General features: G+C 46.0%; 13 protein-coding genes across 13 annotated transcripts; 7 read left to right on the top strand and 6 right to left on the bottom strand.

Moving 5' to 3' along the window:
• The first annotated feature begins 27,705 nt into the window (after nucleotides 1-27,705).
• SODALDRAFT_335508 (heavy-metal-associated domain-containing protein) lies at nucleotides 27,706-28,512 on the top strand. Its single transcript, XM_028612476.1, has 2 exons — nucleotides 27,706-27,931; nucleotides 28,061-28,512. The coding sequence occupies exons 1-2, from the start codon at nucleotides 27,841-27,843 to the stop codon at nucleotides 28,228-28,230; spliced, it is 261 nt and encodes an 86-aa protein (XP_028464217.1). The 5' UTR covers nucleotides 27,706-27,840; the 3' UTR covers nucleotides 28,231-28,512.
• Nucleotides 28,513-28,847: 335 nt separating this feature from the next.
• On the top strand, nucleotides 28,848-29,933 carry SODALDRAFT_362212 (kinase-like protein; the record flags this gene model as incomplete). The annotated part of the gene is made up of 3 exons (XM_028614437.1): nucleotides 28,848-28,880; nucleotides 29,002-29,045; nucleotides 29,222-29,933. The coding sequence occupies 3 exons, from the start codon at nucleotides 28,848-28,850 to the stop codon at nucleotides 29,931-29,933; spliced, it is 789 nt and encodes a 262-aa protein (XP_028464216.1).
• Nucleotides 29,839-31,388, bottom strand: SODALDRAFT_335507 (Metallo-hydrolase/oxidoreductase). Its single transcript, XM_028612475.1, has 2 exons — nucleotides 29,996-31,388; nucleotides 29,839-29,892 (listed from the first exon to the last, which is right to left on the bottom strand). The coding sequence occupies exons 1-2, from the start codon at nucleotides 31,175-31,177 to the stop codon at nucleotides 29,887-29,889; spliced, it is 1,188 nt and encodes a 395-aa protein (XP_028464215.1). The 5' UTR covers nucleotides 31,178-31,388; the 3' UTR covers nucleotides 29,839-29,886.
• A 982-nt stretch (nucleotides 31,389-32,370) lies between these two features.
• Nucleotides 32,371-33,228, top strand: SODALDRAFT_282307 (hypothetical protein; the record flags this gene model as incomplete). The annotated part of the gene is made up of 1 exon (XM_028608334.1): nucleotides 32,371-33,228. One exon carries the CDS (start codon nucleotides 32,371-32,373, stop codon nucleotides 33,226-33,228), a length of 858 nt encoding a protein of 285 aa, XP_028464214.1.
• Nucleotides 33,229-33,605: 377 nt separating this feature from the next.
• On the bottom strand, nucleotides 33,606-35,050 carry SODALDRAFT_335505 (40S ribosomal protein S5-B). The gene is made up of 3 exons (XM_028612474.1): nucleotides 34,803-35,050; nucleotides 34,477-34,660; nucleotides 33,606-34,318 (listed from the first exon to the last, which is right to left on the bottom strand). The coding sequence occupies exons 1-3, from the start codon at nucleotides 34,937-34,939 to the stop codon at nucleotides 34,001-34,003; spliced, it is 639 nt and encodes a 212-aa protein (XP_028464213.1). The 5' UTR covers nucleotides 34,940-35,050; the 3' UTR covers nucleotides 33,606-34,000.
• Nucleotides 35,051-35,401: 351 nt separating this feature from the next.
• Nucleotides 35,402-36,114, top strand: SODALDRAFT_380725 (ribosomal protein S25; the record flags this gene model as incomplete). The annotated part of the gene is made up of 3 exons (XM_028615124.1): nucleotides 35,402-35,440; nucleotides 35,580-35,842; nucleotides 35,881-36,114. 3 exons carry the CDS (start codon nucleotides 35,402-35,404, stop codon nucleotides 35,906-35,908), a joined length of 330 nt encoding a protein of 109 aa, XP_028464212.1. The 3' UTR covers nucleotides 35,909-36,114.
• A 1,878-nt stretch (nucleotides 36,115-37,992) lies between these two features.
• On the top strand, nucleotides 37,993-39,957 carry SODALDRAFT_335504 (ADP,ATP carrier protein). Its single transcript, XM_028612473.1, has 3 exons — nucleotides 37,993-38,147; nucleotides 38,595-38,939; nucleotides 39,060-39,957. The coding sequence occupies exons 1-3, from the start codon at nucleotides 38,115-38,117 to the stop codon at nucleotides 39,615-39,617; spliced, it is 936 nt and encodes a 311-aa protein (XP_028464211.1). The 5' UTR covers nucleotides 37,993-38,114; the 3' UTR covers nucleotides 39,618-39,957.
• Nucleotides 39,958-40,480: 523 nt separating this feature from the next.
• SODALDRAFT_325746 (hypothetical protein) lies at nucleotides 40,481-41,102 on the top strand (the record flags this gene model as incomplete). The annotated part of the gene is made up of 2 exons (XM_028610013.1): nucleotides 40,481-40,939; nucleotides 41,055-41,102. 2 exons carry the CDS (start codon nucleotides 40,481-40,483, stop codon nucleotides 41,100-41,102), a joined length of 507 nt encoding a protein of 168 aa, XP_028464210.1.
• Nucleotides 41,103-42,383: 1,281 nt separating this feature from the next.
• SODALDRAFT_315250 (hypothetical protein) lies at nucleotides 42,384-44,663 on the bottom strand. Its single transcript, XM_028609284.1, has 2 exons — nucleotides 44,058-44,663; nucleotides 42,384-43,925 (listed from the first exon to the last, which is right to left on the bottom strand). Exons 1-2 carry the CDS (start codon nucleotides 44,409-44,411, stop codon nucleotides 42,393-42,395), a joined length of 1,887 nt encoding a protein of 628 aa, XP_028464209.1. The 5' UTR covers nucleotides 44,412-44,663; the 3' UTR covers nucleotides 42,384-42,392.
• A 185-nt stretch (nucleotides 44,664-44,848) lies between these two features.
• SODALDRAFT_218798 (cytochrome b5) lies at nucleotides 44,849-46,338 on the top strand. Its single transcript, XM_028607323.1, has 2 exons — nucleotides 44,849-45,428; nucleotides 45,541-46,338. The coding sequence occupies exons 1-2, from the start codon at nucleotides 45,069-45,071 to the stop codon at nucleotides 46,141-46,143; spliced, it is 963 nt and encodes a 320-aa protein (XP_028464208.1). The 5' UTR covers nucleotides 44,849-45,068; the 3' UTR covers nucleotides 46,144-46,338.
• A 231-nt stretch (nucleotides 46,339-46,569) lies between these two features.
• On the bottom strand, nucleotides 46,570-47,445 carry SODALDRAFT_325743 (hypothetical protein; the record flags this gene model as incomplete). The annotated part of the gene is made up of 3 exons (XM_028610012.1): nucleotides 46,570-46,876; nucleotides 46,995-47,334; nucleotides 47,406-47,445. 3 exons carry the CDS (start codon nucleotides 47,443-47,445, stop codon nucleotides 46,570-46,572), a joined length of 687 nt encoding a protein of 228 aa, XP_028464207.1.
• A 102-nt stretch (nucleotides 47,446-47,547) lies between these two features.
• On the bottom strand, nucleotides 47,548-48,195 carry SODALDRAFT_218793 (hypothetical protein). The gene is made up of 2 exons (XM_028607322.1): nucleotides 48,048-48,195; nucleotides 47,548-47,984 (listed from the first exon to the last, which is right to left on the bottom strand). The coding sequence occupies exons 1-2, from the start codon at nucleotides 48,103-48,105 to the stop codon at nucleotides 47,641-47,643; spliced, it is 402 nt and encodes a 133-aa protein (XP_028464206.1). The 5' UTR covers nucleotides 48,106-48,195; the 3' UTR covers nucleotides 47,548-47,640.
• Nucleotides 48,196-49,072: 877 nt separating this feature from the next.
• SODALDRAFT_335500 (hypothetical protein) lies at nucleotides 49,073-51,067 on the bottom strand. The gene is made up of 3 exons (XM_028612472.1): nucleotides 50,783-51,067; nucleotides 50,483-50,692; nucleotides 49,073-50,410 (listed from the first exon to the last, which is right to left on the bottom strand). Exons 1-3 carry the CDS (start codon nucleotides 50,991-50,993, stop codon nucleotides 49,134-49,136), a joined length of 1,698 nt encoding a protein of 565 aa, XP_028464205.1. The 5' UTR covers nucleotides 50,994-51,067; the 3' UTR covers nucleotides 49,073-49,133.
• Between the last annotated feature and the right edge of the window lie 16,832 nt (nucleotides 51,068-67,899).

Below are 67,899 nucleotides of genomic sequence, written 5' to 3'. Positions count from 1 at the left end.
AGAGTATAGTTTACCTATTATACTTATAGGTGCTAGCTATATCCTAGTTCTAGCTATAAATAATCGTTAATCTTTAAACTATAGTTCGGATACTATCGCTATTATCGGGTAGTTAGTCCTTCACGAATTTCTTATAATTCCTATCGATATTCTTTATACTATTCTTCCGTGAGTCGTTATAGTGCTTCTTCGGTATTATCGCTATCCTGGCTTTACTCTACTACGCGTACTAGTATACCGATATAGTTCTTATTATCCGTAGGTAGTTCTTCGCGACTATATTATACTAGCTAAGATATCCTTATAGTTAGCTTATCTTATCTATTTACCCACTCCTAGGTTCTATTAGTCCTCTATACCTAGTCCTATACCTATAGTCCTAGTAAAGCGTCTATATCTTTATTCTCTTTAAGCACCCTATTTATCTAGTCGTTATCTTCCTTATTATATCCTCCTAATATAACTACTAAGGTTTATTAAGGTCGCTTAGGGTACTATCCGGTATTATCCTTACTAGACTTATATATAGTATAGTTATTATTAAAGTATATTACCTATAAGAGTAAAGCGTAGGGTATCTTAGGCTATACCTCTACTATATTAGTCTCTTTTACCTCTCATTCTAGCTTTAGTTAATAGTTCTTTCGGGCGAAGTGTCCTTTCTTATTTTAATTATAGTATGGTTACTTCCTTCTTTTATCGAATACCCTTTTAAGTGTTTTTCCGATAGTTAGTATTATTAATTTCTATAGGTCCTTTATAATGCCCCCACGAAGTGTTTCTTTATCGTTATCTAGGATTTATTTATCTTCGACTAGTGTTAGCTTTATATAAAGGCGGGTTATTCTTTTTCCGTTCCTGCCTTCTTTCCTAGTTTTTATTATTGATTTCCACGGCTATAGCCGTATACGTCGCGAAGTCGTCGGGTCTTTTTATCTTATATAGGTTATCCTTAACTTCTTCCTTAAGGCCTTAGTAGTAGGCTACTATTAAGGGTTCGTTATCCTAGTTAAGGTGTGAGATAATCCACTAGAATTTAGCCGTGTAGTCGGAAGCTAATCCCCTCTACTTAAGCCCTTTAAGCTATTAAATAGCGGCTCGCGCTTTATTAGAATCTCTAAAGACCCCTTTTAGCTTTTTTTCGAACTAGCCATAACTACTAAAGATTCTTTAAGTTTCCGAGCCTCGGTCCTTAACGTTATCGTTTTCTAGGAAATCTCGATAGAATAGTTTAAATTAGTTAACTACGTTTCCTCGAAGGTATAAGGCCGTGTAGATAACCTTATCTTCGTTATTAACTAGAGTATTAGAATAATAACGAAGATAGGCCCTGGCCTGCATTAAGAATCGTCGAAGTTATCCTCGTATACTATCGAATGGTTCCGGTTCAGGGAATTTAAATATCCTGGCTCTTCCTTTAGCCTAAAGCTATTCCTGAAGAGTGTTATTTTCGTCCCTAAGTTACGTGATTACTTCTCGGAGCTTAGCTATAGACCTAGCTAGCTTTTAATTATTCGAAGCCGGTCCTGCGGTAGTCGATCCAGTAGGCGCTTAAGGTGCTATTATCCTAGACAGGTTAACGCTTAGTTCGTAAGGTCTACTTACTGAACGGAGTGTTTAAAATATTACGACCTGGGTTCCTGGATACTAAGTCTAGGATCCCTAGTTAGGGTTATCGTGAGTTTATATTTACGAGGTAAGAGGAGGTTATAAGCTAAGCGTAGTTCTCTCGTTCTGTCGTTAGCGGTCGTAAGGTAAGTCTACCTCTTCACTATGATACTTAAGGAGGTTTCTAATAAAGACTTAGATTAAATACTGCCTTCTTCTCTAGTAGAAGTAAGACCTAGGATGCTCTAGTATATATACCCGCGAGATCACGAACGCCCTAGTAATCCCCTAGCCTGGGATTATACTAGATCACTTCCTTCGCTAAGTAATTACTAGTAATCCTAGTAATCTATCCGTACTAGTATACCTTCCTTGGTTATCTATCACGTAACTTAACACGTGATATTATACTGAGTCATCCTCTAGTTACGTCCTAGTACGCTGTATACTAGTATATCCCTCGTGCTAGTGTATATTAGGCCTATTGGCCGTAATAATATACTCTGCCAAAAACCACTAAAGGTCCTATTATTAATGATAGAGCCGCTAATACCCCGCGACGGCATACGCGCGTTAATTCCCGAGGTCCGCTAGTACTAGGGTATAATCGGTTCTATTCTATATACCGCTATTATAATAAGACCTAATATCGTGTTTGCCTATTTAAAGCTTTCCTAATATAATATTAACCCCTCCTCTAACCACCTTAAAAGGGCTTAATAAGTGCTACTATTCTTATACTATATAAGATACTACTACCTAGAATTCGGCGGGGATAGGCTCTTCCTAATAGTAAGCGACGCGTCCTTTAAGGATAATCCAGACTATAAGAGCTTATAATGATATACGATAAAGCTCTTCGGCGGCACCGTTAACTAGAAGGCGGGTAAGTAACTAATAGTGACGACGTCGTTAATAGAATCGGAACTACTTATTCTTATAGAGGCCGCTAAAGAGACGTTATTCGTTAGCCGGATATTAAGGGATTTAGAGCTTCGGTTAGACTAATAGTAACTATAGCTACACTACGATAATTAATAGACTATTAACCTCGTTAATCAAAAGGTATAACGTCTACGGATAAGGCTACGGCATATCGATATATATAACTAGTAGGCGCGCCAGTTAGTATAATAAGGTCTCTTTAAGGTTATATACGTTAATATAAAGGAGATAATCGCGGACGGTTTAACGAAGGCATTACCGGAGGCGGGGATTAAAAGACTATAGTAATAGCTTAATTTAACGGATTAAAAGCATCGTATCGAGTAGTCGAAGTAACTACACGAAGAGATTAAACGCGCTAGAGCCGCGGTCGTAGCGACGACGAAGGGCCCTAAGGGCGTAGCAGATCTAATAAATATAGATCTGATTAAGCAGATCCAGCTAATCAGGATCAAGGAACTAATGAAGATAGAATTAAATTAAATAGTTAAATAGGTCGGATTTAGATTCCTTTTACGAGGGCGTTTTTTGTCCTTAACTATTAATTTTACGATGGAAAAGCTAAGAGTGTTTAGTTTAAACCGAAGCCTCTAACTAGTTAGTTAACCTGGGAAGACCCACCTTAACTAAGGGGGTATATCGTATAGACAGGACCACGACGTGGTCTATAGGGGATCTAGGGGGGATCCACTCCCGGACTAAGGGCTTCGAGCCTCGGGTATCAGGATATAACAGGGGCGGATACCGGAAAAGACCGGATAGGATCTAAATAACATAATACCCATAACAGAGTCTTTACTATCTAAATTAAAGGGCATAAGAGACTTACACAGATATAACTTAATATAATACATATACACGAGATTTCTGCTCTACTAAGTTAAGTATCCAAGTGCTATTTAACGTGCGATAAGTAAGGGCTTCGGACCTCGGGCATTAGGATATAATAAAGACGGATACCGGAAAAGACCGGATAGGATCTAAATAATATAGTACCTATAACAGAGTCTTTACTACCTAATTTAAGAGTATAAGAGACTTATATAGATATAACTTAATTTAATATATATAGGGACTACTTATTCCGACTAGGGCATTTATTTATCCTGACTAGGGCGTTACTATTATTATTATTATTTATTACTCTGCTCTCGCTTAGCTAAGCTAGGCTAGCCACCTGGGTAATAGTCCTTCTCTAATTCTCGAGGGGAAACCGTTAATAGATAAAAACCCCTACGCTCTTATTATATAGGTAGGTCTACTATATATGGCCGCTACGGTATTACTCCACGGCCCCGTTTTTATCGCTATTCGAAAACCGGATCTTACCTCCGGGCTAATAGCTAACGGGGGTCGGCTAGTTAGTTTAGTAGGTGTCGTATCGGTCGCACGCGCCCTTAGTACGCTATCGCCACGGTCCCTCGCCGCTATCCTTTTCTTTATTCCGGATCCGGCGAGGTTATTCTATCGCACGTTAAATAGGCACTTGAATGATTAACTTAGTAGAGTAGAAATCTCGTGTGTGTATATTATATTAAGTTATATCTAGGAGAGTCTCTTATACCCTTAATTTAGGTGGTGAAGACTCTATTATGGGTACTATATCATTTGGATCCTATCCGGTCTTTTCCGGTATCCACCCTTATTATATCCTGATACCCGAAGTCCCCGATATCCGGAGCCCTTAGTTATAGAGTGGATCCCCCCTGGATCCCTTATAGACTATATCGTGGTCCTGCCTATACGATATACCCTCTTAGTTAAGGTGGGTCTTCCTAGGTTAACTAACTAATTAGAGGCTTCGGTTTAAACTAAACGCTCTTAACTTTTCTATCGTAAAATTAATAGTTAAGGGAAAACGCCCTCGTAAAAGGGATCTAAATCCGCCCTATTTAACCGTTTAATTTCATTCTATCTTAATTGGTTCCTTGATTCTGATTAGCCAGATCTGATTAATTAGATTTATATCTATCGGATCTGCTACGCCCTCAGGGGCCTTCGTTACGGCCGCTTTAGCGCGTTTAATCTCTTTATATAGTCGTTTAGACTACTCGATACGGTCCTTTTAATCCGTTAAATTAAGCTATTACTATAGTCTTTTAATTCCTGCCTCCGGTAGTGCCTTCGTTAAACGGTCCGCGATTATCTCCTTCGTGTTAACGTACGTGACCTTAAAGAGGCCCTGCTATACTGACTAACGTGCCTACTGATTACGAATATCGACGTGCCGTAGCCTTATGCGCAGGCGTTATGCCTTCTTATTAACAAGGTTAATAGTCTGCTAATTATCGTAGTATAGCTATAGTTATTATTAGTTTAACCGAAGCTCTAAATCCCTTAATATCCGACTAACGAATAACGTCTCTTTAGCGACTTCTATAAGAGTAAGTAGTTCCGATTCTGTTAATAACGTCGTGACCGTCGGTTATTTACCCGCTTTTTAGTTAACGGTGCCACCGAAGAGCTTTATCGTATATCCTTACGAACTCTTACGGTCTAGATTATCCTTAAAGAACGCGTCGCTTACTATTAGGAAGAGCCTATCCCCGCCGAATTCTAGGTAGTAGTGTTTTATATAGTATAGGAATAATAGCATTTATTAAGCCTTTTTAAGATAGTTAGAGAAGTGGTTAACGTTAAATTAGGAAAGCTTTAAATAGGCGAACGCGATATCGGGTCTTATCACGATAGCGGCGTATAGGATAGAACCGATTATACTCTGATACTAATAGACCTCGGGAATTAACGCGTGTGTGCTGTCGCGGGGTATTAGCGGCTTTATCGTTAATAACGGGGCCTTTAGTGGTTTTCGGTAGAGTATATCTACGTAGTATTGAGCCGCGATCTTCTTTACGTAGGAGGATTATAATAGCTATAACTTTCGGGTGGCTTTATCCCATAGGACCTTAATTCCCAGGAACTAATGGATTTTTTCGCCTCCTAATAACCTATAGCTTTATTTAAGGGCGGCCTTGAGGTTATCGGCGTCCGTCTTATAATCTCTATAGTAGATAAGTCCGATATCGTTAACGTAGAAGAATAGGATTAAACCGTCGCGGAGTATAATATAGGGGTTATTAGGCACGGCCGTGAATCCTATCCTCTATAGCGTACCGCTAAATTCCTCTTACTATAGTAGTGGCGATACCCTTAAGCCGAAGAGGGCTTTCCGTAGTAGTAGGACCTTGCCTAGTACTTTATAGCCTTACGGTATCTTTATAAATACCTTTTCCTTAAGGCTAGCGTTAACAAACGCGTTAATAGCGTCGAACTGCCTTATCTCCAGGTTAAACCGGGCGGCGATCGCTATTAGTATATAGAAGGACCGCGAGGCTAGCGTTACGGCGTAGTTATCTTTAGTCTCTAACCGTTTTTATTAATCCCCTCAAACTATAAGACGTGCCTTATATTTAAGGAGGGTGCCCTCCCTATTAAATTTATAGGTGTATACCTATCTATCGGCGAGGACTTATTACTTATTAGCCTAATTACTACCTACCTCCTACTAGTAGCCTATTTATCGGTGCCCTTTAAGGTGTTCCCCCTTAGCCTATAACTACCGCTCCTATAACGGATAGAGTCGTATATCGCAGTGGTGGTTTAGTAGAGGCGGGAGATCCTCGCGGGTTATATACGATAGTGATAGCGGCTAGTAGGTGTAAGGGGAATCTATAGCACCGACGTTATTATCGTTAATGGCTTACTTCCTTATGCGTATCGGGTTATAAGTCCTGCTAGCGTTAAAGAACGCCTTTTAGGCGTTATCGTTCTAGACCTTCTTAGTCGTGTATAGACTTACGATAGTTCTCGCGATAGCTAGGCGCGCGGGTAATAGGCGCGCGGCCGACAGGAGTATAGCCGACGGGCACCCCTTAGGGGCACCTATAGCTATCTGTTAGTGGTTATCGTGTTCTTCCACCTTAGCGCCCCTGACCACCGCTAACGCTATAAGGAACGCGCGCGCAGGATCTTTAGGGGATATTAAAGGCGTGGGAAACGGTTTAAACCTTATAGTGGTAAACCGTGAAGTATCCGTAGTAATAGCGGTGGCCTCTCCTATAATAATAGCGGTGGCGTCTTCCTAGCCCATAGTAATAGCGGTGGCCTCTCCCGTAGTAATAGCAGTGTCCGTAGTAATAGCGGTGATATAGTCTATAGTAATAGTAATAGCCTCTCCCGTAGTAATAGCGGTGGCGTTAAAGTTACGAGGTTCTAAATCTATAGCCTAGATATTAGGCTATAGATTTAAAACCTTGTCTATAGTAATGGTAGTAGCATCTTTTATAGTAATAGCGACGGCCTCGCTTTTACCTGTAGTAATAGCAGTGGCGTTAGAGTCTTCCGACTCGAGATCTAATACGTCTACAGCTATACCTCTTAATAGTAGCCTATTCGCGGTCTTATTAGATTAGGTGATACGGATAGATTATAGGTGTTCCCCGATTTCCTCGGGGGAAGCTATAGCTTATAGCGTTTTAATCCTGTCGTTAAATATCTTATCTTCGTTAAAGACTATATCTCTTATAGTGATAATATCCGTTAGGTGTGGTAGCTAAATACGGAAGCTATTCGAGGATTAGTATCCGATATAATAACCGATCTATGCCTTCGGTTTTAGCCTTTATAGGCGGTTTCTTTTAGCTTAGGTATCGCGCGTTTTTATAAAGGCTTTATAGCTGTAAGCTTATAGGTGCGTAAGGTTAGGCTAACGGCCGCGTAGGCCTTCGTATAGTGTCTTCTAGTTATTAATATATTATAGCGTTTTATTATATAGATATATAATAGTTTTAAAGATCTTAGGCTAGATAGATATAGGCAGATTAGCTTTAATCCTTATAGCCCTCGCCCTTCTTTTAATAATACCTTTAATCCGTTCTATAACGCCGTTTTAATGCTATAAATATAGTGCCGACGGCTAGCCTTTTACCCCCTTAGTAGTGAGGAAAGTAACGACTTCTAGGTCCTAAAATATCTTAGAATCGGCCCGTAGAACGCGTGGCCTAACGTCGAATTAGGTTTTAAGTAGGGTAAAAACGTTCTTTAGAGCGTGTAGGATAGAGCCTTAGTCTTTCTTCTATAGGTAGTAATCCCACGTATAACCTATATACACGTCTATAACAAATATAATAGACTTATATAGTCCGCCCGCTAACTACTCCGCCTTTTCTAGATCGTGAAAATTAATAGCTAGGGCCTCTCCGGGCTTTAACGGGTAAAGGGATAGTATCCGCCGGATCTACGTAGGTATTTACGACTATCTATACGCGTTATAGTCCGTTATACGTAGTCCCTTTATCTTTACCCCCTAAATAGCGTCGACGATCTTTATAAGAGTATCGGTGCTATAATAGCCGAGGCGTTTATACCACTATTATACCGTGGTCTTCTACGGTTACCACGGTTATCGTAATCTTCTATACGGGTTATCGCGGGGGTGCCTTACTAAGACCGCGAACGCGGTAGCGGCCGTGGCTTCCGCGCGCTTAATTATATACTGGCCGTGGATATCTAGAAGCTTATAGATAGGCCGGTTATCGGCGGAGCTAATAATAGTATCGTTTACAGTATCCTAGCGGTAACCTTATAGGCGTAGCTAGCGTTCCGAGACGATATTAGTGATAAATTCTTTATAGTATATAATGTTACGGAGGTATAATAGCCTTTTTATGCCCGCTAGAGATTATACACGTAGCTTAACGTCTCCGTATCCGAGGATAAGCCTTATAAGTACCCACCTAAAGCGTTAATAAATTAACCGTAGGTAGTCTAATAGCCGTAAAACGGCCTTAATTATTAAAGATATAGATTAACGATCCTGAGTCTAGGATCGTGTAGTATAATAGCGCTCTGGCTTAGTTAATAGAAAGGGATATCCCCCATTCTTATTATAATCTTAATAGTGTTATCGTACGATGACACGCTACCCCCTAGGTTAGGGGGGCTCCTAATCTCCCCGTCGCGGTGACGGACAGGTCTTTATAAACTATAGTAGTAGTAGGCGTAGTATTATAGAGTTAATCTTCCTAGACTTCCTCTATATTATTAGCGGTGGTAGCTACTGCTTCCCGCCTTTTCCATATCGCGGTATCAACGCGGCTTTTAAAACTATAAATACGTATCTTCTTTTCCGCGACCTTTATAATATCTTCACGGCCACGCTAGGTGTAAGAGCGTATATCCGGCCTTACGTACTAATAGGCGGCGGTAGTATAGGTGTTTTCGTATATGTTATAGGGCCTCTTTATTACGGGAGGGATAGCCTTTAAGGATATATCGCTATAAGGACGCTTTTTATTATCTTTATTATTAGTAGTAGTAGTATCCTTAGTATCGGGGAGGTTCCTAAGGGTATTAAAGGTGCCTCTCCTAACTCTAGGCTTTATAACGGAGGATTATAGGCTCTTTATATTACTAAGAACCGCCCTTAAAGCCTTTACGAAGTCGTTAATCGTTAGCTTATTTTCCGTAATCTTATCGTAGTTATTTACTAGGTAGTTATTACTCTATTCCTAGTCGATAGGTCTAATAGCTTTTACGGCGTTTTCTGCTTAGTGGTCCGTGCTTAATAGCTCTAAAACGCCTATATATTTATAGTGTATTATGGCTGTTTTCTAGCTTATAACCTAGCCGTCTATATCTTTAGGTATAGCCTTTATAGGCATGGTATATCGTCGGTATAGGACTAGGGCTTTCTCACGGAGGTCTATAGGTATCGGTCCTGCGTCCGCGTGCAGGAGAGTAATCCAGGCCTATAGGTTATTTACGGTATTATCCTATAGCTATACGAGGAGGTTATATAACGTAGTGTAAACGGTCCCTTCGATATAGGAGCGTACCTCGTTAAACTCTTCCTACTACGCATTATAGTCTGCCTTTTGCTCGCGGTATACGCGGCGATCTTATAGGTAGCGCGTACGCCCCTTTTTAAAGAGGTTATCGATAGACGTGGGCGTCCTGGTCGGGGGCTCTTTCGTTACGGCTATAGCCGTGGCCTTACGGCGGGCGGCCGTCTTCTTCTTACTAGTAGCCGTGGTAGCGGCTATAGTAGCCGTGGCTTTTATAGTATCCGTGGCCTTATCGCCCTTTAGCGTGATAGTAGAAGACGGAGTAGCCGTAACGGTAGTAGCTGTGGCCTCTTCCGTGTTAGAGTCCACGGCGAGGGCTTTATATTTACGAACGTTACGGGGTATAGATATAAGGAGGAGATAGGCATTAGCCTCCTTATCGCTTAGCTTTGGATTAAGGTAGTTATCCTAGTAGGAGGGCGATTTACCGTGTATGGCGCGCTCCTAAACTACCTAATCCCTTTAATTAACGAGGGTAGTAGCGGCCGCCTTTTATTCGGCGTTAGATACATTAGAAGATTATTACGGCCAAAGAATGGATTATTAAGAAGGCTAACTGTATAAGGGGAATAATGTTATTAGAAGGTATATATGTACTATATATGCAGGTCACGTGATAGGATAAGGATTATTCACTAAGGTAGCCGTGAACTAAGCAGGATGTTCACCTGGAGGGAAGTGAACTCGGCCTTAAGTTCACTGGGGCTATCGTGAATAGAGGAGGAGAGTTCACCCAGGGGAATATAAATAGCTAGATATGTATACTAGAGTGTCCTAGGTCTTGCTTCTACCAGAGAATAAGATAATGTTTAATCTAAGTCTTTATTAGAAACCTCCTTAAGTATTATAGTAAAGAGGTAGACTTACCTTATAACCGCCTATAAGAAGTTACGAGAGACTTACGCTTAGCTTATAACCTCTATTTACCTTATAAACATAAACTCACGATAACCCTAACTAGGGATCCTAGACTTAGTATCTAGGAACCTAGGTCATAATATTTTAAACACTCCGTTTAGTAAGTAGACCTTACGAACTAAGCGTTAACCTGTCTAGAATAATAGCACCTTAAACGCTTACCGGATCGACTACCGTAGGTCCGGCTTCGAATAATTAAGAGCTAGCCAGGTCTATGGCTAAGCTCCGAGAAGCAGTCACATAACTTACGAACGAAAATAACACTCTTTAAGAATAGCTTTAGGCTAGAGGGAGAGCCAGGACATTTAAATTCCCTGAACCGGAACTATTCGATAGTATATAAGGATAACTTCGACGATTCTTAATGTAGGCTAGGGCCTACCTTTATTATTATTCTAATACTCTGGTTAATAATAAATATAAGGTCGTCTATATAGCCTTATACTTTCGGGGAAACGTAACTAACTAGTTTAAACTATTCTATTAAGATTTCCTAGAAAACGATAACGTTAAGGACTAAGACTCGGATACTTAAAGAATCTTTAGTAGTTACGGCTAGTTCGAAAAGAAGCTAAAGGGGGTCTTTAGAGATCCTGATAAAGCGCGAGCCGCTATTTAATAGCTCGAAGGGCTTAAGCAGAGAGGATTAGCTTCCGACTATACGGCTAAATTCTAGTAGATTATCTTATACCTTAACTAGGATAACGAACCCTTAATAGTAGCCTACTACTAAGGCCTTAAGGAAGAAGTTAAGAATAACCTGTATAAGATAAAGAGACCCGACGACTTCGCGACGTATACGGCTATAGCCGTGGAAATCGATAATAGAAACTAAGAAAAAAGGTAAGAACGGAAAAAGAATAACCCGCCTTTATATAAAGCTAATACTAATCGAAGATAACCGAATCCTAGATAACGATAAGGAAACACTTCGTGGGGGCACTATAAAGGACCTATAGAAATTAATAATACTAACTATTAGAAAGACACTTAAAAGGGTATTCGATAAAAGAAGGAAATAACCTGCTATAATTATAATAAAAAAGAACACTTCGCCTGAGAATATTATTAACTAAAGCGAGAATAAGAAGTAAGAGAGACTAACGTAATAGAAGTATAGCCCGAAGTACTTTACGCTTTACTCTCGTGGATAACCTGCTTTAACGATAACTATACTATATATAAGTCTAGTAAAGATAATACAGGATAGTACCCTAAGCGACCTTAATAAACCTTAGTAGTTATATTAGGAGTATATAATAAAGAAGATAATAACTAGATAAATAAAGCGCTTAAAGATAACGAAGATATAGACGCTTTACTAGGATTATAGGTATAGGACTAGGTATAGAGGACTAAAAGAACCTAGGAGTGGGTGAATAGATAAGATAAGCTAACTATAAGGATATCTTAGCTAGTATAATATAGTAGCGAAGAACCACCTACGGATAATAAGAACTATATCGGTATACTAGTACGCGTAGTAAAGGAGAGCTAGGATAGCGATAATACCGAAGAAGTATTATAGCGACTTACGGAAGAATAGTATAAAAAGTATCGATAGGAATAATAAGAGATCCGCGAAGGATTAACTACCCGATAATAGCGATAGTATCTAAACTATAGTTTAAAGATTAACGATTATTTATAGCTAGAACCGGGATATAGCTAGCACCTATAAGTATAATAGGTAAACTATGCTCTTAACGGATATAATCTCTACGAGTACTAGAAGCACGTAAATAACTTCTAGCCTAGGAAGAGAGAATATACTAGAACTACGATTAGGATAGTATAAGAAAAGATAGGATAGATTATTACCTAATAATACTACTAGAACGGACTAATAATCCTATAGCTAAATCGAACCCGACTTACGAGGTATATTACGGGTAATATACCTTATTCGATATATACTAAGGACGCTTATAAAATACACTACGAATTAAAGGCTAGGGAATAGCGGACGTTATAGGTATTAAAAGGCTATAAATACGAACGGTATAATAGAGGCCTACGATAATAAATCTAGAACGTAATATTAGAAGAACGAGCCAGGGAGCGTAACGTATTAATTAACGGACCCGACTACTAATAGCTAAGAGAACGATTCGAGAGGAACCGACCTTACGATATAATAAAAAACTAAAAGCACTTCCGTATAAGGAGTATATACGAGAAGCCTTTAAGATTTACTTTATAGGGGTTAGGGATTATCTATACACTGATATCCGGATTTATAATATCGACACGCGCGTAATAATCGATAGCGGAGTATAAGGGAACTACGTGTCTCTAAGATTCCTTAACGAGTAAGGAATACCGTGGTAACGAAAGTAACTATAAAACGAGTATAAAATACGAAACGTAAAGGGATAAGCTATATTTTATAGTAATAGTATCGTCGATAAGGAGACGGTATTACTCTAAGTCGTTATCCAGGGAAAATAAGGAACGATAACCTTTAATATAACCGATATAGGGAAATAAGATATACTACTCGGAATCCCGTGGCTATAAGAATAGAAACCTTATATAGACTAGAGACTTAGCCACCTTTAGTAGGAGTTAGTCACTAAGGAGAGATCGAGAAACGATCTCTTAAACGACCCCGGAGAAAGACCCTTAACGGGTATACACGGAAAGAAAACGAAGAAACGAAAGAAACGAGCAAAGCAGGAAAAGACGCCACGAAAGATAGGGTTTAGCCGAGACTAGACTAAGTAATAAGTAAAATAAGAATAAAAACTTATACTCGTATTTATTAAAATAGCTCGAAAAGATAATAAACGGTTAATATATATACCCGAGGAATACTAGTAATACGAGAAACTGTTCCGAGAAGAGTTAGAAACCGGTTTTCCTAAATATAGGCACTACGATTATAAAATCCCGTTAAAGCCAGGAACTAACCCTAAGTTCTATAAGATCTATAGCCTTAACTAAAAGGAGAAAGATACCTTATATAAGTATATCCGAGAATATCTTTAGAAAGGATATATTAAACCTTTAACGTTACTAGCAGGATACCCTATCCTATTTATACTAAAGAAGAATAGTAAACTACGACTTTATATAAATTACTAATAGCTTAATAATATTACTATTAAAAATCGCTACCTTTTATTATTTATTAGCGAGTTATAAGATTATTTATAGAGAGCGTAATAGTTTATAGTACTTGACCTAAAAGGAGCTTATAACCTTATTAGAATAAGGGAGGGAGAAGAATAAAAAACTACGTTTTAGATATAAAAAGGATACTTCGAGTATCTTATTATACCTTTTAGATTAACTAACGTATTAATAACCTTTTAATCTATAATTAACGATATACTATAAAAGTACTTAAACGACTTCGTGGTTATATACCTCGATAATATCCTTATCTTCTTAAAGACCCTCGAAGAATATAAAGAACACGTTTATAAGATTCTAGGTAAGCTCTAGGAAGCGAAGCTACTAGTTAAACCTAAGAAGAGTTAATTCTATAAGAAAGAAGTTAACTTCCTCGGATTCACTATTAAACTAGGAGAGATCTTTATAGAAGAATCGAAAGTCTAAGCTGTTATAGAATAGCCTACGCCTATGAGTATTCGCGATATTTAAGCGTTTTTAGGCTTCGCTAACTTCTACCGACGATTTATGAAGGATTACGGAAAGATCGTAACGCCCTTAAGAGGAATAACTAAGAAAGATTAGAAATTCGAATAGACTGATAAGGCCGAAGTAGCCTTATAGGAAATTAGAAAAAGAGTCCTTAGTAGACTAATACTATAAATACTAGACCCTATAAAGCTATACGACATAGAGGCCGACGCCTCCGACTACGCTTTAGGAGGATAGCTAGGATAAAGAGACGAGGGAGGACGCCTATATCCGGTAGCCTTCTTCCCGAAGAAACTCCACGGGCTAGAACTTAACTACTAGATCCATGATAAAGAGTTAATAGCGATTATCGAAGTATTTAAGGAATATAGACCGTACCTATCCGGGATAGAGTACCCTATTAAGGTCTATACTAATTATAAGAACCTAACCTATTATACTATAAGTAAAGTACTAAATAAACGATAAATTAAATAGGCAGAATTCTTATTAGAATTTAACTTCGAGATCTAGTATCGAAAAGGATTAGAAAACGGAAGAGTAGATATACTAAGCCGCTAATAGCTACTAGAATAAGTAAACAAAGAGTAATACGCTATACTCTAATAGTAGGATAAGAAATTAATTAATAAGTTCCGGGAACTTATACCGATTGAAAGAATTAACTAAGATATTATTCGATAAGCGTATAATCTACTAGCGCACGGTTATTAGGGAGTAACTAAGACGTATTAACGACTACGATAATATTACGGATATTAAGGAACTAAATAATAAGTATAAGACTATATTAAAAAGTGCGAAGTATATAATAAAGCGAAAGGATTAAGATATAAGCCTTATAGACTACTATAACCACTACTAATTCTAGAAGCGGTATAGGAGTTAGTCTTTATAGACTTTATTATAGAGTTATCTAAGTTAAGAGATCTAACTACTAAGAAAAAGTATAATAGCGTATAAGTAATCGTAGACCGATTAACTAAGTCCGTATACTTTCTACTCTTCGATACTATAACTACTACCGAATAACTCGTATACACTTTCCTAAGATATATTATAGGAAACCACGGGATACCGAAATAACTAATCACGGACTAAAATAAGCTATTTACTAGTAAATTTTAGAAATCTTTAGTCGCGTAACTATAAATAGACTATTAACTATTAATAGTATTCTACTTATAGACCGATAGATAAATAGAAAGGATAAACTAAACCCTCGAATAGTATCTTAGATACTATATTAACTATAAGCAGGATAACTAGGTTAAACTACTACTACTAGTATAATTTATATATAATAGTATACTAAGCCAATCTAGTAAGATTATACTATTCTACGCGAACTACGGATTTATACCTATAGCTTATAGAGAACTAAGAGAAGCGTAAGAAGCGCCTAGAGTAACTAAGAGAGTCGAAGAAATTAAGGAAATCCACGACTAGTTACGATAAGACCTAGAGATAGTTAGAACCAGAATGAAAAAATACGCTAACAGAGTAAGGTTAAAGGGACTAACCTTTAAAAAGGGGGATAGCGTCTACCTTATACGACGAAATATTAAGACTAAACGACTAAGCGATAAATTAGACTTTAAGAAGATCAGACCTTTTAAAATTTCAAAGAAAATCTCGGATACTAACTACTATCTTTTATTACCCGAGAGTATAAAAATACACCTAGTCTTTCACGTCTTATTATTAGAACTAGTATTATAGGGATCGTAAACGAAAGACCTTATCGAAATTGAAAATAACAAAGAATATAAAGTCGAACGAATCCTCGACTACTAAGAGACACTAGACGGCATAGAATATTTTATTAAGTGGAAAAACTATAGACACGAAGAAAATATATAGGAACTAATTAAGAACTTAACGAACTGCTAATAACTTCTGCACTAGTACCGGAAGGAGCCACGTTACCTAACACCGTATCCTAATTAATCTCGACGGTAACGTTAGCAGATTAAGTCGCCACTATAACTTCGGACTCTACCCGCCGGAGCTCCTCGAGGCGAGCTTTTTCACGACGTTCGGATTCCTCTAGTTCCTCGAGGTTTACTAAATCCATCCGCACTATTTCGACACCCCGTTTACGTAGACTACGGCGTATCTTTCTTAGACGCAGGAGCCGAGCAAGGGCCTTATCTACCTCTTTTTCGAGTTAACGACGGCGAGTAAGTAGGGCCTTTTCTGCCTACTTCTTTTATCGCTTAAGACGGCGAAGCTCCTCGTGGATACGGCCGACTAGGGCTATAAGTAAAGGGAAGATAAGGGTCGCGGGACGTCTTACTCGACGATATAGGGACCCGGGAAGAATCGTAAGAATAACCGGCGAGGTAATAAGTGGAATAACGACCGATATCGTTAAGGATAAAATAACTAAAGAAGTTATCGAAGTAACGAGTATAAGGGACGACCTCGTAACCTTACTCGGAGATAAGCGCTAAGACCAGGGAATAATTTTCAGTCGAACGCGACTTCGCTAAAGGAGTTTTCTCTACTCGCGTTATAGTAATTAGAAGCAGGAGATATAGAGGAAGAAAGAAAACTCGGAGGACTTACTAGGATAACAAGAAGGAAAAGGAAACGTTAGGATAACGTTATAAAGGAGGGGGATAATACTATGGCCAAAGAATAGGTTATTAAGAAGGCTAACTATATAAGGGGAATAATGTTATTAGAAGGCATATATATACTATATATACAGGTCATGTGATAGGATAAGGGTTACTCACCAAGGCAGCCGTGAACTAAGCAGGATATTCACCTGGAGGGAAGTGAACTCGGCCTTAAGTTTACTCGGGCTATCGTGAATAGAGGAGGAGAGTTTACCTAGGGGAATATAAATAGCTAGATATATATACTAGAGTGTCCTAGGTCTTGCTTCTACCAGAGAATAAGATAGTGTTTAATCTAAGTCTTTATTGGAAACCTCCTTAAGTATTATAGTGAAGAGGTAGACTTACCTTACGACCGCTTACGAGAAGTTACGAGAGACTTACGCTCAGCTTACAACCTCCACTTACCTCGTGAACACAAACTCAGGACAACCCTAACTAGGGATCCTAGACTTAGTGTCCAGGAACCCAGGTCGTAATAAAGATATCTTTACTAGATTATCGTTTATCGGTTAGTTAATTAATAGGTAGGTTAATTAATCTTTTAATTACTCTAATTAGGTCGATAGTAGTTATTTAAGAGTGCTTATATAGACGTAATTACTTCTTTATAGTAGAATAGGGGTAGTCTTATTAATATCTATTGTTTAGATATTATAAACCGGGCTTATAACTATCGCACGTTAAATAGATACTTAAATAATTAACTTAGTAAAGCAGAAATCTCGTGTGTGTGTATTATATTAAGTTATATCCAGGAGAGTCTTTTATACCTTTAATTTAGGTGGTAAAGACTCTATTATAGGTACTATATTATTTAGATCCTATCCAGTCTTTTCCGGTATCCACCCTTATTATATCCTAATACCCGAAATCCCCGATATCCGGAGCCCTTAGTTATAGAGTAGATCCCCCCTAGATCCCCTATAGACTATATCGTGGTCCTGCCTATACGATATATTCTTCCCTCGCCGCGGCACCTTTTATACCCTCCCTCCCTTCTATAGGGGGGGGGGGCACGCCTACCCCCCCCCCCTTTTACTCCTTCCTTTATTTATTATTTATTCTAAAACCTCCTTTATATACCTGCTATTTATAGTGGCCATTATTTAGTTATATACCTCCCTTACTCGCGCTACGTAGGCTCTCCGGGGTAGGCGTTATAGTATAGACCGGGCGTGGCTACTATTCCCTAGAAGGCGTAGTGGCTTATAGGGCTAATCTACCGCTCCTTTTTCTTATAACCCTCCCTCTTTTCCTCTTTTTTCCTCCTTTCCTCTTTTCCTCCTTTCCTCTTTTCCTCCTTTAAGCTATTATTCTTAAGGTAAGTTTTACGTGGTCGGTGCGATATAGGTATAGCCCTAGAATTCCCGTATAGGATCCCCGGTGCTATTCGGCTATATAGTGGGGGATCTAATAGGGTCCTAGGTCACGCTATCCTCACGCCGCCCCCGCTCCACTTCTATAGCGCCCGCCTCGGTCTAACTCTCCTACCCCTCTAAATACCCAGTAATAAGACCTCTATCACTAAAGGGGGAGCCGGTACTAGCGCCTATAAGGGTAAAAGGCCGGTTACCCCCTAGCCTTCTACTATAAATTCCCTGCTCTATTATCGTCGCGCCCGTTTTACGCCCCCGCTTTATATTCCAACCCGGTATAGTCCGTCGCTACCCCTATTATCCGCTTATCGCCCTATACTTTATATATTATATCCCTAGTATAAGACTACTAGGCTATACCCTACTAGAACCCTCCTAGTATATAGTCCTATCGTGTTCCCGCTACGCCCCCGCGGCGCCCCCGCTCTATACCGTATTTACTAACCCGACTTAGAAGCTAGCGTCCGTTATATTAAATATATTAATAGTAATCGTAGTAGTAGCTACTACGCCCCGGTTTATCCCCGCTACGCCCTTATTACGCCTTTACTCCTTTAATCCTCCTATTAGGTCCCCCCCCCCTATAATAACGCTACTACCGTCCTTATCGCCGCCGCCGCCGCCGCCCGCGCCGCCTCGACTCCTTTTATAGGTTTTCCCCTTCTCTATTAAACCGTATACGCTATATTCTTATTACTAATCCTATTATAGAATATCCAGAAGTATTAGTAGGCGGCTACCTACTAGACTCACGCCTTTCGGGCATACTATACCGCCCTCCGCCGGGCTAATAGTATTAGTATAATCGCCGCCCCCGCCGCTACGCCCCTATAGAGTTATAGTAGTAGCTATACTCGTAATAGCGAGATATTAGAGCTTATCCTCGCTTATCTTATAAGTTACCCCGCGCCGACCCCGCGCTAACCCCGCTATTAACGCGTATTATAGGGTATCTCTATCCCTTTATCGGGAGACCCTATAGTCTTAGCTATTAAGGATAAGAGTAAAGGTAAGGATAAAGTTATCCTAATAGATAATAGAGCGATTAGCTCTAATAATAATAATAATAAGTCCGATAAGTATATAAATAAGGAGTAAATATAGCGCGCCCGTAGCGCGGTTATATAGCGGCTATTAATAAATATCTTACTCTCTCTCTACTTATTCCCTTCGTAGTTATCTTTACCTCTCTTTATAGTTATCTTTACCTCCCGTATTTTTACCGGAGGTTTTAGCGCTATAGGGGCTTTACTACGCCTCCGTTTCTAGTTATTATACTAGTTAGAAGTCCGGGAGGCGCCCGGTTTATAGGAACCACTTCGTAACCTTCCCCGCGGTCTCCTTACTCCGGAGCGCTAGGAGTTAGTCCTATTTTATTAGTAAACGCGCGCCCGTATCGGCTATAAGGCGCTTTTATATCTCCCCTAATATATCTTAGCACTATAACGCGATATATTCCGCTATCTCCGGCCCTTTATCGGCGTACCGGTAACGCGGTATCGCCGTTTCCGGTATACCTCTTATAAAATGAAAGCAATAAAGGCCTATTTTCTCTGTTTAAATCCAAGTAAGGATAGAACTTTATAATTTTATAAGGCCTTTATACTTTCTAAGCACCGCATAGTCGAATTAAGGTATCCACGCTACGGCTATACTATTATATTAGCGTGGTAAGGTACGCTTTTACCGGTACGCCTATTCCTCTTAAAAGCGTTAGGCTAGTTCCCTCCCGAGAAGCTAGGACTTAACCTCCTACCTTTATACCCCCTAAGACCTTAGGTAAGGCCTAACCCCTCCCCTGCGTCTTCTAAGTTATATAGCCGCTTCGGCTACTTATCGCACTTAAAGTATCGCTTACTCTATTTAGGTATCCTTTACCCGTAGTACTGCTTATACAGTTAGGGCGTTATAGTATAAGTTAAGGGGGGGGACCCCCGCCTTTATCTTAACTACCTTTATAGTAGTAGCCTAATACGCGCCAGTAATAATACGTAGGTATTACGCCTACTTATTAGCTAATCCTTTAAGAACTCCGCTCGGCTTCTCCCTTTTTCTTATTATCGTGTAGAAGGCCGGGGCCGTGTATAGTATAGCGCTCCGGACTACTATGTAATATAGTTTACGCGTGTCCCTAATATAATAGTCTTATACTAACGCTATAAGGCACGTAAGGGCGTATTTCTAGGTAAGAAGTTTAGCTTTTAAGTTTTCTAATATAAGGACAGAATATAAGCTTCTAGTTAAGGATAACCCCTAGGACCTTTATCTCTCTAACTTACGGCGCCGGTGAACCCTTAAGGCGTAGTAGGAGCGGTAGCGGTTCTTAGTTTCTCGTAAAGTAAAGGAGCTTATACTTCCGTGGCTTAAATCGTAGTCCGCTCCTCCGTAACTAGCTTTAGTAGACTTACTATACCCGTTTAAGGTACGCCCGTAATACGGCCTTATTATATTTAAAGGCTATAATATTCGTGTTATCGGTAAAGCCGATTACTATAACCCGCGGTATCTAGATTAATTCTTAGTAAAACGTCCTAATAAATAGTATATAGAGGATCGGGGAGAGGGGGGATCCTTAGGGGACTCCCGCCTAGAATTCTACTTAATACGCTATATCGCCGTTAAAGCGTAGGCGCGCCGTGCGTGCTATAAGGTATAACTAAGTCTATTTCGTAACCTAATCCGGGAAACTATACTAGGCGAGGACTTTAAGGAGTTTTTAGTATAGTACTATATTAAAGGCGCCCTAGATATTAAGCTTTAATTATACTATAGCCCCGCCGCGCTCCTACACGGCGTATACTCCTTTTATAATAGCCCTAACCGCTATCGTTATATCGCAGTATCTACGATTACCTATTTATCTAATAAGGAGGAGTCGGTACTCCTCCGCTATAATCGCGATTCTCCTTACTATTATTTTCTTAAGGGCCTTCCTTATTACGCTAAGGAGTAATATCGGTCGCTACCCTAAGGCTATCGTATAAGCTTCCTTCGGTTTACCTAGTTTCTTAAGTACTATTACTTCTACGGTATAGTATTATTACGGGAAATATACGGCCTTAAGACTCGCGGAGAAAAGTTATACTAGTCGCCTATAAAGTAGTTAGCTATAAGCGAGTAGGAATCCGTTTAGTAGGCTATCCTCCCTAGGTACCTTTTACTTTACTATTTATTATATAACCTACTAGACTTCCTCTTCCGTGACCTCTTATATAAGTAGTATTACCGCTATCCTCGGTGCGCCGCTAATATACCCGTTTTCTATAGGGTATAGTAGGGGGAAAAACTTCTTTATAAGGATTATCGCGTTCCTGTTATATATTATCGTGACCGGTTCGCCCGCGCTACGCTATACGGGCGGGATAGATAAGAGGTCTCAGGGTAAGTAGCTTACCGTCTAGGCCTAGTATTATAATACCTCAAAGCTTTTCTAGTCTACTATTATTATATCGATAGCGCCGTGCTAGCTCTTCCGCTTTTTTATTCTAATTAGAATATCGCGATATTTTTCTGCCTCCTTAAGTTTATTCTACCTACCGCGTGACCTCCGCCCGTAATAGCGCCGTGTTAGCCTTATTACCTCCTTATTCGCCTCTACTATCTTCTATATCCACTATAATAGCCTATCGCAGAAAGCGGCTAGCTTACGGCGCGGCGCCGTAGCGTCTGCGATACTAGTAAGGTCCTATAGTATCTGGTTTACTACCCAATCGATTACTTCCGGGGTAAAGGGTATTTCTCTATAGTCTAGCCTTTAGGCCTATCTCTAGGCCGCTTTCTAGTCTAATTTCCTTTACCTTTATCCTTTACTAGCGATACGCTAACGCGGTTACGCCGTGTAAATATTAATTACCTAGGCTATATAGTCTAAGCCTATTAGGTCTAGTTTATCCCCCTAGTATACGTATATAAGGTCCGCTAAAACCTAGGTAAGGTCTAGTATACTATACTATCGATTAGTATCGGCTAAGGTCCTAATAATATATCCTTTTAGGGTTATAAGGTCGAGTTACTATTAGTGCGTAAGCGTAATAAAGTCTTTCGATTATCTTTTATATCTATTATACCCGTTCTAAAGGGGGTTCTTTAGGTTAAAGTCTTTTACTAGGATAGTATACTACCGCTCCGGTTCTACTATAAGATTATATATTAGGGTCTCCTACTCTCCTCCCTTATAGTATAGTAAGTATACTACCTATATATTCGTCTCCTAATATTATATCCTAACTCCAATTATAGTCTAGGCCTAATCCTTACCTATATACTATATAAATGTAGCGGCCTTATACCGCTTATATATATAGAGTAAGGCGTGCTTACTCCGTTATACTATCCTATAATTATATCCCCTCGGGTAAATCAGGTTCTTCCTTTTATCTAACCCGGGCTTTATTACCGCTATTATATTATACCCGCTATAGTTATAAAGCGCCTATTATACTTTATCCCGCTATCCCCCTACATTCTACTAAGCGATTCTAATTATTTATCTTAGGCGGCTACGCCGCGCTCGCTTCGCTTTATAATTAGGCCTTAAGTATAGCCCGGGGGTAGGAGGTAAGGCTTTATAAAGGCTAGAAGGTAATATTAAAGGCGAGGAACCTTATAATATTATTATCCTAAGTAGGCGTAAAGAAGGCGGTACGCGATTTAAGGAGGATATTCCGCGACCCTAGGGGGCGTCCTTTTTATTCTCTTTTTTTCTTAGGCGGTTCGAGGATTACTATTATATCTAATAACGCCGTGAAAACGCTATACTCCCTCTCCGCCCTATATTTCTCGAGTTAGCTAAGGTCGAATCCCTTTACCCTATTAGTATATACCTCCTTAGTCCCCGCCCTTTCTTTTACTTTACTTAGGTATTTATCGTCGAATACCGCGTACGGCCCCTTATAGGCGGTATAACGCCTTTTCTTCGGGTTTATCTTAGCTTCGTACACTGCGAAGCCCCCTTAGTACGCTAACTCTACGCCGCCGTAATACCCGTATAGCGCTTTTATCGCCTAGCACTAACCTACTTTATATCCGAAGTTAAGGTACTTAAAGCACCGTTATAGAGAGATCTCGGGGTTATAGGGTTTACTATCATAGTATCCGTAATTAAAAAAGACTCCCTTGTTTACTAGTCACTCCGTGTCCTTAGGGCGGGCGACCTTAATAGTTAGTAGCGCTATCCGCGCTATATTATTCCTGGGTTTCCTGGCCTTAATCCGGGTAATCGCCACGTTATTCTATAGCCGAAGTTCTTATAACACCGTGTCGGGGTTATAAGTTAGTAGCTACGCTATTAGTATTCCTTTTACTATAACTTAATACGTTTTCTTATATATCGTGGCTCCTATACCGAATACGCCTTTAACCTAATTATTCGCGTTCGCTATCTACTATTTATTCCTATACTTAAACGTAAGAATTATATTACCGTTTAGGAGTTATCGCGCGGCTATTATATTTACACGGCGGGTAACTTAATTAACCGCCTTAATAATCTCTTATAGGGTTCGGCTTTTAAGGTTAGTCTTAGCGTCTTTATATCGGACTATTAGTTCTTAGGCGTATCGGGTAAGTATAACTTTTACCGGTATTATCTTAATATATTAGCGCTACGCGGGCGTACTCTCTACTACCTAAGCATAGGTTTTAGGTCCTACTACTCTAAGTAATTCTGTTAGTATACCCTTAATCGCTTATTAGATCATGTTAGTAAGCCCTTTAGTTATAAGGGGGGGTATATCGCTACCGGGTTATTAACGTAGCGGCTTCCCTATAATAGTCTTATAGTATTATATTTAAAGGATCTTCTATACTAGCTTTAGCACCTTATCGGCGTTTACCCTATTAGCTAGTAGTCCGGAAAATTAAGTATATAGTTTATATAGTACGCCTTTAGTACGCCCGCTCGGTGCCTAGGATTTTTAGGGCTCTCCCGGGGCTATACGCCCCGGGTTAGTTCTAGTCGTCGTATTCTAGGCGCTTTATAGTAGTATACCGGTATCGCGTTCGGTTAGCCCTATAGGCCGTCCTATAGTATATAACTCACCGCGCCCTCTACGGTCTCGCTACGATATCGGTCTCCAGTGCTTTTAAGGGCGTAGAGTCCGAATCCGATATCAGAATTGATTTTATCGATAATACGGCACCTTAGGGGCACTTTCGGCTTAACGATACTTATTTCAAAGACTATTATATTGATAGTAAGATAGGGCATTACTAATAGCACCTAATAGCAGCTGCTACTAGCTCCGTTTATACCTATATACCTCTATATAACCTATATACCTATGTTTAATTAACGATATCGTAGCGTTATTTAATTAACGATATCGTAGCGTTATTTAATTAACGATATTATCGGTCGTTTAATTAACGATATTATTAGTCGGCTCGTTTATTTAATATATAGTCGGCGTCGGCGTTATAGATAATATAAAGGGCGAAGACGGTGTTAATTATAGCTTACTTCGGTAGGAGGTAACTCGGTTAAATCTAGATCTTCGTCGTAGGTGATAAGGACGATATAGTTAATCAAACGAGCCGACTGACGAGATCGTTAATTAAACAAGCCGACTAATAATATCGTTAATTAAACGGGCGCGACCGTATCGTTAATTAAATAAGCCGACCGATAATATTATTACTTAAACGGGCGCGACCGTATCGTTAATTAACTATAGGATATATACGTATATACGGCGCCCGTAACGGCTACTATCAGGTGCTATTAGTAGGACCCTAGCCGGAATAATCCTAGTCGGAATAAGTAGTCTCTATATATATACGAGATTTCTATTCTATTAGGTTTACTATTTTAAGCGCTATTTAACGTGCGATAGCAGCCAGCTATTACAGCTAACACCCCGTGCCCTGGATTTACAGCGGGGTAAGCGACGCGCGGTTCTAATAGTAACCTCTGGGTGCCTATAGCTAATGCCCTGCAGACAGCCAATGCCCGTACTCGGACATCTCGCGCGGCAATATACAAGGTGCCCCGCCCCACGTCGAGCGAGCCTTTAAAAGGCAGACAAATAGCAGCTAGCGTATGTATATAGGCTATAGGCATTAATGGCGATACTACCGCACTATAGGTATAATACACGGTACTATTTAGACGGGGTAGGATAATCCTAGGAGCTCGAGCGCACAAAGTACATAATAGATAAAACACGTCGATTGTTGTTCTAGCCTAGCTATCTATCAAGCGTTATCAGTTCTGTTCTCTGGCTTCCCATCCACTGAAGAGCCCCGCACAGCAATACGACCGACCGTTTCGCCGTGCCGGAGTGCGTAAACCAGAGCGCGGGCTTCCGTACCCGGAATTTAAAGTGCGGTTAGTAGCAGGATATCTTTTTCCTTTCGTTTACGCGGCGGCGTTACGTCCGTAAGGTTAATTATAGACGAATCCGACTAAGTAGGTAAGGTTTCGCGCTTTAACTATACAGAACTAGGTTAAGGCTTATCGTAAGTAGGGTAAGCCGCTAAGTTATAGTTATTCGTGAACACCACTATATAATTGATTTTTAAAATAAGGTAAATAGAGTTATTACTAGCCGCTATTATTACTTATTACGTAGAGCTGGCTATAGTTATATAAGTATGTATAAATACGTTTCTAAGTGCGAATAGATTTATAATATTACGTAAGATTGTATAGAGCTATACGGTAGAATAATTTTATACGCCCTATTTACTTAACTACTATTAAGGGAATATTTACGTACCTATATAATTATTATTATATATACTATTACTAGGTATAGCTATTCCTACTATTAGGGTGGACCTAGAAGCCTTTTATTACTATTTTTAGAAGTTATTATAGTGCCCCCTATAATTTGCCGTAGATTCCCTTAGCCACCTTATCGAGGTACCGTAAAAACCCACTAATTTCGGGATTGGCACTAAGGACTGGGCACCCTACTAACGTAACCTTATTTCAAATTAACCAATGAAATAAGATAATTTTATGGGGTAGTGAATTATTAATACGGATCTAGTAGTGTTGTGAATTAAGGGTTATCGAGATATATAATTTCCGGTGCATTTAGGCTATGCGGAGTAGTGGGTATTTTAACGTAAGCAGATTAGTGCCTATCCCGAAATTAGTGGGTTTTTACGGTAATACTTTTATACTATATAAGAGACCAGAAGTACCTATATAAGTGGAGAATTCTCTTTTAGTGTAGCGGTACGTTTTTAGTCTAATATATACCGTGGACGACTATCCACGGATAATATATACGTTTATAACGAACTAAAGGATAATAATAAGGCTATATCATTATTATTATTATCCTATTAGTCCTAATACTCTTCTTCGGTGCCTTAAATAGACTTTTCTTATTATACGCCCGTATCCGCCCGCTTGGTATTAGTAGTGCTTCGTAAAGTCCGTTTTAGTAGTACTTTCGGCCTGGTAACCTTATAGGTATAGAAGTCAAAGAATTTATTAAGGAATAGGCTATAATACTAGAGAAAAGATACACCGTAACGGATTATACTATTATAACTTAATAGTCGTATTTTATAAAGACTTTAACTTAAGGAGGAAAGTTCTCCTTTTTCTCCTCTATACTAATATAGTAATCTAGTCTCGCCGAGTACTCGGCGGTCCGATCGTATCTCCGATCCTCTATAATACTAATCTATAATACTACTTAGTTCTTTATTAGCTTTATATTTAGGTATATTAGCTGGTATAGGCTTAAATAGTAGGTAAGTATCTACTTTCTTATTATTTAGCTTTAGATTAAGATAGTTATCCTAGTAGGTAGTAGATTTACCGTGTATAGCGCGCTCCTATAATACTAATCTCTTTAGTTAATAAGAATAGTAGCGGCTGCTTTCTATTCGATATTAGCTACGTTAGAAGATATCTTACTTACTTATAGGTCGGTTAATCGGTTAATTAATAGATAGGTAGGTAGATTAATTAATAGCTTAATTACTTTAATTAGGTTAATAGTAGTTATTTAAGAGTGATTATTTAAAGAGTGCTTAAAAAAACGTGATTACTCTTTTATAGTAGAATAGGGTAGCCCTATTAATATCTATCGTTTAGACGTTATAATCCGGGCTTATAACTATCGTATATTAAATAGCACCTATATAATAATTAAAGTAATAATTCTAGTAAAGCAGAAATCTCGTATATATATATTATAATAAGCTATGTCTATAAAAGTCTCTTATCTCTTAATTTAGGTAGTGCAGACTCTGTCTATAGGTACTATATTACTTGCACCCTATCTAGTCTTTCCCGGTATCTACTCATAGTATATCCTGATTTCCGGGGTCCGAAGCCCTTAGTTAGGCATAGATCCCCTAGGAACTACGTCGTGGTTCTATGTCTATGCGATAGTATACGGGCTATAGCTCTGTATATAATGGAGAATTTAAGGAATTATATTACACGCTATAGCTTGCTAGACTTCTACCTAACAAAGGGTTATATTAAGGAGGTTGTTAGGTATAACCCCAGGATATAGTCGGCGACCTCGGGTACTTAGCGCGGGCCTCACCGTACCTATAGCGTAGTATAAATAGCGCCCTTGACTTATACCCTTAAGTCTAGAAGAATAAGACACGGATAATTCCGCGGTACCTTGACCCGATTGTTCTGACAAATCAGAAACCGGCCTCTGGCAGCGACACACGAATTCCGTACTACTCCGTACCAGGTAAATTACTATAATATACTATAATAGAGACCACCAGGAGCGCAAAAACACCTCAAACGTCCCTCTATCCAGTTTTCCCTCGATCTTAATTTCATTACATTTTCTTTCTATTGACACATCTCTCTCGTCTCCTGAAGCATCGTTCCGCCTTGCGCCCTTCCATCCCCAGTACCAATCTCCGCGACAACAACCCCGCCAAAGTACCCCGCACCGCGCATATCCCTCCGTAACGATGTCGGCCGAGCATACCTACAAGTTCAACGTCAGCATGAGCTGCGGCGGCTGCTCCGGCGCCGTTGACCGCGTGCTCAAGAAGCTAGAAGGTAACGGTTTTCCTATTTTCTCACCCCTTTCCTTTCTTTTTCTTTTATTGTACTTGTTCCTTGTTCTACAGTACGAGGCGCATCGTGTGGCGCAACCAACATTAATTATTTTTGCAATGCGAAACACAGGCGTCCAAAGCTACGAAGTCTCCCTCGAAAGCCAGACCGCTACCGTCGTCGCTGGCCCCGAGCTCGGGTACGAAAAGGTCCTGCAGACGATTGCGAAGACGGGGAAGAAGGTCAACTCGGGTAGCGTGGATGGCGAGGAGCGCAGTGTTGAGCTTCCCAAGGCGGAGTAAGGGGCAACCAGCGGCTGAAAAGATAATGATAGAAGAAAAGGAGGGGTCGTGGTTACTGGTTACTTGTCATAAAAGAATATGATGTGGGAATTTGTTTCGTTCAAGTTTGTTCAGTTATTGTCTTCTCGTGTCTGTACGCTATGCCGCGAAAAGTGGTCCGTCCAGAGTGTCTGATGCTGGGTGGTTCAGCCCATGCTACCTGTCTCAAGACAGTGGTAGATGTCCCTTATTGCAGAGACCGTATAACGCCGTGATACATGATACTAATGTACCTTATACAACACTATTTAGCTATGATTTTAATTATGGCTAATTTTTTCTCGTCTTATTTATCTGCAGTTTATTGTGTGACAACTTGACCAAGTAATTCAATATTAAATACTAATGGAAATTAAGTGAATTGTTTCGTGTTATGTAATGTCTATTAATAACTCGACTTGTCGCGTCTTATGTGCCACAGGATATCACGTGTATTGGTCGTGTCTCACGAATGAAGGCTACCTACCTTATGGTTAAAAAGGGGCTGTCGCGTTTTCGACAAGTCAGCCATATTCTTACACTTGCGACGCGACTTCTCCGTATCGTTCTCCTCTACGAATATGCCAACCTGAGTCTGGATGCGCCTGCACGTCCGGCCCGCGTTGCATAAGGTACGTGCCTGCTAGCGTGCTTCACGATCGACAACACTGGCTAAGGTAAGGTAAGGTACCTTATGTTGTACCCCGTCTACCTTACCTAAGGTAGGTACCTAGGTATGTATGTCTCCCTCAGCAGAGTTCATCTCTGATCCTCATTACTGACACCACGGGCCCTCAGTTAGCACCGAATAATACATAGTGAATATAAATCCCGTCTAATAGCGTCCTCTGCAACCCCATCTCCGCTGAAGACAATTGCGCCATCTCCCGTTACAGAGCATGCATGAACCACCGTCCATCTCGAAATGACGTCGAACCGGATTCGGGTATAAAGACCTTGTCAGCTACGGCAGCACCGGCCTTGTTGTCCTCGATGCATCGTCGAACACAGTGATCAAAAAACCCTTCAATGAAGAAGAGTCCTCTCAATACGTCGAGCTCGAACGACGCATCTACGAACGGCTCACCGAACGGGGAGGCCACGATGGACTCCTTCGCTACCATGGCGTCGTGGAAAATGGAATCCGCCTTGAATTCGCTCCCCATCTCCAGCTCAAGTCATGCAGCGACGAGAGAGAAAGAGGAGGCGGCCCCGATACTACGCGGCTCCGCTGGATTATACAGGTCGCCGAGGCCTTGCGCTTCCTCCATGATGCCGGCATCATCCACGGGGATCTCACCAGCGCGAACGTCCTGCTGGACGCCGGGTGGAATGCCAAAGTAGCCGACTTTGCGGGATCATCGCTCGACGGATCGCCTCTCCTCGTTGCAAGCCCAGCCAGCTATCAATGTCCCGAGTCGAACACATCGGTCAAGGGGGATATCTTCGCGTTCGGATCCCTCGTCTACGAGATTATGACGGGGCAGGAACCGTATCAAGGACGCGATGGAGGGGACATCCGGCTCTTGTTCGCCAGCAAGACGTTTCCCGACATCACACATCTGGGCGACTTGGGACGCATTATCGAGAAGTGCTGGCACGGTCGATACAGCGGATGCGACAGTCTCGTGAGAGATCTCAAAGGTATTGTGTCTTTTTTTTTGTCTCGTTTGCAAATCCATTAACTCGCTCACATTCCACAGCATAGCAAGGCAATTCATCCACGCGGGATTATTAATTGTTACAGGACACTACTGGGCGATGCTGAGAGGCCACCCCGCACCTTGAACCGAAACTGCTCCCCCCGATCCAGATACACGACTTTGTCCTCCAGCTTCCCCTCCTCGATGACCTTCTTGAAATCGTCCAACGGCGTGAGGAACATGTCGTAGTCGTCGTAGTGGATCGGGATGGTGACATCCGGGTCCACGAGCCGCATCAGTCGCAGGCCTTGCTCGGCATCCATCGTCACCATCAGCAGCGGCATCTTGGGGCTCGGGATGGTGGTGCCGCCCAGGTGCAGGAGCATCAGGTCGACGCGCTGCTGCTTTAGCCACTCGGGGATCTTCTTCAGCTCGTCCACGAAAAGCGTGTCGCCCGAGATGTAGATCCGGTAGCCCGTCTTCGCCGTGTCGTCCTCGCTCTCTTGCTCTTCCCCCTCCTCCTCCTCCCCCTCCTCCTCCCCGCCTTTCTCCCCGGGGCCGTAGCCGAGCTCCAACATCCATCCGTTGGTGGGCGGAACCGCGCCTAGGAGGTCGTTGACAATCGAGAGCGGTCCGGGCGGGACGTGTTTTCCGGGCATCCCCGTGATTTTGATGCGCGTTTTCCGCTTCTTCTTTTCTCCTTTCTCACCCCGGTTCTCGTTCCCTTCCGATGTTTCCTCTCCCTCATTAGGTCCTTGCCCGTCGGGAATATCGAGCATCATGCTAGCAAAGGCATCCAGCGCGTGGATTGCCCGGAACGGGCCCCCGTCGTCCTCCGTCTTATACTCCGACGAGGTCAGACACCCCTTGGCGTGAGGCGTGGTGATGATGGGAAAGTCCCGGTGCAGCGACTTCTCCACCAGCTGGTCGAAGTGGTCGGCGTGGTAGTGGGACAGCAGGATGACGTCGAGTGGGGGGAGGTCATGCAAGTCAACTGCCGGGTTAGTCAGTCTCTCGGCCGTGACCCCGGGGCCGAGATGGACATGGTCGCCCGCGTGGAGGAAGTTGGGATCCGTCAAGATGCGAATCCCCTGCCATTCGAGGATCGTCGTCGCCGTGCCGATGAAGAAGACGCTCGCGTCCTCGGCTCCACTGCCGCTTGCCGGTCCGTACCGTCCCTTGATGCTCTTGGGTTCCGGCGGCTTGCGTTCCTGAACTAGTCCGCCTTTCGCGTCCTCCCGGAGCAGGGGAATCCGCTTCGATGGATCGAGGGTAAGGTGTTTCATCTTGGGTTTGTTTTGATGTTTAGGGATAGAGCAACTTCATGTCATGCCATCTGAGACGAAAGATGTCTGACAGTTGGGGACACCTCATGATGGTTTACTCGACTGGCTGCTCTTCAAGTTCCCTTGGACCATCCAGGGAGAAAAGGCTCCCCTAATGATGTATGACGGTACATAACTGATGTGATGTCAGCGTGACACCCATATGCTCCTATATGTCATACGTAAGGTACAGAGGGGAGTGAGTTTCATAAGTACGTGTACTGCCCAACAGCAATAGACGTGACCATTGGCATTCGATGGATCCCCTCACACTGACTGTCGGAAAAGTCACGAGCCGCTATTCAATAATGGTTCAGGTACGGCTGGCTTTAAAGTTGCTCTTTGTCAGCATCAACACAATAAATACCAAGTATTCGTAGGTACAGAGCTTTTTATACCTTCATTCCCTTCTTGTACAGAGTACCGGCAGTCAGGAACTCATAAAGGTATTCACGTCGTTCATCCCAGCTCAAGTTAGTATTATTGTCTTACTCAATTAGTTCCTTGTGACTCTAGGCTTTATGACCATGGTCGTCGTGTGAGTAAATCAATAGGAAATCATCAAGACACCGTTTAAAATATCTGCCTAAAGACAGAAGAGAAGGCCAGGGCCACCATTCGAAAGATGACCGACTCGCCCCCTAACAACACGGTCTACGGTGCCTGTACTAGCGACTCCCCGGCTGGCTACGACTAAGCCCATGAATCCGTTAATTGTTCCGATGAATAACAAACTGTGCCTTCCGCTTTATAAAGGACTTGCGGCTGCCATATTTAATAGGTCCTTGGTCAGGTGAACGTGAAGACGAGTCGTTGTGTGAAAGGCGCCATATTCCACACATTTCGTGTTTGCCTAAATATCTCCAGGGCTTCAGCCATTTACTCCCACTTCGCACCACAAAACAACCACAAACTAGGAATTCAACCTCTGAAGCAGAAGCACGCCTTTCTTCTTATTCAGAGGGGGTTCTTCCTGTTCTCCTTCTTCTTTTTGCCCTCCCCAGATCGAGCAGAGGAAACCCATCTTCTCCCCCTTTGACCCCGACAACCACCTCAACCCTCTCCTGGGAATATCTACTTCTTTACTGTTCCTTTGCCAACCAAAACGAAAAAAAAAAAAGAAAACACTTCTGACTATCCGATAACACTTCAAGATGGGCACTCCCTTCATAACCATGCAAGAGCCCGCCCGGCTGGATTACGTTCCGGGCCAGCCTGCAGACCGCCAGCCGCACAACGTCCCCAAATGCTTCATCGACGCCATGCAAGTCCGCAACGCCGTCTTCGTCGACGAGCAGAAAGTGCCCCCCGAGAACGAATTCGACCAGGACGACCCCCGCTCCTGCCACTGGGTCGTACACGCCTCCGTCAGCGAGGTCGTCCAAGAAGAGCGCCTCGACGACCAGGGCAACATCATCCAGCCCCGCCGCCGCAGCACCCGCTCCGTCCCCGTCGGCACCATCCGCGTCGTCCCGTTCCCGCACGAGCCCCACCCCGCCCCCAACGGTGTCTACTGGAACGGGGTCCTGACCGGCCGCGTCGCCGACGACGGCGAAACCATCATCCCCGAGGAAAAGAAGACCGGCCCGACCATCAAGGGCCACAGCCTCTACACGGACCGCATTCCCCTCATGCTGCGCCGCGACCGCGCCACCGACCTCCACGACGGCCGCGAGGTCTACGTCAAGCTGGGCCGCCTCGCCGTCCTGCCCGACTACCGCGGCAACGCCCTCTCCAAGCTGCTCGTCCGCCAGGCCCTCTCGTGGCTCCGCGCCCACCCGGACTACTTTAACGCCGGGGCCGCCGAGCTCGCGAGCTACGGCGTCTCCAGCCGCTGTGACGGCGCGGCGCCCTACTGGGACGGCCTGGTCTGCGTCCACGCTCAGGAGGCCGTGGTCCCGCTCTGGGAACGTTGCGGTTTCCGCGTCGACGAGGGCATGGGTCGCTGGATGGAGGAAGGTATCTGGCACGTCGGAATGTTTATGCGGCTGAATCTCAAGAAAGGGGAGTAGGGAAAAGGGGGGTTTTTTTTTTTCCTTTGCTTTTCTTTTCCTGCACCCCTACAGTCACCCTTGTCATCCCTTGGGCCGAGCGTTCTACAGACGGGCCGGATCTTGCTGGTGGAGGATAGACTATAGACCTCACGTTCACCCCCCCTTTTTTTTAGATGACGGCAGTGTACCTTAACCATCTTCTCAGGTAGGGAATCATCATGGCTTCGTCAGATATCAAGTGGTAAACTCACATTCTCATGATGTTTATGCGACTGAACATTAGACCAAGAACCTGATCCCTACGCTCCATCGCGAAGAACCCAGCAACAATAAAAAATAAGACCAAACTCGAAGCCCGCCAGGGCCCAGAATCACAGCATACAGTGGAATCAGTCATGGTGCTCATAACCGAGCCTGGCATATATTGGGAGAAACCACCTAGAGCCGTAAGAGACAAGATGCCGTAGCCGCGTTCCCAAAGTGTCACCTTTAACGCACAAACGCAGCAAAGGCGGGGGCGCCGTCCGTTCCTATGCCGCCGCCGTTTGCAAGGATGCCTGTGTCAAAAACAAATCCCACGCCTCTTTTCCGTAGTTGTCTCAATACGCAATCCCACCTCTCCGAACCCCTTGGGTGATTTTTTTCTTGGACCCTCCCTGTATCTGCCATCCCCCAGAACCAACGAAAAAAAAAGCACACGACGATACACCTTTTTCCCATTTTGGGACATTCTGGTTCGAAGCGTGTCGCGTTCCCCGTCGGATCCCCAGCCTTCCCGAGTGAAACGCGTTTACCGGTTGGACTTGGCGACACGCTCCAGCTCGTCCTTCTTCTTGATGGCGTACGAGTTGCTGCTGCCCTTGGCGGCGTTGATCAGCTCCTCGGCAAGGCACTCGGCGATGCTCTTGATGTTGCGGAAAGAGGCCTCGCGGGCGCCGGTGGTCAGGAGCGCGATGGCCTGATTGACGCGGCGCAGGGGGGAGACGTCGACGGCCTGGCGACGGACAGTGCCGGCGGAACCGATACGGGTGGAGTCTTCACGGGGACCGCAGTTGACGATGGCGTCGACGGCGACCTGGATGGGGTTCTGGTCGGTCATGAGGTGGATCTGTACCATGTGTGAGCTGCGTCATCCTTCCAGGTTCCAACGTTCCTCTCTCTCCCTCTCTCTGAACTTGATTCTCCCGCTTTTCCCTCGCCCAGTTCTGTTTCTGCCTCGCCCAAGAACAAAAGAAATTGCCAGGGAAGCAGCGCTGAAGGACGTACAATCTCAAAGGCGTGGGCGACAATGCGGACAGCCATGAGCTTCTTGCCGTTGTTGCGGCCGTGCATCATGAGCGAGTTGGTCAGGCGCTCAATGATGGGGCAGTTGGCCTTGCGGAAGCGCTTGGTGGCATAGCGACCGGCCGAGTGGGTGATGTAGACGGGGTTCCGGAGGGAGATGTAGTCACTGTGCATCAACGAGGTCCCAGCGGTCAGCCCTCAATTCCCGTTGAAGCGATATATCCCGACTCCCCCCAATTGATCGAGGAAACCCTCGCCCAGATTCTTCGTTCCTTCCAGCGCGTAGCAGGGGAGAAGAAAAAGCTCACGTTAGAGAGATATCGCGGACCTCGACATCGTAGTCCCACTTGTTGAAGAGCTTGATGTTGCCGACCTCCTTGACAACGTCCTTGGGGAGGACGTCGTACTGGACGCTCTCGACCTCGATCTCGCCGCCGTCAGACATGGTGCCGGTTATTATGCAGTTCGGAAGCTGGGTGAAACTGCGTTGTCGTTCGTCGTGCTCGTCGAAGGGGAAGGGGGGGGAAAGAGAATTAAGGTAGAGAAATTTGGCCGGTGATTTCGTGTGGTGAGGTTTGCGGGTCAGAGTCCAAGGTCCAATCCGGTAGAGCAAAAAGCGGATTCTTCCCTCGCCTACCATAGGAGCAATTTTTTTCCATTTGCTCTTTTGGTGCAGTGGAGGGCTAACCAATCACGTGGGAAAATCGTCCGCCCCCCCACCATTTCGGTTAGGGTTACCTGCCCTGTGGTACGGACAGCCCAGCCAGCCCTCCCCTCCCCCGACCCCAACCCATCAAATCGACCTCACCACAGTGAAGCGACTCCTACGACACTTTTTTGTCGACCCTCTCTTTCCAGTGTCCGACCAAGTCAATACACCCCCCGACGACACCAGACATCAGCAAAAATGGCGCCCGCTGCCGGAGCTAAGAAGCAGAAGAAGAAGGTTCGTCAATGTGCCCCCCCCCCGGCTTCATGCATGGTCTCTTCATGAATGATTGAGTGCTAACTTATCGTCATAGTGGTATGTAATTCTGCAGACTTGAAACCCCCCCACTCCACGACGGCCGTCTCGCGATCGAAAGACTCACTCCAGAATTAGGTCCAAGGGCAAGGTCAAGGACAAGGCCCAGCACGCCGTCATCCTCGACAAGACCACCTCCGAGAAGCTCCACAAGGATGTCCAGTCGTACCGCCTCGTCACCGTCGCCACCCTCGTCGACCGCATGAAGATCAACGGTTCGCTCGCGCGGAGCTGCCTCAAGGATCTCGAGGAGAAGGGCCTCATCAAGCCCGTGGTACAGCACAGCAAGCTGAAGATCTACAGTACGTTCCTCGCCTGCTGCCGGTGTGCCGTCTTGGGCGATTTGTTGCACCTCGTTGGAGGGAGTTGTGGGACAAGGATGAAGACTGACTGGGATGATAGCTCGGGCTGTTGGCGGTACCGATGATTAAACGAATACCATACTCTCTGCGATGGTCATGAATAACTCTGCTTTCGCGTCGTTAAAAGGGGGCATAAAAGGCTGGCCTGGGTTGCAATGGGTTGATATCATCACTGCCCCGTAATAGAGGGCTTTCTGCTCGGTGTAGCACAGGAAATCGGAATTCGGTTAACCCATATGCCCCCGTCTCCTTCGCCGTTCCTAGTGACGCTCTTTCTATCGCATCCCGCTGAGGTGGAATTTGGGCGATGGGTCGTCTCTCAAGCGGGGCGTTGCTCGACACAAGACACTTCACAGACCACTTTCGTCGTCTGCTGCAGATAGACAGAATCAAGCCAGACCTGGCTTCAGGCTGATTGCTATCCGCGTCCATTTACTTGGATTCATAAGCTTGGTCTCTTTTTCCCCGACTCATGTTCTCGTTCCTCACGCCAGAGCGTTTGTTGTTTGCAACTTGCGACAGGACCAATATCTCCGCGCTGTTGGACTTGTACGGAGTGTGCTTTGGACTGTAGCTGAATTTCGTAACCTACCACTGTCGAGCGAATTGAGAGTTGGGGAACCGAGCTTTCGATCTTCTCGCATGCTGCAACGCCCCGGACTCCTCGGGCGGCTACAGGCGGCAATCACCAAATATTAACCTGTATTGCAAGCGCAAGAGATTCGAACGCTTCGTCAATTGCTTCGTCACACGAATCATGCGAGGTGAAAACGGAGGATGGACTCCACACGACTGCCCTATGAACAAGAAAACGAAACGAATCGGTGGTTGAAAGCCAGCAAGTAGAACCCGGTCTGCAAAAGCCTCAATGTCTTTTTCCCGTGATGTTATGATGCCTTTCTCACGACAGTATCCAAGGACAGCAAATGCCCGGCTTATAGTTACCCCAAAGCCGACGTTTCCAAGTTTCACGGTCTCCAATGTCCATGTCCTGAAAACCTTTCGCCCGAAACCCGAACAAGACCCGCTGGACTTTTTATTGGCCGTGCCGATGGATGTCATGTTTGCATTCAAGCACAGCGCCAGAGCTTGAGTCGGGCGGATTAATATGGATCCATCGATGCTTTTCTGGACCCGCTGTGAAGCCTCTTGACTCGGCAGAAGAAAAAATTGTCGCTTGGGAGCGCTCGGCTGTTGCAATCTCAATCGGGGTATCACCGAACCGGTCAAGACATAGCGAGTGATTCAGACAGGGCATTTCGCCAATACCCACAGGCGGGAGTACGGAAATGGCAGCTCGAGAGACCAAAAAAGCCACAAGTTGGCTACGTCTTCCGTAGCCTTGGTCTCGACCTCTGATGCGTCGCAGTAGTCTTGATCACGATTTGATACGAGGTTCGAGGTTCAGGCCATGATGTCGATCACAGGGCCGAGTCCCTGTGCAAGATACTTCTACGAAACGGAGATGAGATAAAAAGGTTTTGCGTACCTTGTTAGGTCCAGTCTCAATGAGCGGCTCCCCACGGACCACAGTAGGGATGGATCTTTCATCACCGGGCAGGGAGCGGGACAAAAAGAACATGAAGAAGAAGAAGGAAAACAGAACCATCAAGAACACCATGAAGAACAGAACGTTGAAATAGATCGGACTCGACAAGAAAAACCATGGATGGTAATCATTGTACCCGAGTAAAATACATCGTATTGGAAACCGATGCCGCCAGCCCAATTGGCAAGCTGTGACCTCATGTGCCTAATGATAAGGTAAGGAGCTACCTTAGTGATTACCTTACGGATAGAGATTTCGACATGGTCCTTGGGAACGAAGGCCATGGCACAAAAGGAGGCCAGTCTCGGTCGGGCTGAACCGGGTCGGATTTCCCTTGCTGCCGCGAATGAGCGCCAATGAAAATGGCGGCCTGAGGCGAACGGGGTTGCCGGGGCAGGGGCAAAAATGGGGGTTGGTGGTCCTCACTATGGGATAAAGTGGACATGGAGCCCCAGGTACGTACCCAGTAGCCGGGAAGAATCGCTCAAAAAGCCGCGTGCTGCCAGAGAAAAAATTTACCCCTTCCCAATCTCATCCTTCAACTCGTTGAAACTTCTCCCTTCTTTTTTTTTTTCCCTCTCTCATCCACTCCTCGAAATACCATCGAGACACTCTCCTCTCATCCCTTTTTTGTCTTGTCTGCTTCACCTGTTCTTCTTCTTGATACCCCAAACCTCCCGTCACAATGGCCGAACAGCAGAAGGTCATGGGCATGCCGGTATGTATTTTCCCACGCTCTCCCTTTTCTGTTCGCTCCTTTCGCCCGATCTAGCCGGACAAATGCCCGCGCACTCGCATCCGCAAGGCTGCGCGTGGTGAGCATCGTCGGGGAAATATCCCATCATGCATCAATTACTCTCATTTCAGCTGTCGCGCATCGCTTTTCTTCTGCTCTTCGTCCGGATCAATGGCATCATCAATGCCGTGGTTGACTAGAGGGAGTAAAGTTTGGTGCAGTACAGCTGGATGCCATGTGTGGGGTGGCAGACGGTTGCGTGCGACTGCCTGGGGCAATCACTGCTCGGGCTCGCATTCAATTCATCTCTTCTCGCCCCATCTCATCCGAGTTCAATTGAAAGGCCCGCAAGCAGATTGGGATGGAATTGGACGAAAGAAGGATAACTCGTCCCGGGAAACACGACACTAATGACTGTTTTTTTTTTAGCCCTTCGTTGCCGACTTCCTCATGGGTGGTGTCTCCGCCGCTGTCTCCAAGACTGCTGCCGCCCCCATCGAGCGTATCAAGCTCCTCATCCAGAACCAGGATGAGATGCTTAAGACCGGTCGTCTCGACCGCAAGTACGCCGGCATCGCCGACTGCTTCCGCCGCACTGCCGCCGATGAGGGTGTCATGTCCCTGTGGCGTGGCAACACTGCCAACGTCATCCGTTACTTCCCCACCCAGGCCCTGAACTTCGCCTTCCGTGACAAGTTCAAGAAGATGTTCGGCTACAAGAAGGAGAAGGATGGCTATGGTCTGTGGATGGCCGGTAACCTTGCCTCCGGTGGTGTATGTTCACTCTCCTCCCCTCCTTGTTCACTCTGCTCCCCTCCTTTTCCCAACAATGGAAAGACGAAAAGGAAAAAGTCAAAATCGCAGCCGGTTGACTAACCCGAACCCTACGTGCAGGCTGCTGGTGCCACTTCGCTCCTCTTCGTCTACTCCCTCGACTACGCCCGTACCCGTCTGGCCAACGATGCCAAGAACGCCAAGTCCGGTGGTGACCGTCAGTTCAACGGTCTCGTCGATGTCTACCGCAAGACCCTCGCCTCCGACGGTATTGCCGGTCTCTACCGTGGTTTCATGCCCTCCGTCGCCGGTATCATCGTCTACCGTGGTCTCTACTTCGGCATGTACGACTCCATCAAGCCCGTCGTCCTCGTCGGTCCCCTTGAGGGCAACTTCCTCGCCTCCTTCGCTCTCGGTTGGTGCGTCACCACTGGTGCCGGCATCGCCTCTTACCCTCTTGACACCATCCGTCGTCGCATGATGATGACCTCGGGTACCGCCGTCCACTACAAGGGTGCCTTCGATGCCGGTCGTCAGATCGTCGCCAAGGAGGGCGTCAAGTCCCTCTTCAAGGGTGCCGGTGCCAACATCCTCCGTGGTGTCGCCGGTGCTGGTGTTCTGTCCATCTACGACCAGCTCCAGGTCCTCCTCTTCGGCAAGGCCTTCAAGGGCGCTTAAACGGCGAACCCTAACCTAAGCCTCTCTCTGGGTGGTAAACTCGATCAACCGTCCCCAACTCTGGCGCTGCTTGCGTGAGCCAGTGCTAGATCCTGCAGGGACATGTTGCCTTTTATTGGGCGGGGAGGATAGACGTGTGGGAACAAACAAAAACTGGTGGCGCGTGTTGTGTTTGGAGAATTGGGAAGTTGGCAGGAGAAGCTACCCCAACCCTGACGACACGGTTCACTTTGCGGTTAGACTGGCATCTGGCAAGGCGTTTTCATTCCCGACCCTGCTTTGCTTGCGCCCGATCCGCTGTAATTATACATCCGAACGCGATTTCCTGATTTGTAATTCATGACCAGATCTTACTTTTCCTCTTGCCTTTCTCGTGATGATCTTGTGATGTTTCATTTTCAAGTTGATGTGCTTGCAGGACTTGTCTTGGACCTATTAGCATAAGATATTCCCCTCGGGTTTGCGAAGACTTGCAGTATCGCCCCTCGGGTTTGCGAAGACTTGCAGTATCGCCCCTCGGGTTTGCGAAGACTTGCAGTATCGGTTGATGACGATGCAGAAAAATGCGGAAAATTGATCTGGTTTAATTAAAGCTGTTCATTGAGTCATGTGACTTCGCGCTCGCTGCAATTGGCATGGCGATTCCCTGCCCCACCGCATGGGAAACGCGTCAAAGTACGGTTACAGGAACTGATTGTAGCGATACGACATCCTTCCTTTCAGCCTTTAGCAACTTCTGGGAATTCATCCTCGTGTTCCTCTACTTCCCAAGCCGTAGAAGTGCACTGCAAATCATCCATACGGCATTTTCTTCTCCTTACCCGCCCCAGGGCACCAGCCCTTTCAGTGCTTTCACTCCTACCATGCCGCGACCTCCTGCCACAACCGACACAGCAAAGCGCGGTCACCCTCCCAAGTCCGCCACCGGAGGCGCATCATCCGCGGCAACGTCCCGTCGAGGAGCCCAACCATCCCGGCCCGCAGATCCCTTCCTGTCATCTGACGAGGAAGCAGATCGAAGCAGAATCGCCGACGCCGACCCGGACAGCGACGACGCCGTAGAGGTCCTGGACAGCGACAGCTACGACGTAGACGATACGGCGATGAGCGGTCGCGGCGCGGGGGGGAACGATGAAGACGAAGAGCCGCCGGAGAAGGTGGTGCCGCCGGCGTTGGTGACAAGATTGCTGCAGGAGATGTTCCGGCGGGAGGGCACGCGGATGACGGCGGACGCGAGCCAGGCGGCGGCGAAGTATGTGGATGTGTTTGTGAGGGAGGCTATTGCGCGGTGTATTCACGAGCGGGAGGGGGCTTTTCTGGAGGTAAGAAGAATGAAATACCCTCGGTGTCGACGCCCGGTTGCTCGAGTGCCCGACGGGGATGGGGATGGGGATGGGTGAAGAAGATGTCTTTACTAATGGGACGTTCTGCGAACAGGTTGACGACTTGGAGAAGATTGCGGCGCAGTTGCTTCTGGACTTTTGAACGGTCTTGGCAGCGACGTTTGCACGGGCTTCGCCTCCGGAGGGGGTTTGCCAGTCCACCAATCCGGAATACCGATGGGATTCTGCAATTCTCATGGACCAGAGCCTATCAGCAGAGTGGCATTCGTGGCCTGAGCCAGAACCTTGGATTGTCTCTCTGCAACAAAGCAAGGCAAGCATAATTGTTGAGTTTCGATCAACGACCTTGGCCCTTCTGCAGAGCCTTCTAGCTTCATGGTGCTCCAAATAGCGCCGTGGGCTGACCAGCAGAGTCGGAGAACAGCTCTCTTTTATACTGTTCAAGTGAACAGAGACAGAGAGGCCAGCTCTGAGCCATAACCACTGCTATCTTGAAGCTTGATGATGGGGCTTGAGTAGTCGATGAAAGGACGACTCTGGAGAACCTTGACTTGGTGATGGACACATTGTGAGCAATGTTCGTCTGTACCGGCGGCGTTGGTAACGATGATTGAGCCTACGTACGGAAATCGGCAGAGACCAATAAGGGGTGAAGAAGCGAAGATATTGTGCGGTGTGTATGCGAGAGCAACAGGTCCTGTTCTCACAGAACAAAAAGAAGAAAAAACATTATGATCCGCTTAGTATGCAGCAGCAGGAGTATGGCCCTGTCAAAGTGAAGAGAAGACATGATATAAGGAGACGGACGTCATATAACATGACCGGACATGAGGCCGTATTGGTAACCGGCAGGACAACAAGACTGAGTCGGAGGGAAACTCTGTCGAGAGGGCCAGAACGGAATGAGCTTCTCATACCACGTCTCTTCAAGGATATGATGCATGTTGGCCCTGATGTCGCTCTGATCTCAAGGGTGACCACTCCAAAGGGAAATGAAGAGTATGCTTTACCATTCCAAGAGACACGGGCAAGTCGTCTTGCTGATGGGAAATGTCGATTATATACTGCAGACTAAGCCCGATGCCAACCTCGTAGAGTAGACCTATCTCTATAGCGACGTAACTCGGAGAATCATTACTAGAAATAAAATAACAAACGCCCTTTTCCGTGGAAATGAGTGGTAGCCCGGGGAATCCGAAGCACGTCAACGCTATGCTACGAATGTCCAGTTGGCCGCCGACCCCCCGTTTCCCACTGTAGTAACGCCATGCCAATGTCAAGAGAGCCCATTACGCTCTGAGCCATATACACGCAAGAAGTATATACCGGGTGTCCCAGAGCCAGTTGCGCATTACCAGAGAGCGCCCCCCCCCTTTCGTCCATGGTCAACGCCACGCGACGTCGCTTGTGGGAACCGTCTTGTCTCCCAGCTCTATCGCACGTTCCTCACGCGCCCAGCCGCTCGGCTGATCGCCCTCGGCACAGAAGCAGACGAAGCAGCCCCGGTAGGCGCGCTCAAATCACGCCTCTCCCCCGCCGCGCTCTGCGTCCCCAGCCGTCGCGGCGTCACGCCCCCCTGCGCCGCGCTGCGCGCACGACCCCTCCTCTCGCGGATCCGGGCCAGGGCCTCCTCGCGCGAAATCGTAGGCGTCATGGCCGGGTTGTTGACGTCAAAGGACTCGTGGCAGTCGCTCGACGGGGTGCGGGAGCGCTGGAACCGCGCCGCGGGCCCGACGACGCTATCGTCGCGGAGGGGCACCGTCGTGGTGGTCGTCTCGGTCCCGTACACTGGTGCCGCCGGCGCCGGGTCGCCTTGGGGAGACGGCGGTGTCGTCCTCTCTGGGACGGGAGAAGAGCGGGCGGTGATGCCGTGTGGTGCGTTGAGGAGGGAGGCGAGGGAGATGCGCTCCTGGGCGAGCAGGGCGAATGAAGGGGGTTCGACGGACGGGGTGCGAGCGTACATCCTCTCTTGTTCGGGGTCTGCCGGTGTCGGAGGGCCCTCGCTCTGGTCGTCGTCCCCGCTGCTCTTCTGGGTGGCCGATTGCATGGCCTCCGCCTCCTCCTGCGAGACGGTGCGGAAAATGCCCTCTTCGGGGCAGAAGATGGTGCTCCGTCTGGGTTCCTCCCTGGGCCTCTTCAGACTCGGTAGCGTGGGCTTGTTGCAGACGGATTCGGTTGGTTCGGTGTTTCCGGTTTGTTCGGTCTGTTCGGTCTGTTCTGCCTCCTCGGCATCGTGAGGATGATTCGATGCAAACCGTGGAGATATCGTGTATGCCGGCGCCAGATCAAGAGCCATCTCGTAATTCTGGTTCACAATCTCCCGAGGCGAGACCAGAACGCGATGCGGCGACCGAAGAGACTGGCGCTTTTGTCTCGCATGCTTAGCAGCCGGGCAGGTACGCAAGTGGCACTCCGCCTGCAGGAAATCAATAAACGCATGGGCCCGTTCCGCCCGCCGGCGCTCCCAGTGCATCTGGCGCCTGAGCTCCTCCATCTCCTCCTCGCCGGCGGCCGAGGACAGCACTTCGGCAGACGAGAGCGAGACGCGCTGCCTCTTCTTACGAGGGGACGCAAACTCGTCGTCCTGGTTCTGGGTTGGGGGGAGCGGGATGCGGCCCTCGGCGGCGATGCGGGCGACTTCTTCTTCCTGGGCGAGGGTCTTGAGCGCGTCGCGCTCCTGCTCGAGCACCTTGATGCGCTCGAGGGCTTCGCCGAGCCGTTCTTCGAGGGCGACCATGTGGTACCGGGCTTCGAAGGCTTCTTGTTCGCGTTTCTTGCTCCGGGCCTTCTCTTCGTCGAGGTGGTCGGAGGCCGTTCGCCATCCGTCGCGGGCGGCCTTGACCTCTTCCTGGAGCTTTATGATGGTGGCGTCGTTTTTGAAAATCTTCTTCCGGGCGGCTTTGATTTCTTTTTCGAAGGCGGCTTTGGTATGTGCGTAGGTTTCTTTGGCACGGCCGTATTGCTCCTACACGGTTGGGGGGGCCGAAGATGGCAAATGGTTAGCAAAGGGTATGTTTTTTCCTGCCTTCGTTTCCCTTCCACCCTGGCTTCGACCTTGTAAAGACCAAAATACCACATGGGAATTGGGGGTGCATACCATGACAGCTTCGAGTCGTTCGCTGACTCTGTGTTCGCGGTCCTTCGCCTTGTCGAGCTGTGTGCGAAGGACCTTGTTCTCCTCTCGGTAGCGACGCATCTCGGACTCGGCTTCTTCCCGGCCCAGCATGGCGCGCTTGAGGGCGGCATCGGCGGTCTTCCGCTCGAGAGTCTTGGACTGAGTGGCGAGGGTGTTGAATTGGCTGATCTTATCGTGGACGGAGCTGTCGCGCAACTCGCTTCGCAGGGAGCTCATGAAGGTCGGTTCGCGTTGGTGGTTGGCCCGGCCTGGTGATATTGGATTGAGAGGGCCCCCAGACTTTGGTGAGCCTGGTAGGCTGGGCTGGGATGCCATTGTTGTGGTCTCGGTGGATATTGTGTGGGTGGTGATGTTGTTTGTTTGCTGGTAATGGCTGCGGCTGAGACGATATGTTCTTCGTCTTCGTCTTGGGGTGATGCAGCTGCCCTAAGTGCTTGACGAACAAATTAAAAAGTGACTTCTCGACTGTTAGTCTGATAGTAGACCTTGGTCCTAGCAGGGTACCATAATGGACGGTTGAGGTGGTCGACAGTGGAGATGAATCGCGGGCGGCAACAGACGGTGAATTGCCGTTGTGTTGACTTGATTCACTGTTTATTCGAGCCCTGGATGTACTATGTACTACCTACAGGTCGGTGGAGAGCTGGTTGTCACGGCAACTAAGGTACACTCGACTTGATTAGATAAGCGATTGTCGTATAGTGGTCAAAGCTCCCTTGGCTCCGCCTTGCATGAATCCCGAACAGGCCCCGAAGCGATCGAACGTGGAAGTTCGCCAACTCGGACGGCGTGCATCCGTCAACCGTTTCACGCCCACGGAATACGATGACTTCGTACTCGAGCATTTCGGGTCGATCCACGTAAGCGACACTGTCAAAAGGACAAAGGACAAAGGACAACTTTGGACCAACGACAACAAAACACGGCACATTGCACTCTGCTGCACCGCGAGAATCTCCTTAGTAGCCCACCATGGCCGACGCCGAGTCAAAAAAAGACGACGAGCTAAGCGGAGACGAAGATAACCTCTTCGCGGGTACCCCCGCCGAGAAAGTCCGATCCCAACTGACCGGCAACGTCCCCGCATCCGAGACGCAAGATGCGGATCCAAGGCAAAAGCCAAAATCCAAGGGCAAGAAGAGGTCCAAGTCCAGTGATGCTGAGGAAGACGACGAGCCCTATAGCCCCTGGCTTGACATCCTCCGGGTGCTCTCGTTTCTCCTTCTCGCCAGCTGTGGCCTCAGCTACCTCGTCAGCGGAGGCGAGAGTTGGACCTGGGGCTTCGACAACAAGCCTCGTTACCTTCGGTTAGGGTACTGGAAGACTCTTGTGGTACGTTCCCCCATCCTAATCTGTTGTGTCTTCCTCCCGCGTCTTCTCCGGCGTCTTCTCCGGCGTCTGCTTCTTCCTGTACCTGAAACTGACATGGTCTTCCCACCCATAGACCGGCCCACTCGAGCTCACCCCGGCCGAGCTCGCCCTCTACGACGGCTCCGACCCGACGAAACCCATCTACCTCGCCATCAACCACACCATCTACGACGTCTCCTCCAACCCGCGCGTCTACGGGCCGGGGGGCTCCTACTCCAAATTCGCCGGCATCGACGCCTCCCGGGCCTACGTGACGGGTTGCTTCGGCACCGACCGCACGCCGGACCTGCGCGGCGCCGAGGAGATGTTCCTCCCGCTCGACGACCCGGCGACTGACGCCCACTGGACGCCCGACGAGCTGGCGGCCATGCGCGAGCGGGAACGCGAGGCGGCGCTCCAGCGCGTCCACGGCGCGCTGAAGCACTGGGTCGACTTCTTTGCCGATCACGAGGCTTACATGTACGTCGGCCGCGTCGTGCTCCCCGACGATTGGCTGGAGAGGTCTACGCCGCCGCCGTTGTGTGACAGGGTGCTCCGTTCCCGGAAGAGGCGGAAGCTTCCTGGCGAGGAGGAGGAGGAGAAGCGTCGCAAGGAGGAGAGGAGGAGGGAGAAGCGGGAACAGAAGGAACGGGAGAAGAGGGAGCGGGAGGGGGCGAAGCAGAGGGGGGAGTTATAATTAGAAGGGGGTCGTTCTTTTCGAACTGGAATGATGTCAGGTAGTAGTATGGAAAATATGATGTGGTCACTTTAACATGGTACGTAGGGGATCTTCAAATTCCTGGTATATTTCTGACTTGGTATACAACGTATGCGTCTTTTGGCAACATGCGAATAGAAAGCTCATGCCAAGAGCGCAGCCCATGGTTATCCCGTCGGCCTCGGCCTCGGCCACCCAAGCCGACAAGTCCGTCCTCCTGTGCATGGAGGCAAAAAAAAAACAGCCCGTGACACGAACGCCGTTTCCCCTATGTGGGGGAAGAATGGTATTAATCCCGTGATTGAACAAAAATAAGGCCAACTGACAAACTCGAACTCTTTCTCTCTCTCTCTCTCTCTCTTCTTTTTCTAACACTTCTTCCCCGGGGCAGAATAGAGAAAGGTCTTAGACAAGCAGGAAAGCGGTTCCGAGAGCGAGCAGCAGTGTGGTGGGGACGGCGAGGGAATAAGCAGCAGCGGGGACGTCGGGGACGTCGCCCTGCTCGGCGCCGCCTTGGCCGGGGTTGTTGTTGTCGGTGCCGTCAGCACCAGCATCAGCGTCACCGCCAGCACCAGCGTCACCACCAGTGCTGCCGCCGTTTCCAGCGCCGTTGCCAGCGCCGGGTTGGCCGGCGTTACCACCGGCGCCACCGGCGAGGGAGGCAGCCAGGGCCTTGTAGTTCTCGAGCGAGCGAGTCTCGTTGGCTTGGGTGCTGTAGGGGCGGTCTTGTTAGCAAGTTGAGTCGACTTTGGCGAGGAAAGGAATGATGAAAGAAAAAAGCAAGAAGAAAGAAGAAGAAAAAGAAGAAAAGGAAAAGAAGAAAAACTCACTTCTCATTAATCACCATGGACATGCCATTCTGGCAGTGGGCACCCTGGGCGCAGTACAGCCAAATAGGCCTGGTGTCGTTGATCCAGACGTTGAAGACGGGCAGCTGGCCCATGTTGGCGGAGGCCTGGACGGGCTGGAAGCCGGAGCGGATGCCGACGGCCTCGGGGTTGACCAGGCCCAGCGGGGTGCAGGGGTTGTCGAAGTTGGACTGGGTGACGGTGTGGTTGCCGGCGATGAACTGGAACTGGACGACGCTGCCCTCGGGGGCGGTGATCTTTTCGGGGTAGAAGCGGAAGGTGCCGTTGTTGGAGCCGACTTTGACGGGGATGACATCGACGACTGAGGAGTGTGAGCATGAGCATGAGAGGAGAAGAGGAGGAAGAAGAAGAAAAGGGGAGTTTGGCACGTACTCTGAGCCTGAGCGAAGCCGGCAAGGGCGGCAACGGCCATGATAGCTGATGAGTAGAGCATCTTGACGGTGATGCGAATGTGTGTCTATCTTATTCGAACGAAGGACGATTTGAAAAGACGCGGTGTCCAAGTCAGGAAAATAGAACCAGGAAAGTGAAGGTCTGCCAGAGAACCTGAATCAAAAGTGATAAAATGATATATAAAAGGCGACTGGCGCTGGAAAAGAGTGTAGGACTAGCCTATTGTCGTCGAAAGATGGAATGAACGGGTGAGGAGAGAATCAAAGAAGAGAAAGAAATGAAAAGAAGAAGAAAAGAAACGAAAAATGAGAGAAAACTCGTGGTCCAACTGGCAAACTTGTGAAAGAGATGAAAAGAAGAGAGAGAAGCAAAAGAACATGGGGAGGAAACAGCATGATTTTAAACAAGGTGCAGCCGTGTCATGGCTGTCGCAGAGTCGGTACGGAGGAGTAGTAGTATGAGGCTCTACTATTCTTGGCCTACCCAGCATGTTGCTACGCCTCCCCGTTCTGGGCAGGGGTTCACGATGAAGCGTCCATGGGCCTTGGGCCGTGGGCCGTGGGTATGGGTCAATGTGAGGCAGGGGCAGGCCGGGTCAAGTAAAAGGTCGGGGCATACCATAATGAGTGCGCTGGCCGCGAGCAGCTCGAGACGGAGAGAGTGCACTGTACGTTGTCATTACAAAGTGGAACTAGGCGGGAAACGGGAAACGGGAAACGTAGCAGTGATGGCTTGAAACACGTTTGAATAATCGCTGGATTCAGCTTGGCTTCGGTGGAAGGGGTGAGAAGGGGCAGACGCGCTCAAGGGGCTGCGCTTGGACACTTGGACATGAGACGACCGACGGCCCAATGTTACCGTTACGGTGCTGAGGGACGCTCTGCCCTATAGCGCATATGGGTCGTCGATAGTACTGAAATGAGACACAATGGTGGTCTGTTGAATGGTAAGTATTTTATAACATTACGCTGTACATGATGCCATCGTCTTCGTCTTCCTTGTTGAGACGAGACCAGACTGTGGAGTTGTGAAGTGGATTTGATGTTTCCTTACTCTGTACTTGCAAGGTAAAAGAACGGAGCCAATGCCGAAGAATCGAAGGAAAAGAAAAAAGAAAAGAAAAAAAGGAAAAGCCAGGGCCAATGGCCGAGGTCATAGCGAAATAGTGACCAATTAAAGTCCAGATGTCCCCTGGGGAATCCGAATCCCTGCTCTTAGGTACAGGTACCTTCAGGTACCTACAGAAGAACAGGGTCTGAGGGTCGGATGTGCTTCACCCCGCGGACCCTCAAACGTGTACGAGACGCACCACGTATCAGGGGTATTCTCACGATAGGTACTTCGTAAAGTATTTCGTTTCGTTTTTCCTATGCCGCTCAATGAGAGTGGATATTCCAGAAGACTTACTACAGCCACATCATCTGTAGATTCCCACCAAATGATCTATTTTCTCGAAAGGCTGCGTTACACTCTGCTGAATACCAACAGTTCTCCCATCAGTCGCATCTCCATAGATAACCTAGAAGAAGGAGAGAAAGAAATAAATAAAAATAAAAACCGCTTTATTCGTCACGAGTAATTCATTTCGCTATTCTACACGTACAATATCCAAGTCCCGTATCAACCTGCTCCGAATGGAAAACAGAAATGAAATAAAATCAAAACGAAAATGACCAACGACACCATGCATACCAAAGGCCAAACAAGTCAAGGCGCCCCCAAAAACCCCCGAGAAGCATTCCTCGTACTCTCCGACGAATAGGCATCCAGCCTAACCGCCACCAGGACGCACTCGGCCGACATCTTGTCACCGCCCGTGGGCCCGCGGACCATCAACCTCCACTGCCCCGTCTTGACGATCCAAGCCGCCGCATCAGGCTCCGACGACGCCCCTTCCCCTTCCCCTTCCCCTTCCCCTTCCCCTTGCCCTTGCCCATACGTGTCGAGACGCCGGCGTTTCCTCGACGTCATCGAGTCTTGACTGTCTTCGCGCATGCCGTAGCCGGCGGCCAGGTCGTCCCTACCCGACGGCACAAACATAGACGGCGACGGCGGCGTGAAAGGCTTGCCGTCCAGCACGACGTGGGCATCGGGCCCAACCACGGCGCGGACCCGGTCCTCGCTGAGCGGGGTGTGGCCCGGCGTGGGCGGCTGGCTGCCCGCACCGCCCGACGCCATGAGGAGGCCCAGCGGCTGCGTGGTGGGCGGCAGGTTGAGCTTGGTGGCAAGGACCTCGAAGAGGCGGGCGACGCGGGTGCGCACATCGCGGAAGAACTCGACGCGCGGGCTTTGGCTTCTTCTGCCGCTTTTATTATGATTAGTAGTAGTAGTAGTAGTAGTGGTGGTAGTGGTGCTGCCGGGAGGGTGGTGCAGGCGCGTGGCCTCGCCGCCAATCTCGAGAATCAGTTCCGCCGGCCGCGCGTCGACGTACGGACGCGCGTACTGCACCCAGCTCACCAAAGGGCCGGCAACGTCGCCGAGCGGCGAGAGGCCCGGGTGGAGGGCGGCGGCGTCGTCGTCGTCGTGGACGGCGACGCTGATGCCGCTCTTGAAAATGTCCTCGATGCGCAGCACAATCTCGGGGCGGCCGCCGCGCGACTGGTTGAAGCTGATGTGGTGGGGGATGAGCCGCTGCTCGAGGCCCTTGAAGTTGAAGTAGCGGCAGTCGCGGAGGAGGGCGGCGCGGTGGGTCTCGTCGCGGATGGCCACGGGGTAGCCGCGCAGCAGGTCGAGGAGCTCGGCGAACACCTCGGCCGAGCGGTTGTCGACGGCCGGCGGGGCGATGGAGGGCGGGCGGAGGAGCCCTTGGCGGTCGAGGCCGGGGAAGAGGTCGTCCGGGCGGGAGAAGAAGAGGGCGAAGCCGAGGGAGAAGAAGTTGGGCGTGTTCCCCGGCCCGTTGAAGAGGTCGCGGGGGATCTGAAACTCGCGGTGACCGATGGAGATGAAGATGTCTTCTTCGAAGAGCCGGGAGATGAGCCGCGGTACTGTCGAGGGGAGAGTCGGTCAGTTTCAAACAACAGGGGAACGAAAGAACGGGCAAAAGGGACGGTACGGACAGCTGTAAAACTGGGCGTCGGCAAAGAGACGCACAAAGTGCGTGCCGTCGCGCGGCTTCACATGGTAGCCCTGGAGGTGGAGGGAGATGTCGTGGAAGGTGGCCGGGTCACGGTCGATGTAGAGGGTGCGGATATGGCTGCAAGGGTCTTCGCCGGCTTCGAGCGCCTTGTCTATCTGGGAGCGGAAGAACTGGGAGAAGTACGACGGCGCTGCGACTCGAATTGTTAGTTGCGTCGAGGAACAAGATAAAGGGAAGACAGGGGAGGGGGAAAGAAGGGGAAAGCGAGGAAACACCGCACCATCGCTGGAAATGGAGGCACCGGAAAGCTTAAAGAGCTCCGAGCCGATCTGAATGGGAAAGACGCGCTCGTGGGGCAGGATGTGTGGGATCTTGCCGACCTCCTCGAATTCACTCCGCGTCGCAGCAGGACCTGCGGGACTCGCACTGAAAAGAGAGAAGGTCTTGTCCTTGTCGACACTAGGCCTGTGGGCGTGGTCGTTGAAAGCCATGACGAGTTGTCTTTCCGTCCATGGTCGGTGTTCGTTCGGTTTGTGGTGGTGGTGGTGGAGGTGGTGGCGGTGGTGGTGAAAGATTGTGTATCCGTGCTCCGTGTCCGATGGATCGCGAGTGTCACCTTGATGAGACGTGCCAAGGACGGATGCAGGGAGCTGTGGCTGGTGAGACGGCAGGGATGTGGCGTCGTGGCGTCGGATAGACGGGGTACGTACCCTGTATCATATAAGGTACCTACGGTAAGGTATCTAATTAGTAAGGTACCTACCTTATCCATTATCGCACTGAAAACACGTGAGCCTGTTTTCTGTGTTTCTATTAGCTGGGCTAGCCCTATATTCCTCGCGTGGAAAAGGGGTAGATGTATTTAGAACACCCACACCTTCCTATTCTTCTTTCCTTTATATAACGAATATAATTATATATCTTCTATATCTATACTCTGGCCAGATTATACGCCTATTAATCTAATACTTATAAGCCCGGGTAATAGCAGTAACCAGTAACTTCCTGCTAATCTATTATCTACGTTTATTTATTTTACGTGTGCTTCCGTAGCTAATTAAGGAGTATCTACCCTACTCTCTCGCTTAGAAAAGCCCTTATTCGCTAAACCCCTACTATAAACTATATCCCCGAAGCTTAAAGTCACCGCCGAAACGCTCGGTATACCGCGGCTAGAGTCTACTAGGTAATAGGCCGATTAGATCTTCTATATTAAGTTATATACATAGGGTATAGAGGTCTAGGCCTTACTTAACCCTAACGGGCCGGAGTAGCTAAATAACCGACCCGAGTACGTTATACCTATATCTATCGATTAGCTATGCGAAAAACACACCTAGGTTATTAACGGGGTACTAACCCCTTTTACTATATTAGAACTAATCGAGCTCGCTAAGCTAAAAGGCTATAAGGTTACGGTATATAATTAAAAGCTCGCCCGATCGATTAAGGCGCTTAATAAAGCTAATTATATACTTAAAGCGACTATCGAAACCTTTACCTATTAATAAGCCGTCGAGGAAGCTATTAAGAAGTACCCTAGCTACGAAGAGGGGAAATAAAACCGTTACTTCACGATACGATAAGTGATAAAGGAATTAAAGAAATACTTCGCTCCTACCGTATTATTTTTAGCTAAGGAGGTTTATCGAGTATACGATAAGCACCTTTAGAATACCCGAAGAGCTAATATAAAGGTAGTAGCGTGGTATACGGAGTGGAATACTCTTATCCGGCGCTATTATTAGTATAAAGTTAATAACGTTCAGGGTTCTATAGCTACCCGTAACTTCCTCATCGTAGTTAGGCAGCGTTTTACCCCGGCTTAGACAGAGGCTAAGTTCTACAAATTAATCCATAAGGAGAATAAGGACGAAGCAATTAATGATATCCTGATATACGGCCGCGAATTTAACGCGATTATAAGCGCTCCTAGCCTTAATAGAACTAAGCACGGCGTTTACGCTACCCTAGGCGACCGCTCCGATAAAGACGACGATAGTAGTGGAAAAGGAAAGAAAGGCAAGGGCAAGGGGTATAAATACCCCTATAATAGGACCTATTCGTGGAAGCCGGAGCTCTATAATAGAGTAGAGTATACTCTTATAGGTAAATACGAGTAGTAGCTATCTGTGTAGATAAGCGATAATTGTATCGAATAAATCCGGAAAGAGCTATAGTAATAAAAGTGGAAAAGTCTATTAGAAACCCTATTAAAGAAGGGATAGGGAAGCGCCAGTAAGAGTAGCGATAAGGGTAACGGATACCCCTTAAAGGTTATTATAACTATCTTAGATCTAACCCTTGTTTACGATATAGGGGAAGTTCCCGGTATTTACGCGGCGTTACGATCTAGCGCTTACCCGCTCTTATATAGCACCCTTTTAGATAACTACGGCGCGATATATTTAGTTAATTTAATCGACCTGCTTATTCCCGGATCTTTTATCCTAATAAATAGTATTATTAAATCCGGTACTATATAATTCTCTATTATTAGTAAAGGTAAACGGATCTTTAAGGGCCTTCTTAATGGACTATTAGGTGCTCCGAAACTTAACTTAGAGCTTAACGACGTTATCGTGGTGGAGGGATTTTACACGAATATTATCTCGGAAGCTTTATTATATAAGGTTAGGATCTAGTATTCGGGATATAACTGCTTACTACGATACAGAATAGCGGATAAGAGTATAGTTTTATTAAAGCTATTACGACGCTTTAATATAACTATTCTTTAATATAAACTAATTTTATCCTTTTCTTCATCTTACCCGTATATTTAACTAATACTATAAGGCGTGATTCCCGTAAGCTACGATTATATCCATATACTAATAGTAGCTATCGATTAACCGATAAGAGCGCCGCTTCTAAAGCTATTTCGACTATCTTAAGATTCCCCTTATCCTCGTGTTAACGAAAAGAGGCTATAGCACCTAAGGGCCGGCTACCTAGGACTAGAAGCTCTCCGAGCACTAATTCGTAACGCCCGGAACGTGCTAATATAAGGCACTAAGCGGATTAAGTGTAAGACCTATACTCGAATATAGGTTTATTAGGTCGTGTCTTATCGACTATTAGATTACCACTTACTTAGGCTATTCTAGCGTATTTATTAGGACCTATAGGAATTACCGGAGAGTTATAACGGTATACGTTATCTCCTTATTATTAAGGAGGAGTATAGCGGTTAGATTTATATACTGCCTTTAGCGTCGAAAAATAGCGTTACGGTCTATAACGCCCTTAAAGCGTTCGAAAGATAGGTTACGCGTTAGTTTAACCTATACGTCTATAAGATATATAGTGATAATAAGCCTTTAATCGTGTATATAGTAGGGGATTCGCGGACCTAGCTATAGGCGAGCATAAAGGGTATCGATATAAAGATCGCGCCTCTATATACCTATAAACCGAATAGTACTATTAAGAAGGCAGGATAAGCTATCGTTATAAAGTCTAACGCTATACTAAACGGCGCAGGTCTTCTAGGTTTTATGTAGCCGGAGAGTATAAGAGTAGCGGCGTAACTTTATAATATAAGTCTATCGTAGCGCCTAGGTTAAAAGTCTCTAATAGAGGTACTAGACTTATAGTTTAAAAAGTATACGCCGTTTAAGATAAGAGAGTATTCCGCCGACCTACGGCTAGATTAGAGTGGTATTTATACCTATAGTTACCGCGCCTATCCCTTAGATAGGAATAGGGAGGCTAGGAGGGAGAGAAAGATATATAAGATTTAACCGAGGGGCTATATTAGGTATCTTATAGGATACGTTACCTATAATATCTATAGAATATAGATCCTATAGCTTTAGAAGGTTATAACGACGCGTAATGTGTAGTTTAATAAGCGGGTATTCTATAACTCGAAGCTCGAAAAAGCAGAGTAGATTATAGAGGCGGAGGCGAGGAACTAGCTTATAACCTACGAAGACTACGAAGATAACGATACCGAATTTATCCTATAAGCCGAACCGCCCGCCGGCCTATCTAGTAGCGCACTTTCTAAAGATTAAATAGAGTTTACGGGTTTAGACTCGGGGGTAGGAGTAGCTAGTACTATTCTAGAGACGCCGGAACTATTAGATACCGACGTAACTACTAACGGCCACGATAGGCTACCCGAACCGCCCGCGCTAATAGGACTCTAAACTCTATGCGCTATACCTAATCCGCTAAGCTAGAATAACCAGGACTAAGGCGCCGGGCCGTAGTAATAGGAGGAACTCTTAATTAAGCTATCGTCTATATATACTACGGCACTCGAAGGAGACACTACTATTAATACGCTAAGGCTATATATACTAGATCTTAATATAGATAATCCGGAGCACTAAAGAGGAGCGAGGAGTACGTAGACTAAGGCATAGAAACTAACTACTCCTAATCTAGGTTATAGTATTAACTAGCCCTTAACGTCTAGATCTTAAACTAATATCGACCCTAAGGTAACCACGTATTAATATAAGCAGAGTATATAGACTAAGGATATAATAAAGGTTAGCGCCCGAATTATAGATTAACGTGCTTAGGGGAAGACTAATATGCCTGACTGGCAAATCCCTGGCCAGCTAGTACTATAAGACCTATAAGCCAGGCTTTTTCTCGAGGGGTAACCTTTAGGTACAGAAAATACGGTGTAATAAAGATATCTTCTCTAAGCTAAGGGGGCGCGCGCCCCCGGGACTTAAGTATCCACGGGGAAACCCCGTAGAATCCTCGGCTTCTACGTATAGGAGCCCGGGGGATTCCCCGGTATTCACTCATTATACCCTAGGGAAGCTATAGTATACCCTAAAGGTGCCTATAGTATACCCTATAGGTGCTATAGTATAAGCTATAGTACCGTTAGGGTACTCCGTAGTACGACCTAGTATTCCCGGTGAAATCTAGGGCGTATTAAATACCCCGGGCAATAAAGCCCTATATCCCGCGGGCTTTCCCCGGTTACTACGATAGCCTTACTTGAAGCGCGTTACAGTTATACTAATAAACCGCGGTGTAGTTAGGGAGAATAGAAAGAAAATATTATTACGCGGCAGTGCCTTAATAGCGACCGTCGCCGTTACTATCTATTACCTAGCCGAGCGAAAAAGAGAGAAAAAAAGACAATAAATATACTAACACCGCGGCCTCTATTACCTAATAATAGTATTCGGCGTTTAATTTCTCTAAACGATTAGTATATACGCGGGCGTGTCCCGACTAAAGCTAAGGCAAAAGCTAACACACGGATAAAAGAAAAAAAAAAGAATATACTAAACCCTCTATTGTATCTTACCGTGTTCCCTGGTAAAGCTCCTTCGGTCCTAGTGCCTATACACTCTAGCCTTATAGTTAGTCTAGTATAATAATTTCGTCGTTATCGCTAACGGGTTAAGGTCTAGCTATCGGAATACCCTATTAGTCTAGCGGCGTATTTAGGACTAGAGCGGCCTTATCTATAGTAATCCCCGCGGCGCGGGCCTTAGGCTCGGCCCTATCGCCGGTATAGATTTCCTTTAGGCGGGAGGTTACACGATTAGCCTACGCGGCTTATAATATAACGTAGTAGCGGACGATAGTGATTACTTTCTCGGCGTTAGAGGTTAGTAAATTCACTAGTATATCCTGGTGCGCGTTAGTAAGCTAGCCGTTATCGGTAAAGGGAGCGATAGTCACTATACGTCCTATACGCTATAGCGTTAGGATTAACGGTAGATCCGCGGTATTCCACGCGTTATTCTCGGCGGCTCTGTCCCTAAGCGAAGCGAGTATAAACTTAGCTGTTAGGATAGGCAGAGCGATGGCGTGGTCGCGCTAACGGATAATACTAACGGTCTAATCGTCTTTAAAGACCGATTCTTCCGCGGGCTCTAAGCCCGCGATACGAAGACGGCTAGCTATATTCTTAACGATATCTTATAGAGCCCTTTCTATATCTATAGAACTAATCACGCGTTTAGCTGGCTATTTATCCGTATCTAACGGCGCCGCGTGTTTAGTGGATAGCGTAAGCAACGGTTCTTCCCTAGTACGAACTATAGCGAGGAACTCTTAGACGGTGGGTATAATACGGGCGGGTTCCTTAGCCTTTTCCGTGGGTAGCCTATAGATAAATTTACGGATAAGCTTATTTATCACGTTAGCTTACTTTATATACTAGCCTATATTAGTCTTAAGATCTATATACAGTATAGTTCCTTAGGCTTCTATAGTAATTATATCGTATATAGCCTTAGATAGGTATATATAGTCCCGTATATACTAGAGTATAAAGCCTAGGACTATCGAGCTCGCTAGCTTCTTTAGGGTCTTACCCCGGGGAGTATTAGCGGATAACGCTATGGCGTTTATAACCTTAGCCTCGGATTCTAGGTCGATAAACGTAGTCGTTCGTTAGCTAGACCTAACGGCGGGGGAGTCCGTATTAGTAAAACGGGTTAATTACGGCGTTTTAATATATTTTCCCGTATAGTTACGGGGGGCGTCGGGGTCTTATGCTATAATATATTCCTTAAACGACCCGTCCGGCTATTCCCACGAATTAAGGTCCTTATTAATCTCGAGCACGTACTCGGGCTATAGGATATACCGGGCGATTTCACGCGCTTCCTCTTTAATAACCACGAGGTTTAGCTTCGGGTAATCGTGGGGGACGAATAAGACGGTCAAGGTCTCGCGTATCCGGTTCGTCGTAATCTTATACCTCCGCGTATCTACGGAATTCCTTAATCTTAGCCGGATAGGATTCTTTCTAGACGGCGAAACGTGCCCCGAGAGAGGGCAGCTCGTTCTCCAGGCATTCTTCCCCTCCGTAGAGGGTAACCGTATAAAAGTATCCTTCTTTAGTAAAGCCCTAACCCGGCTTCTTAGCGTTCCTAAAGGCTCTATCGAAGGTATCACGATATACTAAGTCCTTAGATAGTTAGTATAACGTAGGAGCTTATACCACGAAGTACGTAGGACGTCGCGGTAGTATAAGGAAGGTAAGACAGGTTAAATAGGGTATACGTACTAAGACGATAAGAATAGTGAATAGAATACTATAGGAACGATAATAGACGATTTAAGAACTAATAATAAACTACGTTAGCGATATACATAATCGCGGTAGTAATAAGTAGGAAAGGAAAAGGAATAAAAGGCGAACGCTATAGGAGCGATATTATCTTTCCTAGTATTACGTAGAGCGCCGTGGTAACCGTGGTTATTACGGCGGCTAATAGAAAGCATGTATAGGCTATAGTCCTTCTATTCTTACTATTCCCTAGTATTCCCTAGTATTTATAGTCGTTACCTAAGGCGGCTATAACGGTCCTCTTATATCGCGTCGCGTTACTAGCGCGCCTTATAATACTTTAACGTTTTTCTGGTTCCGCCGAGTCTTCTATAGTTCTTTATCGTCTCCTAGTCGTAGTATTACCCGGCTATAGCACCCTTAAAACCTCCGTCTTCTTTAAGGCTATCCTTAGATTAACTAAGGTCTTTATCTAAACCTTAAAGAAGTTAATCCGTTAATTAGCTCCTACGCCTTTATAGCTTCTTCCGGCATCCGCTTAGTTATAAACTAATATCCCTAAATATCTACCCCGGACGATATAAGCCCTATATCCCACGGGCGTCCTCTAGCGGCGATAGTATTCACGATAGAAAAGGAAGAAGGGAAATAAAAGAAAAGAACGGGAAAAAGGGAATAAAAAAAAACATTAAAAGGAAAGGAGTAGGTAAACCGCTAGGTAGCGATAGGGAGCGAATAACTAGTATAACGGAATAGAAAGGAAAGAAAGGAAATAAAAGGCGTATTCGTTATAAAAACGACGGAGATACGTTTAGGGGAGATAGTAAACCACGATATAGAGCGACGACTAACGGTATACTATAGGCGGGTAAGGAATTAATAGTAAACCGCGATACTCGTATAGGTTATACTATAAGTCGCCGCTAAGGTAAACTACGGTTAAACGATAGTCCTTATCTATAAAACCTTTAGGTTCTCGGCGAGGAATATACTAATAAAGATCTTACCGTTTAGTTCTTCCACTTCGGCCGGCCGTCTAGCTATCCAGGGTACCACGGTATTCTACGGTATCTTTCCGAAGTCCGAGATAGGGTCCTGGTCGGAGATAATAGACACGGCGGTATAAGTAGTCTTAGTAAACTTATCGGTCACGGTTAAAGGCGAGTCTACCGTAGGGAAGCCCTCCCTCTAATAGGGAGGAAAGCCGAGGAAACCTCGGGTAAACCCGATAAAGGCTAGTAGAATAAAGGGAAGCCCCCCCTCTAATAGGGAGGATAACCGAGGGGCCTTAAGTAAATCCGATAAAGATTAGGATATACCCCTAGGCCTTAGGATATATAGCGTCTCGCACGGATATTAGTTCTATACTTTTCCTCTTAGGGTTATTACGCCGCTAGCCTCGGATATTCTCGGCACGTTTAGCTAGTTAGATAAAGGCGAGCCGTGTTAGGAGGAAAACGTTCTCCGCGAAATACAGGTAAAAGGAAGGTTACGGTAAGGGGAGGCTAGCTCCCCTTATACTCCGCGGGAAAAGGGGAAAGAAAAAAGGGGGGGGGATTATCGAGTAGCTCGGTGCTACGGTAAAATGGGGGGGGAAAGGGGAAATTATCGAGTAGCTCGATACCACGGTAAAAAAGGGGGGGAATTAGTACGTCCCGTGGTTCTTTACTATAGCTCGGGTTCTACGGAGGACGCTAGTATATAGGATAATAGTCGCTATCCTACGCCCTTTAGCGATCTAGAACGGTTAGCGTCGGTGCAGGTTAGTATAGTCGCCTACGCCGACTAGCGATTATTAGGAAGATTAGTATTATACTAGAGCTAAGGATCTATAGTAGGTGCTTATACCGGTAGTATAGGCGTTATTCCTACGCTTACCTAATAACTATAGAATCCTTAGTATACTCCATGCCTAAACCTAGTAAAAAGGAGGCGATTAGGTTAGTACTCTATATTTTTATCGGGACTCTAGTTTCATGGAGGACGCTAGTATACAGGATAGTATAGGCGCTATCCTACGCCCTTTAGCAATCGTTAAGAACGGTTAGCATCGGTATAGGTTAGTATAGTCGCCTACGCCGACTAGTAATCGTTAGGAAGGTTATCGCGGTATTAAAGCTCGGGTTTCACGGCTAAGAGGATAGTGGTTCCCTTTACTACTTGTTAAATGGGTAGTCGTAAAGAGTGAAAAGGTAGGGTCAAGCAAGAAACCAGGTATAATCACGATAGGATTATAATAGGGTCTAAACGTGAGTATAGCTAAAGAATCAGATTAATCGCTGGCCTCCCTATCTAAAGGGGAGGCTCCTCCGCTACTTAGCCTCCGCGCCCGTCTCTAAATCCCTTTAACGCCCTAAACCAGAGCCTTCCATAACGGGACCCCGATAGGTCCCCGCCGGGTTCCTATAAGGAGCCTCCCTCGGCTATAGCTCTAACCCGGGTGCGTACCCCCTTCGTCCGTAAACCAAAAACTACTAAAGCTAAACCGCTAAAGCTAATATCCTAGTCAGGCTCCTAATAGATTCCAGGGTAATTCCTTCCCGGCCCTTCGGATTTAGCCCTTTATCCTTCTAGGTTATCCCTTTTATCTATCTATAAAGACTCCCTCGCGTAGTGTCACGTGGGGCCCGATATTACTCCTTCCGTGAATTTCGTAGCTTCCTTCTTTATACTAAAAATAGGTGCCTATATAACTGCTTTTTAGGGATATCTCGTAACCTACCGTTATTTCCTCTTCCTATTCTTTTCTTCCTCTTCTATACTTAATTTTCGATCGTGCTATTCTTCGTGAGTTTTCCCCTAATCCAAGATACTATATACTAACGTCTTACAGTCTTCTATTAATTAACTACTATCTTATAAATACTTCCCCGTCTCTAGTCCAGGATACTAGCTAACTATAAGATATAGTATAGTCACTATACCTTCTTAGGAAGATAATAATAATAAACGCACCGCTACTCCCGTGAGTATAACGCGGTCCTCTAAGAGGATTAAGATCGTGGTTACGGCGTCGACCTCGTAGTCCGCTAGGCAGTCAGCCCCGTAGCTAGCTACGCTAGAGTCTTCTGCTCCTACTACGGCTACGTTATCGTCGACTACTACGCCGTCGGTTACTCCACGCTAGAGGGTAATAGATATCAGTATAGACGGGGATCTAAGGGCCCCCTATATACGTTATACGGGCAAACTAGTAGCGATTAATTTTACAGAGAAGACGTATACTATTAAGGCTATAACCTATCGATATACCAATAACGGTCGGCGTACTAATAAGTATCACTATTACTCTAAGTATAATAGCCTAAAGTGCCGCGTAGTAACTTATATATCTGTATTACTACTTAATTCCTATAGTCCCTTCCTTTATAGACTACTCCGTGGTCCTATTAGTCTAATATATATAATAGCTTCTTATTACCGGTAAGAATACTGCTAAGCAGCTATAAAAGGTTTTAGTTATCGCTATCGATAAAGGTGGCCTAAATAAGAGTCGCCGCGTAAGTATTACTATATCCCTTCGTTAATCCTATATAGTACCCTTACTAATCCTATATAGTGCTAATACTAGGCTATAGCAGTTCGATACCAGGTTATCCTTAAAGAGGCTCCAGGTTAAGCGACGCTAAAGGTTAACCGGTCATCTACCAAGGAAGCTATAGCTACTCGGCGTTAAGCTAAGAAAGTTACCGACGCTCGTTAGAAAACGGCGGAAGATATCCACGAGAGGCTTAATAGTCTAAAGTTAATCCTTAAGTAATTCGTCGGGTTATAGTAGTAGCGTTTAGCCGTCGAGTAGAAACGCCTCGATATTAAATAATAACGCCTTACGTTATATAAGCGCGACCTCGCGGCCCAGGAGCGGACGGCTACTACTTTTAAGCAGATAGCTACTCTTAACCTAGCCTAGGCTTAGGCCTAGGAAGACCTGCCTACACCCTTAGGGCCTGCCTTAGCCCCCGCGGGGGTTAGCTTTACAGGCGACGATATATTTAGTAACGGTGGCTCTACGTAATCTCAAGGCTTCGTGCCGTAAGGTCCCCAGGGTCCCCCGGATTCTTACGAAATACCCGACGATAACGATATAGTGCCGGCCTTATTAGTGAAGAAGGGGAAGAAGGCTCTAACGCCCTTAACTCCTTTATTAGGGAAGAAGAAGAAGAAGCAGCAGAAGGCGAAGGCGCCTCTATCTCTTCGGCCTTAGGATAATAACGGCGAGGTGGCTAGGCGGGAGCCTACCCCTCTAGACGATAAGTTAGTAGGGTTTAAGGACGGCCTAAAGGGGCCGTGATAGTATATATAGAGGAACGGTTATTTTTTTTTCTAGGTTTTTTACTAGCCTTCGGGTTAGGTTTTTCCTTTTTTTTTTTAACCAGCTTTAGGGTATTCTTATCGTAACCCTGACAGTCTCTAACTATACTCCTATTATAATATAATCGTGTCCCTATCGTAACGGTTAATTAAGGGAATAGTAAAGGGAAATAAACTTTAAGGGCGATAAGCTATTATGCCTAAGGAATAAGAACGGGGTCGGGGGCGGCGTTACACCCGAAATGCAGAAGAATAGTAAACGAGGCGATAACCTCTAAAAGGAAAATAGAGATTAAGAGTAAAGCGCTTAAAAGGAAGGAAACAGTAACCGAGGCAATAATACCTATATAGTTCCCGTCTAGATTAAGGGGGGGTCCCTACCCAAGAATTTATCTCCACGACCCACTAAAGGGTTTTACTAGGTTAATATAGCCGATTCGTGGACCCTTACCTCTATTAGGTCCTTATCGGGGATAGTATATAGTCCTATATAGTCCCTAGTAAGTCTTACTTATAAAAATACCGTCCGTAGGGGGGGAATATATAATAACGACCTCACGTTATCCCTATCGGGTCCCCTACAGGAATAGAGTAGGAACCCACTTAGTTCTCGGATAGTCTCGCTCTAAAGTAGGCGTCGACGAGTTCGTCGGGGATATTCCGTTTCGGCTCCTAGGTATTCTCCTTATCGCTATACCCTGCCTATTTAATCAGGTATTAACATCGCTTACCCTAATATTAGTGGGCCAGGATAGCTTCGACCTCGTACTTATCCGAATCTAGTTCGACGTTAACCACGGGTAGCTCCGGCTATAACCTATCACGGGACCTCTATAATTCTAGCAGGGAAACCGGAAAAACGTTATAAATCCTTATACCCTTCGGCAGTTCTAATTAGTAGGCCAGGCTATACGTGCCGACGATTTTAGTCACCTTATATAGTCTGATAAACTTATCGCTAAGCTTTTCGACGGCCTCTTCTATCGGATATTCTTCGTGGATAACAGGACATACTCGTTTACCTTAAAGGAGCGCTGGGTATGACCGTTATTATAGTACCGTTCGTAGGAAGCCTACGCCCTCTTAATAAGATCCGAAATAGACCGGCGCTAGGCTATAAGGTATTCCGCCCGGGTCTCGGCTTCGGCGGCGCGGACCTCGCCTGCCCTTAGAAGCTATACTTCGTTAGGTCCCCTTAGGTTATAGCCTATTAAGGCATCGAATAGAATATAACGTATCGCAGAGTGCTACGCTATATTATAGGTGAATTCTGCTAACGGTAGCCGGTTAACCCAGTTATCCTATTCCTACGAGCAGAAGACGCGAAGATAGTACTCGAGGTTCTAGTTCTGTCGCTCCGTCTATCCGTTAGTTTACGGGTACCACGCTATAGATAGGCGTTATGTGGTGCTAAGGCACCAATATAAGGTTACCTAAAAACGACTTATAAATAATAAGCCTCGGTCTAACATAATACCGTTAGGTAGGCTAAAAGTGCGAAAAACGTAATACTATAGGGACTTAGCAAGTCCCTTGGCCGTTAGGCCACTACTTATAGGGATATAGATAGAGTACTTCGTTAGACGGTATACTACTATAAGGATAGTATCCCTTTTCCTATTTATAGCCGCGCCTTGAACCGGCGGTAGCCCTATAATAAAGTTAATAGATATCTCTATAAAAGGGCGCTAAGGTATTAGAAGACTCGCTAGTTCGCTATATAGCTTATAGTGCCACGGCTTAGTACGTTAATGGATAGTATAGGTAGGTATAAACTGCCGGATATCCCTAGGTAAATAATCCTAGAAGTAGAAGTCCGAAATCCTCTTAATAGTCCTTATAACCCTATTGTGTCCTATACTAGGTCTATTATAGAAACACTAAAGGACCTTCTAACGGAGGCCAGAGTAGTCTAGCATAAAAACGCGATTCTTAAAACGAAGGATACCACCACTCCGAGACTATTATCCGTATATAGTATCAACACCGAGGGCCTCGCGCTATCTAATATAAAAAGGGTTATCCGCTTACACCTCTACTACCTCTTCTAATAAGGTAGGGGAATTAGGAGCGGGAATACGATTAGGGGCGGTGCGGGAACCCTACTAGTTCCTAATAAGGCCTAATATAAAACGCCTCGAACCGGGCTCTAAAAAAGAATAATCCGCTTATATCTCCACCACTAATATAGGAGGGGCGGGAATAGAAACTAGGGTAGCACGGGAACCACGCTAGTTCCCGGTATAGCCTAATATAAAATGCCTCGAAAAGGACTCTAAGACAGAAGAAGGATTATCCGCTTATATCTTTACTACCCTTTCCGGCAGGATAGGAGGAGCGGAGATAGAAGAGAGATTATCCGCTTACGTCTCGACCACCATAGTACGAGGGGCGGGAAAAACAGACTCAGGGGCACTACGGGAACCACCCTGGTTCCCGGTATAGCCTAAAATATAACGCCTTAATGAGTGCTCTAAAGCGGGAAAAGGGTTATCCGCTTATATCTCGACCACCTTCGATAAGGTAGGAGGAGCGGGAACAGAGAAAAGATCATCCGCTTATATCTCGACTACTAAGGTAGGAGGAGCGGGAATAAAGCCGGGGGTAGTACGTAAACCACGCTAGTTCCCTATATACCCCACCACGAAACGCTTTAAAAAAGACTCTACCGCCTTAGCCCGGCCAGTAACTAGGGCGCGCTTATAGGGCGTATATTAGGGCTTGCTTAATAACCTATCCGCAGGGTTCAACGTCCCTAGGCGGTGCCGAATCTTAAAATTAAACGGGGCGAGCTCCTTAAGCCACCGTGCGTGCTATCCCTTAAGCTTCGGCTTATCTAATAGATAACGGTGGTTTAAATAGTCTATTAGGACCACGATAGGGCTCTAACTATAAGCGATATAGTGCCGCTATATATAAAAAGACTCGATAATAGCTATAAGCTCGGAATCGGGTATACTATAATTAAGCTTAGCTCTACGCAGCTTACGGGATATAAATACTATAGGGCGCTATAGACTATCCTTGAGTTAACTAATAATAGCGCTAATAGTAAAGGCAGAAGCGTCGGGCTCGATACGTATAGGCAGGGCGGGGTTAAAGTGTTGTAGGACCGGTGCCTTCTAAAATAATAGCTTTATTTCTTCGAACGCGTCCCGGGCCTACTAGGAAAGTATAAGGATCCCTGCGTGGCCACCGGTAGGTCCTCCTTTAAGATAGTCTATAAGAGGGGCAGCGACCTTAGAGTAGTTCCGAATAAAACGTCTATAAAACCCCGTAAAGCCTAGGAAGACCTGTATTTTCTTAACACTATTAGGGAGCTCCTAATCGCGGATAGCCTTAACGCGGGATAGATCTATACGCACCCTATCTAGACTATAGATAAAACCGAGGAATTCCACGTCTCTAGTCTTAAATTCGCACTTATTAGGGTTAGTATATAGGGACTACTGCCTGAGCCTTATAAGAACCTCGCGGACGTGCACGCGGTGGGTGGCTAGGTCTTTACTATAGATAAGGATATTATCCAGATAGACCATATAGATAGTGTCGACAAGACCCGTTAGCGCCTAGTTAATATACCGTTAGAAACTTACGGGCGCGTTAGTTAGCCCGAATAGCATAATAAGGTACTCGTAGTAGCCGTATTTTATACGAAACGCTATCTTCCACTTATCCCTAGCTCGTATACGGAGCCGATAGTATATATCCTTAAGATCTAGCTTAGTATAGTACTACGCCAATAATAACCGATCTAGGATTTCGTGGATCAGGGGCAGGGGGGTACGGTCCTTAACTATCACCTTATTTAATCCCCTATAGTCGATATATAAACGTAGCTTACCACCTTTCTTAGGGATAAATAGGATAAGGGCGCTGGCCGGACTAGTAGATAGTCTGATCCACTCTTTCGTAATAGTATCCTATAGATACTAGCGTAGCACCTCGAGCTCTTATACGGTAAGGGGGTAAATAGGGCCGTAGGGAGGCTTCTTCCCTTCCTCGACCTTAATAGCGTAGTCCTACTACTAGTGCGTCGGTAGGCGGCCGGCGTTCTCGACGTTAAAGACGTTAGCGAAATCTTAATACTATTCCGGTAGCGTGGTGGCGGCGGGGTCCCCGTCTAGACTAAGGAGGGCCCCGTCTTCTAAGAATTTATCTCTATATCCTATTAAAGGGTTTCTGGCTAGGCTAACGTGGCCGATACGTAGGCTCCGCGTGGAACCTAGATAGGTTAGAGTAAGGATAGACTTAGCTTATCTGACTACCCTACGTAGCTCTTTTAGGGATATAACTATACTAAGCTCCGCGTAGGATAAGGGATAAGTCCACGTGCTATACTGCTAATTAATATTAGGGTTAACGGCTATAAGCCACGGCCTCCCTAGGATAATCTTCGCGCCCGTAAGATTTATAATATAGAACTCGGCGCGTTACACCCTCTTTCGACCCTAATAGTCTATCGCGACGATAATCCTATAGGTGGACCTAAAAGTGGTGGCCTTCGTATATCCTTCTATAATCCAGGATACCGGGATCGGGGACCCCTCGGGGACCTAACTAAGTCCTAGGAGGGACCGATCTAAAACGTTAATATCGGCGCCTCCGTTAAGGAGGGCCGATATCTACACCTATTCCCTACCTCGGCGAAGGGAAACGCGTGCCTTTACTAGTATAGTAGTAGGGGTAGTCCGAGGCGGGTATAGTTCCTAGGGCACCTCGCCGGTAACACGGCCGACCGTGGGGCGAGATATAGATACCGGTTAGGTATTCGGGTTACTATTACTTATACTTAAGCGCTACGCCCGAGGGCTAGGGCACGTAGTAGCGTAGTGCCCCTTTCAGTTATAATTATAGTAAGTAATAGAGTTAAGGTACGATAACGGCCTAGGGCGTATAGGGTAGCTAAGAGCAGAGGCTAGTATAGGCGTAGGGGCAGACGTAGAAACAGGGGCAGAAGCAGGGGTATAAGGAGGGGCACGTGAGTGGTAGCGGCGTTATTAGGCAGCGGACTAGAAGTCTGCCCGAGCGCCGGCTAGTCCGTTAGTAATAGTTAAGGCCTCGACCCTACGATAGGCCGGGGCTAGGTCCTAGTAATCCTTAGGAACTCCTATAGACACTATATAGTCCCGAATAGGCGGGAGTACCCTCGTTAGCATTATCTAAATCCTCCACCAGTCTAGGAGCTCGCCCGGTAGTTCCGACTCCAGGGCTTCCCACCGTTATATAAACTTAGCGTAGGACTCGCCCTCTCTCTAGGATAAGATAGATTCGCTCTGGATCTATACCGCTACCTCCCGTAGGCGGGTGTCGTTATCGTTAACCTAGCGGGATAGCTAGGCTTATAGGGCGGCCTAGCTAACTCTATTAGAGTCACTATTGTACTTATATCGTAGCTCGGCCTACTAGCGTTCCTTTAGATAGTGGGGGAGACACGATATAACGAAGTAGTTCTTCGCGGTGTCCGTGGGAAAAGACTAAGAGTCTAGGTTAAACCGTTAATTTATCTCCTAAATAAACATGCGATACTTAGCCTAGGATATACTATCCTATTTTAGCAGGGGGAAATTAAACTTAGTCTATATAGCGGATCCGTGTATAGATAACGTTATAGATATATCGTGAGTATACTAGGATCCCGATAGGGTTACGATAATATAATGCCGAGGTTCTGCTATATAATGGTAGGTAATATCGGCCGGGTTAGGATTAATAGCGGCGGCGGTAGTAGTAGTAGTGGCGGCGGTAGTGTCCGCCTTTAGCTTAGTAAGGTACGCGAGCTTACGCTTACGGTGGTTCTATACCTCTATCCATTTAACGCGTTTATCTAGTTATTCCTCCGTTAGCGTGGCTAGGTTAACGTTCGTATACAGGGGCAGGTTAGGGTTATACGCGGGTCCCGTCGTGGCTATAGGAGGAACGGGGATAATAATAGGGGCAGAGGCAGTAGCAGAGGTAGTGCTAGCGATAGAAGCAGTAGTAGGTATAGGAACAGGGGCGGGTGCAGGGGCAGAAATAGGTGCCGGTGCGGTGGCAGAAATAAGAGCCGTGTTAGTTCCCGGCGTGTTCCCGTTATATCC

This window comes from Sodiomyces alkalinus (genome assembly GCF_003711515.1).
Source record: "Sodiomyces alkalinus F11 unplaced genomic scaffold SODALscaffold_9, whole genome shotgun sequence".
NCBI lineage: Eukaryota > Fungi > Ascomycota > Sordariomycetes > Glomerellales > Plectosphaerellaceae > Sodiomyces > Sodiomyces alkalinus.
The sequence above is the reverse complement of the archived record's forward strand: the minus strand, read 5'-3'. Positions and strand labels throughout refer to the sequence as shown.

Excerpts from the sequence above, each read along its gene's own strand:
- SODALDRAFT_335505 (XM_028612474.1), bottom strand. The coding sequence starts at position 34,939 with ATGTCTGACGGCGGCGAGATCGAGGTCGAGAGCGTCCAGTACGACGTC. Across the intron at positions 34,661-34,802 it reads GTCCGCGATATCTCTCTAAC|TGACTACATCTCCCTCCGGA; the intron begins GTGAGCTTTTTC and ends GTTGATGCACAG. Across the intron at positions 34,319-34,476 it reads TCGCCCACGCCTTTGAGATT|ATCCACCTCATGACCGACCA; the intron begins GTACGTCCTTCA and ends CACATGGTACAG.
- SODALDRAFT_335507 (XM_028612475.1), bottom strand. The coding sequence starts at position 31,177 with ATGAAACACCTTACCCTCGATCCATCGAAGCGGATTCCCCTGCTCCGG.
- SODALDRAFT_218798 (XM_028607323.1), top strand. The coding sequence starts at position 45,069 with ATGGCCGACGCCGAGTCAAAAAAAGACGACGAGCTAAGCGGAGACGAA. Across the intron at positions 45,429-45,540 it reads GGTACTGGAAGACTCTTGTG|ACCGGCCCACTCGAGCTCAC; the intron begins GTACGTTCCCCC and ends TCCCACCCATAG.
- SODALDRAFT_218793 (XM_028607322.1), bottom strand. The coding sequence starts at position 48,105 with ATGACAACGTACAGTGCACTCTCTCCGTCTCGAGCTGCTCGCGGCCAG. Across the intron at positions 47,985-48,047 it reads TCGCGGCCAGCGCACTCATT|GGCCCACGGCCCAAGGCCCA; the intron begins ATGGTATGCCCC and ends ACCCATACCCAC.
- SODALDRAFT_335508 (XM_028612476.1), top strand. The coding sequence starts at position 27,841 with ATGTCGGCCGAGCATACCTACAAGTTCAACGTCAGCATGAGCTGCGGC. Across the intron at positions 27,932-28,060 it reads CGTGCTCAAGAAGCTAGAAG|GCGTCCAAAGCTACGAAGTC; the intron begins GTAACGGTTTTC and ends TGCGAAACACAG.
- SODALDRAFT_315250 (XM_028609284.1), bottom strand. The coding sequence starts at position 44,411 with ATGGCATCCCAGCCCAGCCTACCAGGCTCACCAAAGTCTGGGGGCCCT. Across the intron at positions 43,926-44,057 it reads AACGACTCGAAGCTGTCATG|GAGCAATACGGCCGTGCCAA; the intron begins GTATGCACCCCC and ends CCAACCGTGTAG.
- SODALDRAFT_335504 (XM_028612473.1), top strand. The coding sequence starts at position 38,115 with ATGGCCGAACAGCAGAAGGTCATGGGCATGCCG. Across the intron at positions 38,148-38,594 it reads AGAAGGTCATGGGCATGCCG|CCCTTCGTTGCCGACTTCCT; the intron begins GTATGTATTTTC and ends TTTTTTTTTTAG. Across the intron at positions 38,940-39,059 it reads GTAACCTTGCCTCCGGTGGT|GCTGCTGGTGCCACTTCGCT; the intron begins GTATGTTCACTC and ends CCCTACGTGCAG.
- SODALDRAFT_335500 (XM_028612472.1), bottom strand. The coding sequence starts at position 50,993 with ATGGCTTTCAACGACCACGCCCACAGGCCTAGTGTCGACAAGGACAAG. Across the intron at positions 50,693-50,782 it reads TGCCTCCATTTCCAGCGATG|CGCCGTCGTACTTCTCCCAG; the intron begins GTGCGGTGTTTC and ends TTCGAGTCGCAG. Across the intron at positions 50,411-50,482 it reads CGACGCCCAGTTTTACAGCT|TACCGCGGCTCATCTCCCGG; the intron begins GTCCGTACCGTC and ends TCCCCTCGACAG.